Source organism: Vicia villosa, linkage group LG1 (genome assembly GCF_029867415.1).
Source record: "Vicia villosa cultivar HV-30 ecotype Madison, WI linkage group LG1, Vvil1.0, whole genome shotgun sequence".
In the NCBI taxonomy this organism is placed as follows: domain Eukaryota; kingdom Viridiplantae; phylum Streptophyta; class Magnoliopsida; order Fabales; family Fabaceae; genus Vicia; species Vicia villosa.
In genome coordinates, this window is record NC_081180.1 from 95,347,953 (window position 1) to 95,420,041 (window position 72,089).

Here is a 72,089-nt window from a genome sequence, read left to right on the forward strand (position 1 = left end):
TCAAAGCTTGAAACTTGATGTGAGGATTCTCTGAGGCATATGAGAGACCATGGGATCTACTTGAGGTATCAGAAACTGATTATACTTTGAGAAAATCAAAACCCTAGTTTGAGGCATTCGTTTAGGAGATGGGTAGTTTTGAGCAATTGGAGATCTTTGAGCATTTGAAAGTCAGATGGACTGAAATATGATGGGCAAATTTTGGGGTATGACAGGTGGGCCCAAACAAAATTATTTTTTTTTCAAAAAAAACGCACAGCGCGCGACGCGCGCAGAACTGGCGTGACGCGCCCTCATCTCTGCCGGGAAGGGGTATTTGAAGTCACCTAGCGCGCGACGCGCGCATATGGGTGCGGCGCACGCTACACCAGAAACAGCAGAAAAACTGCATTTGTTCAACACATCCAAAAATACCGGTAGATCATTTCTGGCTCGACGACAACTCAAAAATCCCACCTGCAAAAAGAACACAAATACAAGTGAATATATACAACTTGGGGTGCCTCCCAAGAGCGCTTTGTTTAACGTCGGTCAGCTCGATGGTCAAAGGCAATCAAGGATCACCAAACGATAAAACACTTGTTTCACGATTAAAATTGCTTCCTCGATAAACCTTCAACCTCTGACCGTTAACAACCCACTCTTGCTTAGATTTTTGGTCCTCTATCACAATAGCCCCATGGCTTCTAACTTCTTTGACCAAAAACGGTCCTGACCATTTCGACTTCAACTTTCCCGGAAAAAGTCTTAACCGGGAATTGAAGAGTAACACTAATTGTCCTACCTTAAAGTCCTTCATTCTAATCTTACTATCATGATAGAATTTGGTCTTTTCTTTGTAGATTGAATTAGACTTGTAGGCATGCAATCTCATCTCTTCCAACTCATGAAGTTGGATTTTTCTTTGGTCACCACACAACTTATGGTCAAAATTTAAAAGTTTCAAGGCCCAATATGCCTTATGTTCTAATTCTATGGGAAGGTGACAACTTTTACCATACACCATTTGGAATGGCGTAAGACCGATCGGTGCTTTAAAAGCAGTCCGATACGCCCACAAGGTTTCACCCAGTTTCATCGACCAATCCTTCCTAGAGCTAGACACAGTTTTTTCAAGAATTCTCTTTATCTCTCTATTGGTCCTCTCAACTTGCCCATTAGTTTGTGGATGATATGGAGTAGCCACCTTGTGCTTTACTCCATATTGCTCCAACACTTTCTCAAGCGGGGCATTACAGAAATGAGATCCGCCATCACTAATTAACACTCTTGGCGTGCCAAACCGCGAAAATATATTTTTCTTCAAAAATTTGATCACGGTCTTACCATCCGCTTTGGGTGAAGCAATCGCTTCAACCCACTTAGACACGTAATCCACAGCTACCAAGATGTATTCGTTTGACATTGAGGAAGGGAATGGTCCAACAAAGTCAATGCCCCAACAATCAAATACTTCTACCTTTAAAACACTTTGGAGGGGCATTTCCTCTCTTTTACCTATTCCACCAGTTCTTTGACAACTGTCGCATGAGGCAACATGGTGGTAAGCATCTTTGAACAAAGTAGGCCACCAAAATCCCGATTGAAGGACTTTTGTGGCCGTACGCAAACCATTAAAATGACCACCATACGGCGAATTGTGGCAATGCCACAAAATGCTTTTTGTTTCCTCATCGGCGACACATCTTCTCAAAAGATTGTCACTATTCAACTTAAACAAGTGAGGCTCATCCCAGACATAAAAATTAGCATCGTTTAAAAAAAAATTCTTTGATTCCAAGTTAGATCCTCCGGTATCCAGCCGGATGCTTTGTGGTTAGCCATATCCGCGAACCAGGGTCTAACCTCTTGTACCATGTATAGTTTTTCATCCGGGAATTCTTCCCTCACTTCTTTTTCATTGTTAGTCACCTCGGTATTCACTAACCGAGACAAATGATCCGCAATAAAATTTTCTGTACCTTTCTTATCTCTCACTTCAAGATCAAATTCTTGAAGCAAAAGAATCCACCGAATAAGCCTCTGTTTTGAATCAGGCTTGGTGAGAAGATATTTGATTGCGGCATGATCAGTATAACACACCACTTTAGAACTAATAAGGTAAGAATGAAACTTTTCCAATGCAAATACAATTGCGAGCAACTCTTTTTCAGTAGTGGCATAGTTAACCTGTGCCTCATTTAAAACTTTGCTCGCATGATGTATAGCATGGAAATTTTTGTTCTTCCTTTGGCCTAAGACCGCACCAACCGCATAGTCACTAGCATCTCACATGAGTTCAAACTCAAGCGACCAATCAGGAGCGACAATTATGGGTGTGGTGGTCAATTTTTCTTTGAGTTCTAGGAAAGCTGTTAAACATGATTCATCAAAAATAAATTCCATACCTTTGTTGAGCAAATTGCTCAAAGGCTTGGCTACTTTAGAGAAATCCTTGATGAATCTTCTATAGAACCCAGCATGTCCCAAGAAGCTCCTTATGCCTTTCACATTCACCGGAGGGGGAAGCTTTTCAATAACTTCGATTTTTGCTGGATCGACCTCAAGCCCTTTTGAAGATACCTTGTGGCCCAGAACTATCCCATCCGTTACCATGAAAGTGCACTTCTCCCAGTTGAGAACCAAATTTGTTTCAATACACTGCTCCATCACCTCATCAAGGTTTTTCAAGCACAAGTCAAAAGACGACCCGTACACAGAAAAGTCATCCATGAATACCTCAATGCTTTTCTCGATCAAATCTGAGAAGATAGCTTGCATGCACCTTTGAAACGTTGCAGGAGCATTACATAGCCCAAATGGCATTCTTCGGTAAGCAAAAACGCCAAAGGGACATGTAAAAGCAGTTTTCTCGTGGTCCGCCGGACTCACTAATATTTGATTGTATCTTGAATAACCATCCAAGAAACAATAAAAATTTCTTCTGGCTAACCTCTCTAACATTTGATCCATAAAAGGTAATGGAAAATGGTCTTTTCTTGTTGCTTGGTTCAACCTCCGATAATCAATACACATACGCCACCCGGTCACCGTTCTCGAAGGAATCAACTCGTTCTTTTCATTTCTCACATCCGTCAATCCACCCTTCTTAGGAACTACATGCACCAGACTCACCCATTCGCTATCGAAGATGGGATAAATCATCCCCGCCTCTAATTACTTCACAACCTCTTTTCTAACAACTTCTTTCATGGTTGGATTCAATCGCCTTTGAGGTTGTGCTACGGGCCGAAAATCATCTTCTAACATAATCTTATGCATACAATAGGCCGGACTAATACCCTTCAAGTCGGATAAAACCCATCCTATTGCTTCTTGATTCTTTATCAATACTTCCTTCAATCGATGCTCTTCCTTGCTAGACAAACCACTATTAATGATAACTGGTCTAGTAGAATTGTCACCGAGAAACACGTATTTCAAGTGAGACGGTAACACATTCAACTCCACCTTTTGCTCTTCAACTTTAGGCTCATCTATCAATTTTTCAATTTGAGTTTAAAATGGATTCATCTCATCACAAGCCTCTAGATTTCTCAAGCAATCTTCAATTTCTTTCTCTTGATCTTTGGTGAGCACTTCGAGAGCTTCCATTAAAGTTTTCTCAAGAGGATTCGACAAGTGCATTTGATTCTCCACTTTCATTATAGCTTTTTTTGTAGCATCGATTCTAAAGCAATCGTCATCATCATTCGGATGCTTGATGGATTTCAAATAGGTCAAGACATAATTCTTCATCTTGGTACCTTAATTTCATTAAGCCATCATCAATATCTATCATCATTCGGGCCGTCTTCATAAAAGGCCTTCCTAAGATCAAGGGTATATCAGGATTTTCTTCCATGTCTATGACGACAAAATCAACAGGAAACCAAAATTTGTCAACCTTGACAAGCAAGTCTTCCGCAACTCCATGAGGATGAGCTGTGGACTTATCTGCTAATGATAGTGTCATTCTAGTCGGCTTCAAGTCATTAATTCCTAACCTTCTCACCATAGACAATGGGATCAAATTAATGCTAGAACCGGTATCCACCAAACCTTTGCCTATGTGAACATTTCCAATAGACACCGGCAAGGTTACCCGTCCAGGATCATTTGATTTAATCGGTGTAGTACGTTGAATTAACGCATTACAACAAGAGCTCACCGTTACTACCTTCGGATCCAAGAATCTTCTCTTCTTAGTGATGATGTCTTTGATAAATTTAGAGTACATCGGCATTTGCTCTAATGCCTCGGAAAAAGGAACATTGATTTGCAACTTGCTAAATATGTCCAAGAACCGAGCATAGTGCTTTGCATCTTCTTTCTTTGACGGACCGGGAGGGTAAGGTAGTTTCTTCACATGAATTGAGTTTTCTTTCATCTTCCCCTTTTCACTCACACTCAATTTTTTCTCTCTTTTTCTACTACTTTCTCAAGAGTTTCTTTTTCCACTAATTCTTTCTCTTTCTCATTTTCAACTAAATCACCCTCAACATTTTTTTCTACTTCAATCTCCCTATCTTTTTCAACTTCTACAATTTCTTCCTCTACTATTTCTCCTACACCCATATCAATATTTCTACCGCTACGAGTTAGAATTGACTTACAATGCTCACGAGGATTTTCTTGTGTAGTAGCCGAAAAAGGACCTTGGTTTTGATCGACAAGTTGCTTTGACAATTGCCCGACTTGAGTTTCAAGGTTCTTTATGGCGGCATCCGTACTCTTTTGGCTTGCAATTTGCAATTGCATGAATTGGCTAAGAGTGTCCTCTATTGAAAGCTTTGTTTGTTGAGGTTGTTGAAGTTGTTGGTTGTAACCACCTTGATAAGGACTCTGACGATTTGATGGACCCGCATCCGGCCTCCATCCTTGTTGATAACCTTGATTACATCTTTGTTGGTAACCTTGGTTATTGTTGTAAGGTTGTTGTTGTCTCCCACCATAACCTTGATTAGGATTTGACACATAATTCACCCCTTCACCCGGTGGAGGACAAAAACCAGTTTGATGGTCACCCCTACACAATTCACAACACATCACCTGTTGATTTTTAGAAGGGATCCCATTTATCTCTTTGATTTGTTGAGGGAGTTTTGACATTTGTTAAGTGAGCAATTCTACTTGTTGTGTTAATAACTTGTTTTGAGCAAGTATTACATCACTAGTATTCAATTCAAGAACTCCCGGATTACTTTGCGATGCACTACGGTTGTGTTGCCCTTGATGATCATTCAAAGCCATCCTATCAATGATAGCAATCGCTTCTGCAGCAGTTTTTGACATAAACGAACCACCCGCGGTAGCATCTAAAAGAGTTTTTGGTTAAGGTTGGAGTCCATTTCTAAAGATATGGATTTGAGACAATTCATCAAACCCATGTCCTTTGCATTTTCTAACCATGGACTTGAACCTCTCCCATGCTTCATTGAGAGATTCATTCGGACCTTGAGAGAACACCGCAATAGAAGTTTTCGCTTCCATGAACCTATTGTGAGGGAAGAACCGATCCAGAAATTTCTCTTCTAACTCGTTCCAATTTGTCATGACATTATTTGGTTGATCAAGGTACCATTCCTTAGCTTTTCCAATTAAGGAATGAGGAAAGAGTCTCCTGAACACCTGTTCTTCTTCGGCTTCCGGAGCACCAATTGTTCCGGCGATCTCGTAGAACTTTGTTAGATGAGTAAACGGATCCTCGTGATCTGCCCCTGTGAATGGATTTTGGTATAATAATTGAAGTAACCCCATTTTCATTTCGGAGTTTCTTCCATTGGCTTGATCACGAGCAAATTGTGCATTGAGACTGTAACACCTGTATATTTTAATTTTTAATTTAAATGGAAATTTAATTAATAATTAGAATTATTGGTGACTTGTAGGATTTAATTGGAAAAGGATGGTTTATGGTGTTGGGCCATGTGTGATGTTAAGGAATGAGGGGGTGTTATGTTAGTAAAGGTCTTATTCCAATTAAAGTTTATTTTATAAAATAATAAGAATTGGGAATAAGGGAAAGAACGTGAAAAGCAGAGCAGAAGAGATGAGGGATTGGAAAGCTAGCACGTGAAGAGGAGCAATGGAGGGAGAGACCAATCAAGAACTCTTTGGCTAAGGTAAGGGGGGACTCTCCGGTTATCATCTATTATCGTGTTCTTAGATAATAATATTGATTGGGGATGTTGTTGAGTTAATTGGATTATATGTTAGGTTTAGGGAGGTTATGAATTGATGAAAATTGCATGTATCATTGATTGATTATGTGTTGTTTTGATGTGTGATGATGAATAATGATGCAATTGATGATTAACTGTCTGTATATGATGTTTAGAGTCAGTTTTGGACTCAGATTGGGTGAGATCGCAGGATCTGACGCAGACCTGAAAGTCTGTGAAATCGTCAGTTCGCGCCGCGTCCTCGTGTTGGCGCCGCGAAGGCGTACTTGTTTTCTCACATCGCGCCGCGTGCATAGGTTGGCGCCGCGAACGTGTTTGTGTACTTCAGGTCGCGCCGCGAACTTTGGTTGCGCCGCGAACTTTGGTTGCGCCGCGTGCTGTAGCGTTAGTTATTTTCTTGGAAAAGTTAAATGATGTGTAACTTTCGAACCGTAGGTCCGTTTTTAGTGCCGTTTCGAGCACGATAAATCTTACGAGATAGTCTACATGTTTAAATGATGGAATGAGGTGTGAATCCAATTATTTTTAAATATGATTTTATTTCTTGGTGAATGATGTATTGTACATGTATGTGATGAGATGTGTTAAATACATGTTACGTTGAAATATTAATCATGTGACGATTTGTTTAATTGGAGGATATATTGTTGACATATATGATGAAATGTAACAATATAAGATGTTGTTTTGAGAAACATTATGATGTGATGAATTGTTGAGAATTGTATGATGTTGATTGATTTGTTTTGGAATGATGTGGATACATGTGTGTTCTTCTTATTGATGACGATGATTGATGTGGACTCATGTATGTTCTTTAATGATGATGATGATGATTGATTGTGATTGAATGATGTTAATATATATGAACATACTTGATAATGATGATGATGTTGATGATGATGATGATGATGATGGTATAAGTATGTTGTATATGTTGCATTCATTCATGTTCATTGATGATACTGTATCCATAAGGGTGTGTTGGATCAGTGAAGGGCATGATTCCCATTGTGTGGAATCTGTGCTGGCAGGGCCGTATCTTGATGATGTTGGATCGGTCATGGGTTATTCCCATTTGATGAGGTTAATCGTGTGCCCATATGGGGTGTGAGCGATTGAAGGGCAGTATCGTAGAGAGAAGTCCTGTGAATATGATTCACGAATTTTGGTACCACATGCATAGTGTCAGTTCATACATATGCATACTTTTATAACATGATTGGAAGTATTCCAGTGTTATAAATATTGATGACGTGTTGGTTACGTGTTTTGTTGAATTAATGTTTAGTATGATTGTCTGTTTGAAAGATGTGTTCTGTTGGCCTTGTGTAAATGATGGATGTTCCTGATAATCTGAATATGATGCAATTGGGTGAATGATATAACTATGATCTGTTGTTATTTAAGATGCAATAACATTTGTTAACTGTGATGAGACTCACCCTTACTGTTGACATTTTCAGATTGAGGATAGCTGCTTTCGACTTGGTGAGGATTAGCTCATAAGTCAGTTTAGTTGTTGTGTCGGTGTCATGCTCTGATAGATGTAACACTGGGGACGTGATGTTTTGAGTTTCGATTATAACTCTATTGTTTATTTTATTTGAAGTCTGATACATTAACGATGTAATGTTGACTTAATGATTTGATTCCGCTGTGTAAACATGATTTTTATCTAATGAGTTATAATTTCAGATGTTTCAGTGAATGCATGACATATGCCGAACGTGTGTTTTCTTTTATTTTTGAATTGTGACACCCTTTGCATGTTTACTCTGATTTAATTTTGTTAATTGCCGCGGGGTATTATAGGGGTGTTACAGAGACGAGGGCTATTAACACAAGGCCCTCGCGCTGGAACATTAGGATCCGCAGTCGTTTCTTCCTCAACCAAGTTTTAAACCGGAGTTGAAGAAGAAGATGCCTCTTGTTGTTGTCTTCTTTCCCTAGATAGTAGTCTCCTCTTACGAGTTTTGCTATTCTCTCTACGCGCAGTCCTTTCAATCTCAGGATAAAAAAGGAGTTGATCTGCAGGTACACGTCCTCGCATAAACTGTAATCTGAAAAACTAACCAAGCAAATTAACAAACACAAGGAATATAAATTTAGAAACGAGAGATTAATTATAAGACTCAATACAAAACAAACTATTGCAATGCTTGCAATATCTAAACAATAATCCCCGGCAACGGCGCCATTTTGTTGAAAGAGTATTGTGGTGTACTTTTCGTTTATATCGTATCTACAGGGATTATTGAGATATCACCGCCGTTCTATAGCCTATTTTGTCTTGAATTAATATTACTTTAGTTTTGAGTTTGCAAAAGATCATTCAACAATTTTAGTAGCAAAAAGTAAATTGATGAAAGTTCTAAGTTAAAGAAAATGTATCAAGATTCGATTTCATTGACCTAAATTTGTATGTCTCCTTATAAATATATGTATATGAACTCGTTAACGATCAATATAATTACGTATCGACGTCTATACCGTCCGTGTTCGCAACGATATAGCTAGATTTACCGTAATGTTTAACCGACGATTTCTCCACCGTTTAAACAATACAAATAACGTTTTAAAACCGATACTAAGTAAACATCAAACGCTAAATCCATGTCTGCAACTTATAGTTTGATAGATGATAAAGTGGGGTCTAGATACAAACATTGATGTCTCAAACACTTATACTAAAGAAAAGCTTTAATAAACAAACTAAACCATCTATATTGATCATCACTTGTTCATACATAATATATTCACAAGAAATACATACAAAAAGCTAGGAAGATTACATCTTATCTTGATACAAAAGAGATTTAGCTATCCATGAGAATGGTAGCTTGCTCAAGAAGGAAAGGATGAAGAACAATAAGCATCTACGGCGATTAATCGACGATCAAAGCTTCGATTCTTCAATTCTCAGTTTGCTACAGTAGATTTGGGTTCCTTGAGCTCTAAAGATGATCAAGAAGAAGGAAAATATCTGAATTTCTCTTTATATAGGAGTTCTGAAATCTGTCCAGGGCGCGTCGCGCCCTCCAGCGCGTTACGCACCAGTACACTTAAAAGATAAACCGCCCAGACGCGCGACGCGCGCAACTCTCTGCCTCCAGCTTCACAAAATATCTTGGCCAGGGCGCGACGTGCCCATATCACCGCGCGACGCGCGCATACTTCTGCCCAACAGTCTTCAATCAGGGCCAAAACAAGCTCCAAACTTCCCAAAATTGGCTAAAACCTACAAAATCATAACTAAAACACATATTAACATAAAATGAAAGCTTAAAATTATAAACTATAAATAATTATCTAAAACTTCAGAGAATTAAAAGCATACTCGATAAAATCGGTCGAAAGGTGCCACTAATTAAACTAAATATTAACACAATTTGGCACCTAACAACTCTCCCCAACTTAAACTCTTGTCTGTCCTCAAACAAAACAATGATAAATTACCGGGAACACAAAATCTCACAAATGAAACAACCAGGCAGAAACAAGAACAATTGAGTGGTTCAAATTCCAAAAGTACACAAAGATCAATCCTTACCAATTTCCATCAAAGTACCATGATAACAATGCTAATCCTATATACAAATTCTATGTCAGAAATTACACAAGCAAAAGAAGTTCAAGAATGAATCACACCTACGCACTTCTCTACTGAGAGAAAAAAAATGGAGGATCCTAACACTCACCAGACAATGACGCTAACATACAGAATTAATTATGAACTCATCTAAGCATAAGATAAATAAAAAATGTATAAGCATGAATCATTAAGGACTTTCAGGTTGTAGTTTGGCTTGGTTACAAAGAAGTGTCATATCTCACGACCATTGAAACGAAAGTGTCAAAACCTAAGAGAGCATTCAAATTCAATTCAATTATCACAACCTAAACAACCAAGTTCACCACATAATTCTTTACTTGCTCAAGGGTTACAAATTTTTTTTTTCTTTTTTCTTTTTCTCTTTTTTTTCTTCTATATATATATATATATATTTTTTTTTTCTTTTTCTCTTTTCTTTACTATATACATAAATATATATATACCCCTTGAGCAATATCTTTTGATTTATCCCCACCAATGTACACCTTTATGTCATTCTCCCCAACTTGTATATTACCAAGACATCAATAAGAATGCTCCCTATTCTAAGGCAAAAAGGAATCAATCCTTACCATATCTAATGGCAACAGTTCAAGGTAAAAAGAAAGTCTTCAAGATACTATCAAAAATCGGTATAGAGATTTATATACACATAAGCTTAACCGATAAGAATCTTGGCAAACGACTCAAATTGGTTAGCAAATACTCACACACTCACTGGGTAGGTTACATTTGATAGGAAGTTTTTCTCATAGTGCGGAACAAAACGCCTTGATCACTTTCATGCTTAACACAATTTAATAACAATGCAAGATTAATCATAAGAAAAACGAGTTAAAACGCACATTGCTGGTATCCAGCACAATTATTATATATCTACACAGTGGAAAGTCTCCTCACAACTACAGCTAGACTAAAGTGATTCACAATTGAACTAATTTTATCAACAGAAATTAATGACAACTAATTTGTACAATTAAAAGCATCAGAATCAAAGGTACTTGATAAATAAAACGATAAAGGATGTACCTTGCACGTACAGTTTTCAACTTATATCATCACTGTAATACGGTGAACTGACTTTTTATCGAAATGTCGCGGTAAGCAAGAGTCGCCACCGACTTTTATTTTATCCAATATAGGAAAGGCTAAAAGAACAGGAAAGACCTTTGAAAGATTTTGAGTTCGGCGGATAAGTTATACAAAGGGAAGGTGTAAGGCACCCTTTGCATCCATGGTTATCCATGGGCTCTTAATTGCTTTAGCTCACTTTGTTTGTTTAAAATGTTAGAAGTGCGTTTGGAAAAGATTTTGAAGAAGAACTTTAGCTTGTAAATAAGCATAGTCTTTTTGAATTTGATTTTGAAAAGAGATTATGAAAAAGAATTTGAATTTAGAGCAAGCAATTAGTAGCAACTACCCTAAGTTAGAAAAATTGTTCTTTTAGTCTTTCGGGCGAAAGGGTCTATCCATACCATGAGAGGGCAGGAAGTCTTTCAATTGGATGTTGAAGGGTCATCGAGTTATCGTTCGCCATAAGACTGTCCCTTGCCATAAAGAGGGCAGGTAGTCTAAGGGAAGGATAGAATAGTCATTAATCTTTTTAGGCATCATGCGAGGATACCTTAGCAATTTGGGACAATCATCTTTTACCGAGGCAGCTTCGAGGGACTAGATGATTTTTAATCTCTGTAGGCAACCTTGCTTTAGGTATCCTCGGAATCGAGGGACTTGACTATTTAGTAAATTTAGAGGCAACAGGCAACAGTAATAAGACAACAACAAGGCAACAAGAGGGATTACCCTAAAGGTGCGTGTGTGGCACAATCAAGTGGTTAATTCAGATATTTATCTTATAATTAGTTATCCTAATTCTGTTAAAGGCTTGCACTCCCTAAGATTACTAACCATGCAGTTTAAAATGAGCAGAAATTAAATTCCTACGCTATTATAATAAACACCTGCGGGGATGAGGGAAACTAACAAACGAAAATAAGAAGGATCAATAATTAGTTTTAAACATTGAATGCCTTGATCTCCCTCGAACCTTCGATTGACCCTGAAAATTAAAATGAAAATAATAGAGGCGAGTGTAGGCGGAATTCTTTAACACTTGAAAATAAACCCTAATTCACATTCTATAAGGTAAAAACAAATAATATTTAAAATAATTATTAAATAGGGACTTAGCTTTTTTATTGCCATGGCTCGTAATCGGAGAATCTTGATGCAATCCTGAAAAGTAGGCGCGAAGAAGAGAAGTGTTAGTGCATTTAAAGATCGACCGTAATTGGTGAAAGCAAACCAAATAAAATAGTTAAAAATAAAAACAAGAGGTTTTTTGAAAAGATCCAGGGCAAACCCTGATTTTTAAGGGATGGGGTTTTAAGAGAAAAGACACTAAGTTGATGGATGACATCTACCTAACAGTGATTAGTGGTCATGATAAAAATGGCTAAAAACAAAATCAGGGTTTAAATCCATGGTATATATATAAAAAAAATCGAAAGTTCGATTAAATAAATTAAAGGGTTATAAAAATATAATTGTATAAATATAAATAAAAAGTTTAAATAAAATATTTTTCTTTGAAAATAATAAAGAAAATAAATAAAGAGGAATTATGTAATAAAAATAAATAAATAAAAAGTTAGAGAAACTCAGCTCTGATCTTGTGTGATAGGCTGATGAAGGAGCATGGTGTGCCTTCGCGTTCTAGGGCGTTGGATCCATCTTGATGAAGATCTGATGGTGAAAGCATGAGGGCGCATTATAGGCTTGCGTTGGTGGTATGCACTGGATCTTGGAAATAATTGTATCAAAAAATCAAAGTAGAGGCGCGCAAGAACTGGGGATCGAACCCGGGTACCCCCACTCAACCATTCATAGCCTTTCACCAACTAAGCTGTGTATTTGTTCTATTAATTAATTCACTTCAAATTAATATATAAAAAACGTAAAGTAAGTGGACAAACTCAAACTCAGTCAACGTGGGCCCCGAGAGCGTTGTGCAGCGTGCAATCATGCTTGGAGAGAGAATCGACAATCATTGACCAACCAATGGAGCAATGCCACGCATGGTCAACCGGTCCAGGGACTATTCATCATCACTCTCCTTGTGACCTGCGGATTTTGCTGCGTTTTTAGCTTCCTTTTTACCTGTGGATTAGCTGCATCTCGTAGAAAAAAAATCTGTAAACATGGAACTCAACGAGACAATGTTAGGCAATCAATATAAGGACCCAGAACCACGTAAAATCATGTCCTGAATCGGAATATAAGGTCGTTTTGGATTGAATCGTTCATGATCATTGAAAACGCAAAGCTTTTTCCTTTATGCCCTAAGAATGGTGTCTTGCGTCTCAGCCCCTGAAGCTTCACAAAAACGATTCAAACTTCTTCTAACTAACACCAGGAACTCAAATACGTCATTAGCTTAGATTAAAACAGGATAAAAAGGAAATAATTAGAACATGAATGTTTATGAACATGGTACACGTGATGTATGCGTTCCAAATATTATGAAGCTTATATATTGGTTTAGCATTACCCTTTAATACCACTGAAACAGATTGAGACAGTTGGTTTGTCTTGAAACCTCCTGGAATTTGTGTTTGCGAATCGCCCTCAAACTTGAGTATCTCCACCACTTTTGAACCCTACTCTTCTTTTGCCAATCCTTATGTCCCCTTCTTTGTGTACTAAATGATTGAATATATAGATGGTGAGATTAGGTTAACAAAAAAAAATCAAACTTTTGATTTTTAAAGAATATTTGATTTGATTTTGCATCCAATCTTAGCCAATCCTCCTTTCATGATATCTCCTTCACGTTTTATTTGGCTTAGTAAATCAAAAATAAATCTCACAATATTTGATAATTAAATCATAATTTTATTTGATTTAATTTTGAATAAAAATGAATAAATTCAAAATTAAAAGAATAAAATCATAGGATATTGTATGAGATTTATTTGTGGACCCCCAAGGTGATTTTTAGATTGATCAAGAAATTAAAAAAAATTCTCACTATCATCTATCATTTAATTTATGATTATATTTAATTTTATTTGAATATAAGTGATTTAATTCAGATAAAAATAAAATAAAATCAAGAAATAAAGGATAATTGGTTAATGGGCCTCTTGTAAGCTTATGATCACGTGGAGAATCCAAATTTATGGGCCCAATACTCAAAAATATGAATTTCATCCATTAGGGCTTCATGTCTTTTTCTCAATTTTCCCAACTTCTGTCAATCATAACTCCTTCAATATATATCATATGGAGATGATATAGGACTTTTTGGAAATCCCAAGATGTCCTCTAAAGGATGCTTTTGGTTTCATCTCAATTGAGTTTACCATGTTCAAGCTATGAACTTTGAGAAAAAATGACTTTTTGCGATCCTTTAGAAGGACCTGCAATGTTTTTGCTTATATCTCTCAAATGAAGCATTTTTAGCCATGGCATGTGAGAGGCAAAGTTGTAGAGAATTCAATTTCCTTCAAAATGAGCTTTGAATGGAAAATTTCTGATGTTCCATGTGGGAGTTATGGCTGGTCAAAGTTCAGTTGACTTTTCCTATGAAACCCTAATTTAGAAACTCTTGAATTTGTTGATTTCTGATATTTTCTTGATGAATCATGATCAAACCTTGATCAAACGATGAATCTAACATTAAAATGTTAGTGTTGACCAAAAATCATAAGTTTTGACTGTGATTTGACCATAGTTTGACTTTTAGGTCAACCAGTCGTTTATTGATCGTTTGGGCCATTAAGTGAGTAATCTTTCGAATCAGGGCTTGTAACTTGGCATGAGGGTACTTAGAATCATATGAGAGATCATGAAATCCACTTGAGGTGTCAGAAGTTCAAGTTCCTTGATTAAATCAGAAACCCTAATTTAGAGGCTGTTGTTTAGGAGAGAGACTGCATGCTTTCTTCTTGTATGTCTTTGAAAGTCAGATGGACTGAAATATGAATAAATATGTTGGGAAAATTTTGGGGTATGACAGTTGCCCCTGTTCAATCTTCTTATACCTGAGATGTAGAATGGCATGTGTGCCTGTTGGAACCTGAAGGTAGAAGAGGATTGAACACTAGATTACCCAAGAAATTTGCCCTTGCTGAGATAGGGACTTTTGCCAGAGACGGGCTTAAAGATGTCGTCCAAGTGTTGGAAAAGATGCATAAGACGGGCTTAAAGATGCCATCTGATCTGTATAAATACGAAAGTCAGGATAAGTTGTACGTTAGACTATATCCGAGCTTGAAGTATTTGAAAGGCGCTTTTCGGAGATGGGCTTGAAGATGCCATCAGATGTTTGAAGAGTTGTTTGTCTAAAGCAGATGCTTTTCAGACTGGATCATATGCATTGATTGTATTTGAAGGAGATTCATTAAAATGAAGTAATGTCTTACAGAAGACTACTTGGAGAGGTTGATGAATAGATAGATCATTGACTGAGGTAAAAGAGATTAGGCTTTAAACGAAGCTTGGGAAAAAGTATCTTGTAGAAGATTAACTGAGAAAACTCCTTGAAAGGGTAGTAGATGTCTTAGAACATGTTGGATAAATATTTAAAGGAAGATTACCTAAATAGGTTGAGATATATCTTAAACAAGATTAACCTAGAAAGGTATGATACGTCCTAAAAAGGTATGATATGTCTTAAACAAGACTGACCTAGAAGGACTCCTAGAAAGGATATGATACGTCTTTAACAAGACTACCTAGAAAGGCTCCTAGAAAGGATGAAACATCTTAGAAAAGATTACCTAGACAGATTCCTAGAGAGGATATGAATCATCTTAGAAAAGAATACCTAGAAAGGCTATGAATCATCTTAGAAAAGGTTCCTAGAAAGGAGATTACCTAGAAAGGTTCCTAGAAAGGAGGATAGATGTCTTAGAAAAGACTACCTAGAAAGGTTCCTGGAAAGGATGATAAATGTCTTAGAGAAGACTACCTGGAAAGGTTCCTAGAAAGGATATGAACCATCTTAGAAAAGATTACCTAGAAAGGTTCCTAGAAAGGATGGGAAGTTCTTTGATTACTTCTGAATTATCTTTGAAGAAAGACCCGTAATGAAGTGTCAGAATTGTATTTGTCTTGAATGAGTATTGAGATTGAATCATTGATACAATTGTATTGCACCGCACTTGGATGATAATATTCTTTCGACTTTGAAATGACCTGAAAAGGAGAGATTAGTTTTATGCAATGTCATGATGCATGTATTGAGGTTCTCGGAATAAACGAGAGTACGGTATGTTATGCGTGTATTCATGAATGATGTAGGGATGGACTATATAGCCGGAGCGTATTGATAGCAGGTGCTGGTTGAGAAAATAAATCTCTGTGTGTTGTTGGAGATGATGACAAGAGAATTCCTGTCTTTTATTCAATGATATTCAGCTGGGGGTTTTTGATCTTCGCTTGGGGATGAGATTGACTTGAGTGATATGATCCTGATGTATCCCGGGGGCAAGAGAAATGAGCATACTACACGACCAGATTTCTGAGCGGCAACTTTGATAGCGACCAGATTCCTGAAAATGAGCATATAAATTTTATTCTTAAAAATAAACAATACTACATTTAAACAACTTTTATAAACTCTTACTAAATAAAAAGTGTTATATTTATAATCCCATTTTTATAAAAGTATCCTAAAATGTTGCATACATTTCTTTAGACTATTAGAAAAAAAATTCTACATTGAATTACCATTCAGCAAAAGTAAATATTTGAGTAAAAAAGAGAAAATATTTAAGTCAAATAAAAAAAACCTAATGACGGGGAGGGGGAGGGGGACAAAGAAACAGAGAAGACTAAACCCCAAACCGAAAACGACGTCGCACGCAGTAATCATCGAACCTGTTTTCGAACAAGAAAGGTTTTAATCCAACACTCTCATTAATGTTGTTGGTTCCTTCGATACAAACGAAGAAAATCTATTTGTCCTTTTTCGTTCCTCTTCATATTTGTCTCCGCCGTTTTTATCTCTCATTTCTCCAATCCTTCAATTCCACCTTCTTCTTATCAACCTCTCTCTCACTCACACTTTTCTCATTCTCTTCAACAATCTTCATCTCTCTCTGTCTGAAACAATGTCTCAGGTTGCGGTCACTCGATCCATTCAAACCTCTCTCTTACGCCCCACCTCAGGATCTACACACGACAGGTGTCAAATCTTGTTGAAGCCCGCAACTTTTTCATCCAAAGTCTTCCCTCCACAAGGTAACAAATCCTCCAAGCTTAGTATCAGAAACTGTCACATCAATGCAATAAAATCCGTATCAGCTGAAGTTGTCCCTGTCTCACCTGATGATGATTTAAAGGTTTGTTTTTTTGTTACATCTTATTGTAAATTTGCTTCTGTTTCTTGTTTCCTAAGAAAAAAAATGATGGGTAGTAGTAACTAGTGAGAAGATTTTTTTTTTTTTTTGGGAAGTACTAGTACTCATAATCATATACCAGAAATGGAAGTACACGATTGAGAAAACTGTTGTAACCTATTTTGTTTTGAGGTGAATAGATTGAGGAGGAGTTGCAGAAGTTGCCTGGTATGCCGCAACCTAGTGATGCTTCTGGTGGAATGTGGACTAAGCCAATAGTTAGAAGAAAGACTAAGATTGTTTGTACTATTGGTCCTTCTACTAATACAAAGGAGATGATTTGGAAGCTGGCCGAGGCTGGGATGAACGTTGCTCGTATGAATATGTCGCATGGAGATCATGCTTCGCATAAGAAAGTTATTGATTTGGTAAAAGAGTATAATGCACAATCAAAAGATAATGTAATTGCAATCATGCTTGACACCAAGGTAAGTCTTTGTTTGAAGGAAGATGTTGATATTTTCGTGATCAGTGTTTTGATTTTGTGTGAGCTGATGATTCATTTTTATCTATTTTTCAGGGTCCAGAGGTCAGGAGTGGGGATTTACCACAACCAATTTTGTTAAAATCTGGACAGGAGTTTACTTTTACTATCCAGAGTGGTGTTGGAACTGCAGATCGTGTTAGTGTGAACTATGATGATTTTGTCAATGATGTTGAAGCAGGGGACACGCTTCTAGTTGATGGTATGGCTGCTAATTGAGTCAACTAAAGTATTTAAATTACTAACAATCTCGTGTCATGCTAAATGGTTGATGAATTGGTAAACGAGAGAGTAATATATTTTTGTATGACTTTCTTTATCATGTTAAAATGGTTGATTGTATGGAATCTTTTGTTAATTTCTGACTCTTGATGTATGATGTAGGTGGTATGATGTCTTTCTTGGTTAAGTCGAAGACAGCGGATTCTGTGAAATGTGAAGTTATTGATGGAGGAGAACTTGGGTCAAGGCGACATTTGAATGTTAGAGGAAAGAGTGCAACACTACCTTCCATTACTGGTTAGACTTTTGGATTAAAATTCCTATTTTTGATACTAATTTCTTATTATTGTCTCGTGCTTTTTCCTCACTTGTGTATGCGGGAATTGGTTTGATTGGAGGGTTAAGGTTATGTTGGTTTCTCAGAAGTTTCCTATTGATTTGCTGCAGAGAAGGATTGGGATGACATCAAATTTGGAGTCGATAATGAAGTTGATTTCTACGCCGTTTCTTTTGTTAAAGATGCCGAAGTAGTTCATGAACTGAAGAATTATTTGAAAAGTAATTATTCAAGATATAGTTTACTTTCCAATTATACAGCAGATTAAGTTTCCCGATTATTTAGAAATATGATAAATTCCCTTTTTCACTAATGCAGGTTGTGGTGCTGATATACATGTAATTGTAAAAATTGAAAGTGCAGACTCTATACCAAACTTGCATTCAATTATTACCGCGTCTGATGGGGTGATAACCTAATCCTGCATAATTTCATTAAGATTGTTGCCTAATTGAGTTTTTTGAGTTTGACTGTGGGTGCTGACCTGTCTTCTTTTGCCATCCTGTTTAGGCTATGGTTGCAAGAGGAGATCTTGGTGCAGAACTCCCTATTGAGGAGGTTCCGCTTTTGCAGGTAAAGTTGTTTTTAAGCAAATTTGAGATTAATTAATGGTAACTATAATCATTTAGTGTATCTTCCATAACTGGACATTCGTTTGTGCATATCTTAACATAAATAATGTTTGCTAATATAGGAAGAGATAATTAGGATATGCCGTAGCATGGGAAAGGCTGTTATTGTGGCAACAAATATGCTCGAAAGCATGATTGTTCACCCGACACCAACCAGAGCAGAGGTATCTGATATTGCAATTGCTGTTCGAGAAGGTTCCGATGGAATAATGCTTTCTGGAGAAACTGCTCACGGAAAGTAAGTAAATAACTCCACGTCTCAAAGTGCCCGATTGCCTTGACATGCCAATATTTCTCCAATTTGAGTTTTTAGAAAGGAATAGAAGTATCAATGTTGAATAGTTGTTTCCCGAAATACCACAACTGGATTATCGTTGCAGTAGCATCTCACTGACTTAGACGAGGAATATGAATCAAGAGTGTTTACTGAAAGTGACAATAATTGAATAATATAAGATTTGTTATATTTCAGGTTTCCAATAAAAGCTGCGAAAGTAATGCATACAGTAGCATTACGGACAGAAGCCTCTTTATCATGTGGGCAAAACCCACCTAATATTGGCCTAGTATTCAAGGTTTAAACCTCAAGCTCAATGTGCCTTTTTTGTTATGCTGATTTTTTCAAATATTTCCTCATTTTACTGTTGGCCAATGAATGAATAAAATATAATTGTTGACACTGAATGGTTTATTCGTTTTGGTTGTGTAGAACCACATGAGCGAGATGTTTGCATACCATGCAACCATGATGTCTAATACTCTTGGAACGTCGACTGTTGTCTTCACTAGATCAGGCTTCATGGCTATTCTATTGAGCCATTATCGACCTTCTGGCACCATATTTGCTTTTACTGATGAGTAAGTTATTTTCCCCCTTTATTTTACGTCGTTTATCTCCACTTATTATAATTTATAACTATGACGACTTTGTGGTGTACCTAATATTTATGGCCATGCAGGAAAAGAGTACAACAAAGGCTGGCTTTGTATCAAGGAGTCTGTCCCGTTTACATGCAATTCTCTGAGGATTCTGAAGAGACATTCACAAAAGCCTTGGACTTGTTACAGGTAATTTTTGGAAGATATCTTTGGTGTTTGAGTTGTTACCTACATAGTACTTCTACTCATATTATTTGCCGATACAATTTACATTCAAACATTCAACCATGTATCGGTTTATTCGTGCATGCAATACTTAACCATCAGCCTTTACGCACTTATGAACTTCTTGCTGCTGGTATACACAAATGCTTAATGTTGCAAATACTTATTAAAACACCAACTGCTCAAACAAATTTATTGCATTTTAATTTAAGTTTCTTCATGATCTCACGAATTGTTTCTGTATGCAGAAGAATGGATTGGTTAAAGAAGGAGAAGAAGTAGCCCTTGTACAAAGTGGAAGGCAACCCATTTGGAGGTTCCACTCGACTCACAATATCCAGGTCCGAACTGTAGGCAGCACGAATTAAGCCAAATGCGAATTAAGTTTCAGCCTCCGAGGCCTATATATACTTTTATAAGTTCACGTTCTCTTTTTGGTGTGATAGTGATACGAATATATTTTTATGCTTCATAGGTTTCATCTTTTCTTCATTTTTTGTTTTTACTGTAAACTCTTTTATGGTTCAATATTTAGAATGTTGTCAGATGTTAGTTCATTTCATTGAAAGTTTTGATAGGAAATCAAACTGTTTTATTTTTCTTGCTTTTGTATTGTTACTATTGCACCTTGAATTGGTATTATCATGTGATCTTCTAAAGACTTTTGTACTCAGTTTATGTCATATTATGATTTTCTAAAGACTACTGGTTCAGAATTCATAAGAGAGCACCGAGCTTGCGTCAAGTACATACCTGTTGGCATTCTCGAAACTCCAGAATAATAACAATAACTATTAACCATACACTCATTTACCGTCATACTTTCTTTCAAACTTCTTGATTACATGAAGAGTCAAAAAAGAAAAAAGAAATCTTTTAAAGTCACACAAGAGTGCAAGATCCATGCAGACACACAAATATTACAAATAATAATTAACATTACTTCTTACTAGTTTCTTTAGAAAAAAAACACTTCTTATTAGTTGCCAAAGTGTAATTTTATTGCTTTTCTTTATTGTAACTATGAAATCTTCACACACTATCTATAATGGATGCGCTGTAACCAGTCCTCTCATCAAAGTATCTTGACCAAAGCATAACACCTCCGTACTTTGATGTATCCTGAATCACTTGTAGTATTTCGGAAGTCAAAACACCGGCCGGGATAAAACCGTTTCCAGCTGCGCCCTTAGCGGCAGGCAACCCCAAAAATACCTCTCCATATTGAATAGCAGTTGTCCATTGTTTCCATGATTTCTCAAGGTTATATTTTCTACCATTAAAATATTCACATGCAGGGTTATTATAGAACTGCACCCAAACAAAGTCAAAAAGTCCTGTTGCAAGGGCCCTACCTAATAATCTATCAGGAAATGGACATTGAGGAGCAGCACTTAGGTACACTCCATGATAATCCTTGAGAAACTGTGCAAGATATTGCCAATTTTGTGCAGAGCCAAGTTCAATATCAAAGTCTATGCCATCCAACACAGCATCACCAAATGGTCTTGAAAATGACGTGCCACCCAAGAAAGTGTTCCATAAATATCTTGAGAAGTCACTAGCATCCTCTCTTGAAGCCAAAGAGTATCTTCCGATCCCACCGCCGATAGAAAGCAACACGGTGATACCTCTGCTTTGGCAATACTTGATGTGGTCACCTATTCTGGTGCATGAGTTGGTTGAAGGGTTGCAGTGACCTGCGAGATTCAGTTTCGGAATTCGGTCATTGCCGAATCTTTCGAGGAAGGCGATGTTTACGTGGGTGTATCTCCTAGTGGCACATGCTTCATATAATGTGCCCTCGTCAATGTGTTGGCCCCAGTAGATGGCTATGCCACCTGCATGGGAGGTTCTGAGAAGAGTGAGGAAGAGAAGGAAAAGTGACAAGGTATGAAATTTTCTTGCCATCTCTCTGAGGGTGTGAGATTGTTGTGACTTGTGAATTAATACTACTTGCACCTGTCCTATTTGTAATGTGAATGGCAGGTAATTCACGTTAAATATTTTAATAAACTTTTATATAATTTTTATATTTTAATAATGGTGTAAAGTAATGATAAATTAATATTCATTCATGGCGTACATCTCTATTGGACACCCCTTAGGGATGGTGGTTGATGGCAGCAAGTTTCGTCACACCTTTGAAAAACAATTTTAAATAATAAATACAATAAATTTATATATTAAATATTTTTTTTTTTTCAAATTGATGCATGTACATTAAAAAAACTACTCATTCTTATGTGATTGAGAGTATCAATATATTACTTTTAAAATGACTCAGGATAATATGTTTTGGGTCTGTATACGAGTTTATGTCTGCCTTCACCTTCGGTGACAAAAGACATATGAACCAATCTTTATGATTTTAGGGCTCATATTATTCTACCGTATCGTGGATGCTATTGAGTAACTTCAATGATTTTTTAATGTGCTTCGAACAACTAGGAGGCAACTTTTTTCAACCTAGGGTTGATAAGTTTGTTGACATGAGAATGAGATGTTTCTTGCTTCACTTATTGTCCTTCAAAATAATCTTCTTAATGAATATGAGGATGTTTCTTGCTTCACTTCTTGTCCTTCAAAATAATCTTCTTAAAGAATATGAAGATGCTCTATTTCAAGAAGAAATCCTATGTACCAAAGTCTAAAGAGAAGTAGGTTAGATTGGATAATTGAACACCACTTTCTTTCACATACAATATGTCATCCAACGTAATTGAAATAAAATTCACACTATCACTTAGCCGTATAGTGAATGGTGCACAAATAATGACACTTTACGCATTGAGGCTTTGAGGTATTTTAAGATTTAGTTTTCTACCAAGGATCGTCTCGTTGATCCTTTTGTAGCCTTCAAAACTTCCTATTGACCAGAAGAATAATCTCTTGACCACAATTACAAAGCAAGAAGTCTACCATGCTCTTATGAGCATGAAATTCTATAAAGCATATAAGTGCATGAGTTCCAACCTATTTTCTTTAAAATGTCCTAGGTGGATATTGGGGATGGTATTTGTAATTTTGCGAGGTTTACTTTTAGAAAAGATTACACGAGGGTCAATGAGACAATCCTTAGTCTTTTATGATTCTGATTTTGAAAGTTGATAACAGACACATTTCCAAGGAGTTTTAACCTGTTATATTATGTAACGTGATTTATAAGTTAGTCTCGAAAGTTTTGATGAACCGCCTTAGGCGAATGCTTAGTGAGATTGTGAGCCATATGCAAAGTAGCTTCATTCCAGTAATGATACAATTGATAATGTTATTCTTATCCACGAATTCATCTACCATATGTGTATGTCTAAGAAGAAAAAAGGTGATGTTATTTATAACCTTATTATTGAGAAGATTTATGACAAAGTGGATTGGGATCTTCTTCGTGACACCATCCATTACTTTGGATTTTCTTATGGAATTATCTTGTTGATCATGAGAAGTATCTAATTCGCTTCTGTCTCTTTGTTGTTGAATAATAGTAAGATTAAACGCTTTAAACCTGTTAGTGGCGTTTGACAAGATATCCTTTATCTCCCTATCTGTCGTTCTTTTCATTGAAAGGTTCATTGATTTGATTGATAGAGAAGTTTAAGAGAGTCACTAGAAACACCTGCATATCATTCTTAATGGTCCTAAAATATATAACATGTTCTATGCATATGATGTGGTGCTTTTTGCGAAGGAACAATCTTATCAAAGACAATTCATTTATAAGCGTTTGGATAAATTTCGTTCTTTTTTAGGTCTCAAAACGAGTCTAGATAGCTTAGAGGTTAAGTATTTAAAGGTGTCAGATAAGCCACTAAAGATTATCTCGAGAAGCTCACTAGTATCATATTTACCGATCAGTTAGAAAAGTTCTTGGAATTCAAAATGAAATACGGATGCAAAAGAAAAGATAATTTCTTGAAAATAAATGATAAGGTAGCTTCAAAACTCTCTTCATGTAAAGGTAGAATCTTGAATAAGATATGGTTTCTCACTCTTGCCAAAATCATTATTACTTCTTTACCTACTTAAAGTATGCAAATTTTGTTGGTTTCTGCAATATGTTTGCAAGAGCTTGGATAAAGTTGTGACAAATATTTTTTTACGCAATAAGATGTAATATCTCATATTATCGTAATCTAATTATTATATGTTTTATGTTATATAATGATTTAGATAATTATTCCAAGGGATTGAGGGTGTTGAGAACCCAAGATGTGTTATAAAAATGTGGAATTAGAAGATTGAAGGGGTCAACATTTTACCTTAAAGGGAATTTTAGCTTGTTGACAAGTTTTTTATGGAACTTCAAGTAAAACTAATGATAATTAGAGTTTAAAGAAATATAACTTACCCCTTAAGCGGGAATTGGAAATTAAGGATGAATTAGGAATAAATCGATGAAGTGAGAGCATTTTGTAAATTCACATTATAGAAGGGAATTTTATACATTTCACAGATATTACGTGACAGTTGAAGGTAAGTTATAGTTAAGTAGGATTTAAAGAAGGTGATTAATTACTTAATTCATGATTAGTGAATAATAGGCTAATTGGTAAATATGGCTTAATGGCAAGGATATTTAGGTAATTTCACATTTTTAATAGTGGAAGTTGTCTTTTGTCAAAACCATATATATAAGGAAAGTTATGGAGGAAAATCATATTTTATGATTCTTATATTCTTCATTTTCCTCCTTCCATATTTGGAATGAAAAGGAAAACCATGGATGGTGAATTTGTACGTGAGCTTCACTTGCCTGCATGCAATGCTTATCTCCACAACCATCATCACCATTCAAGAGAAAACAATAATTTTTCAAGAAACTATTACAATTTCATGGGAGAGCAGAGATTGAGAAAGAGAAGTGAATAATCAAGGTAGGTGGAAGGATACCACACAAAAATTGGAGAGGATAAGAAACATCAATTCATCAAATTAACAAGAATCATCATCATCATCGTCATCATCATCATCATTATCTTCTTCTTCTTTTGAAGGCGATTTTCTTCAAGCATCATCTTAGATAGGACTAAGTAGTTGAATAACATGCAAGATACTTGAATGAGGAACATTTACTTCAAGGATTAGACTTTTCAAGTTAGAATAATGACCGCATGTTAGTTAGGTGTGATGAGTCTAATGAATGTTAATTTTTCTATTTTGAGAATTTGCTGTGGATTATGTGTGTTAATGGATCAAGAACATGTATGAATTGTATATTAATATTATAAAGGTTTAGAATATGTTTGATGGCGGTTAGATAGTGTAAAATTGGTGTTTTATGAGTTCTGGTACCATGACTCGAGTCAAGGGATTGCTTGATTCAAAAGGGAGATGATTTCTACCTTTTCTAGACCCTGATTTGAATCTAGAAGGGTTCTAATTCAAATCATGGGTGATATTGTTGGTTGGTTTTCAATTTTGGCTGTCTAATTCGAATTAAAGAACTTCTTGATTCGAATCATGAACCCAAAATTTGCGTATAGTCTCATGTTCTAAACTCCAATTCAAGATAGCTAGTGATCTTTTGAATTATTTGTTAACAATAGTAAATATATATAAACATAGAGAAGGAGAAAACACCCTTTGAGTTAGGGTTTCAATAGAATGAACAAAAACTAAAAGAGTAAGGGTTACACCAAAGTATAAATACTAAATGCTGAGAAAGACTTAATTACCCTTAAAAATATATAATAAGTCAACATAATAATAATAACTAACATCTCCCCTCAAACTCAAGATGCATTAGCAAAGAGCATCAAGAGTTTGTCCATCAAAAAACGAAAACGTTTAATGGAATGCGTCTTCGTAAACAAATCAGCAATCTGCAAAATGGAGGAGACAAACGGTAGAGTGATTGTCCCATGCTGAAGATGATGAGGAATGAAGTGACAATCAATCTCAATGTGTTTGGTACGCTGATGAAAGACCGAGTTGTGGGCAAGATGAGTGGCACTTTTGTTATCACAATACATAGGAGTTGGTTCAGAAAGAATGACACCCATATCACAAAGTAACCAGTGCAACCAAACTATTTCATTAGTTGTGGATGCCATAACACGATACTCAGCTTCTGTATAAGAACGAGAAACAATATCTTGTTTCTTACTCTTCCAAGAAATAAGAGAATCTCCAAGAAAAACACAAAACCCTGTGGTAGACTTACGATCTATGGGGTCACCAGCCCAATCCGCATCAGAATAAGCACGAAGTTCCAATGAGGACGATGAGGGAAAGAGGAGGCTCTTAAACTGGGTTCCCCAGAGATAACGACATATGGAAGAACAGGTGCCCAATGCACTGTAGTAGGAGAGACAACAAACTGACTAACAACATGAACTGCATAAGAAATATCTGGTCTAGTAATTGTAAGGTATACCAGGCTGCCCACTAAAGTACGATATAAGGTGGGATATGGCAGAGGAACACCATCAGATGGAACATATTTCACATTCAACTCAAGATGACTATCTACTACTCTATTATCAGAAAGGCGAGCTTGTTCAAGAATGTTGGCAATATACTTGGATTGCGAGAGAAGATAGCCTCTAGGAGAGTAGGCAACTTCAATGCCCAAGAAGTAGCGAAGAGTGCCTAAGTCATTCATCTCAAACTGTTTGGCTAGCTGTAATTTCAAATCATTAATTCCATCCATATCATCACCTGTAATAATCATATCATCAACATATAATGAGAGTAAAATACGACCATGACAAGTGATCTTGACAAACAAAGGAGAATCATGATCATTGGAGCGAAAACCAATAGATGTAATCACAACGGTAAACTTCTCAAACCAAGCTCGTGGAGCTTGTTTCAGACCATATAATGTCTTCTTCAACTTACACACTTCCCCTTGATTATGAGAAACACCTTGTGGTGGTACCATATAAACTTCCTCTTGAAGATCACCATTTAGAAATGCATTTTTAACATCCATTTGAGAATTATGCCACTGACGAACAGATGCAATTGCAATAAGGGTGCGAATAGTAGTCATCTTAGCAACAGGAGAAAAAGTTTCTTCATAATCCATACCATATTGTTAAGATAAACCCTTAGCAACAAGGCGTGCTTTGTAGCGCTCAACTGACCCATCAGACTTAGTTTTGATCTTGTATATCCAACGAGACCCAATAGCACGTTTTCCAGGAGGAAGAGGTACTAATTCCCAAGTATCTATTTTGTGCAAAGCAGAAAGTTCTTCTGTCATAGCCTGCTGCCAAAGAGGGTCAAGAATAGCCTCTTTATAGGAAGAGGGATTAGACAAACTGTGTATAGAGGTTAGAAAAGAAGCAAAAGAAGCAGAGTAAGTCGAATAGACAAAATCAGGCAATTGAGTAGACTTACGGTCACGAGAGGGATAACGGGGAGGCGGAGGATTAACAGTCGCAAGAGGTTGTTGGGTAGCCGTGGGGACAAGAGGGATGCCAGTATCTAGAGTATTGGTAGTATCAGTTCTGCAATTCTCAAAACTACAATCACTAGAAATATTATCATTATGATCAAAAAGATCTATATGAGTGAGTTTTGAACTGTTAGCAGTATAAGAATCAGAAGAAAGAAAGTAAAAAGGAATGTGTTCAAGGAAAACAACATGACGAGAAACATACAATTTCCTTGCACTTGGATCATAACAATGATAACCCTTTTGACCATCCCCATAACCAAGAAAAACACATATAGCAGAACGAGAAGACAACTTACTACGTTCTACTTGGGGGCGAAGAACAAAACAAGTAGAAACAAACACTTTCAACGATGAATAATCAGGGATAGAGTTATACAATTTTTCAAAGGGAGACAAACCTGATGTGACAGATGATGGGATTCTATTAATAACATGAACAACAGTAAGAACTGCTTCACCCAGAAATTCACTAGGAACCGAAACAGACAACAAAAGGGAGCGAGCAGTCTCAATAATGTGACGGTGTTTCCTTTTAGCAACTCCATTTTCCTGAGGTGTATCAGCACAAGATGTTTGATGGATTGTACCATCAAAAGCAAGCAAACCATAAAATTTATTAGAGGTATATTCACCACCTAAATCACAACGGAAGCACTTTCTAACAACATTATGTTGAGTCTTAACCATAGCACGAAATATACAATAAATGTCAAAAAATTCAAAACGATTTTTCATAAGATAAACATATTCAACGTTGCTCAAAAAGTAAGAATAATGACGCAGTCGGAAGCCGCCCAAAGGAATTGCAAGCGCTAAACCTTGAATGAAAACAGGGTTGCAAGCGCAAACCCTATAGATAAGCTCTGGAGTCCACCAGGAATAAAGAAAACTTTGGATTCTATTATAATAAAAGAGATAATCCTTATGGCCATGCCAAAGGTCTTTAAATACAGAAAACAAATAAACCCTATTGGGCCTTATGGGCCTTTAATCCAAAACAAAATTAAATAAAACAAATAAAATAGAAATTACTTAAATATTAAAACTAAAATTGCTTAAATATTGCTTAAATATTAAAATGCTTTCCGACGCGCGATTTCTTCTTTGATACGCACAATCCTCCTACATCAGTCTCCTTCACTTCTGAAGAACTCGACCCCGAGTTCTCTTCTTGATAAAGAACTTCATCTGGCAGCTTGCTATAATTGTAAGTACCAACTAAAAACCTCTCCTTACGCCGAAATGCCATCACATCTTCTCCCACATTGAAAACTTTAACTTCCATGTGTTTATCTCGCATAGGAGGCAAATCGTTTGCCAGCTCATCTGCGGTCAACTTCTTGAAATCCTTTAGGATCCCTAGCAGTTCTTCTGAAATTGTTTCCTCCTTTACAACATTCATCAACCCTTTGATCACCACTGGACAGAAACATTCAGTTTCTTTTACAGCCTCATTAAGCTCCTTTTCACTCTGCGTCATCATCAAGAATCTAGGATTCTTTCCTCCTGGATTCTTATCAAAGTGCAAACAGGAGCCATAGCAATTTTATGTGTGCCCCATGTAAACATCATCACGTTATCCCGTCCTCGATAAGTGATATCATTATCAAACTGCCAAGGCCTACCAAGTAAAATATGATAAACATCCATATCAAGAACATCACAAAGTACCTCTTCTCTATAATGTTTTCCGATGGAGATAGGAACTCTGCAGGTTAGTGTTACTCAAACTTGGGAGCCCTTACTTACCCAACCGAGGTTGTACGGCTTCTCATGTGGTTTTGTAGACAACTTCAAATAATCTACCAATTTTTTCGACACCAGATTCTCCATGCTGCCACTATCCACAATTAGATTACACACTTTGTTCTTGATAGAACAATGTGTCTTGAACAAATTCTTGCGCTGCCCTTCGTCTTTGGATGCTAGTAACATTCGCTGCAACACAAAATTTACCCTCTCATCAGATTTTTCCACCGCAAACTCAACATCGGCATACTCATCATTCTTTACTGTAGAATCTTGTCTTTCCTCATCTTCCTCCCTTTCTTCCACAAGAGCAGCGACTCTTCTTGTTGGACAAACATTTGATTTGTGGCCTCTTCCGTTACAACGATAACATGTGTCTATAGCGGGTCTAGCATATGGATTATTTGGCCTCTGAATTGGTGCTTTACCATGCTGCACACTGCTAGAGCTGCTAACCCCCTTATTCTCAAGATTGGAATCCCGGGGTGTTGCATTCTTTTCCTTGTCACCTGCTGATTCACAGTTACTTTGGGGTGAATACCTTTCAATAGACGAGAAATTTCGAGGGGATTTCTCCATCAATTCTGCCTTCAAAGCCAAACTGGATGCTTCAGCTACGGTCTATACAATCTGTAAACCCATCTTCTCCGGCAAGGATCCCTTTAGGCCACTGATGTATCGAGCCACTTTTTGGCTTTCTGATTCTCCCAATTCAGTGCGCTCAGAAAATTGCAGGAACTCAGCTGTGTATTCAGTCACGGTTCTCTTGCCCTGAACACACTCGATGTACATCTTATAAAGAATCTGCTCATAATCCTCCGGTAAAAACCGCTCTAGCATCAATTGTTTCATTCTTCTCCAAGTTCTGACTGGCCCCTTTCTTTGTCTCTGCCTTTGAACAACAAGTTTATCCCACCAGACAGCTGCAGTACTTTTAAGCCTGATCGCAACCATCTTGACTTGCTTGTTCTCAGGGACACCCATAACGTCGAAGAACCTGTCGACGTCAATCTGCCAATCAAGAAACTCCTCCACTCCCATAGTTCCGTAGAACAATAGAATATCAGCCTTCACTCGATAGTCATGGTTGTTCTGTAGATTCCCACGATTATCTTCTTCATTGTAAGGTTCTTCTTCATCAGAACTCGAATCTTCGACACAGTTTCCACCCCGTAGAACCTTAATCGGTTCCCCTCTCCTGTCTCTTCGCCGATTCCCATTGTCGGCGTTGTTCGCCTGATTTGCTAAATTCACCATCTGTTCAGTCAAAGCAGTTAGAGCCGCGGTAAAAGCCGTGGTAATTCCCTCAAGATCTGCTTTGGTCACCGGTTGGTCCGCCATAGTGTCAAGCTACGAAAAGAACAGGAGAAAACCTGCTCTGATGCCAACTGACGCAGTCGGAAGCCGCCCAAAGGAATAGCAAGCGCTAAACCTTGAATGAAAACAGGGTTGCAAGCGCAAACCCTATAGATAAGCTCTGGAGTCCACCAGGAATAAAGAAAACTTTGGATTCTATTATAATAAAAGAGATAATCCTTATGGCCATGCCAAAGGTCTTTAAATACAGAAAACAAATAAACCCTATTGGGCCTTATGGGCCTTTAATCCAAAACAAAATTAAATAAAACAAATAAAATAGAAATTACTTAAATATTAAAACTAAAATTGCTTAAATATTGCTTAAATATTAAAATGCTTCCCGACGCGCGATTTCTTCTTTGATACGCACAATCCTCCTACATCAATAATGTTTTCATAAACAAAAGATTAAAATTCCCAAGTTGTCTTAGGACCGAGATTAGTCAAAAGTAGCAACGATAGGGAGCACGAGGCCGTTGATTAGCTTCCCCTGACCCCTATCTCGAGTCTAACTCTACAATTTGAGGTATCGAGTCCACACTTTTCTAATCCTTACACCAATATCGTAAGACTTTGATGTATCCCATCTCATAGGACGCAATTACGAGGGTGAGACCCCCAAATGGTTAAGAACATCCATTTTAAAGCCATTAAAAGAAAGACAAAAGCCTATCATGGAAAACAAACACTCATGAAGATGGATAACACATCCCCAAAATTGCTGCACACCCTCCTGTCTCCTTTAGGAATAAATACCCCCTAATCCGAGGGGTAGCCGATATTGGTGAAAACATGATCCAACCCGTCCTTACATGCAAAGACAGATATGACATCCAACATTTCTTGATCCACCCACATGACCAAAATTTTCTCCTTCGCTTTCCTTGACGAGCATAGTGGTCCATTGCAGGATTACTGCGAACACACAAAAAAACGATCATAAGTATAAGAACGAGATTAGGATTCCAACCATCACAACCAATACACGACGATGCACTATAATGTACATCTAGGCCTTGCGATACTACTTAAAGTCATTTATAACAATTGGATTCATAAGAGGTAAAGCAGAAAAAGCGAAACCTCTAGCAACCTCCCTGAAATCGAGGATACCTGCCACCTTTCCATATTTAGCTGCAATTTCTTTCTTCAAATCTTTCATAACCTTCTTTCTGAGAAATCCTAGAAAAGGAAAAACAAATACAAAAGAGAAAGAAGCTTTGGTCATTTTCTCAAAATAAGTGATCTTACCAGAGCAATAATCGACAAACATTGTATTCGAAAATTGAAACCAATTGTAAAAATAAACGGAGGAAGGATTCCCTAGTTTCATCACGAATCATTTTTCTGGTATTAAGATTTTTTTAAAGAATTTTTTTTATACTATTAAGGTTGTTATAAGATCCAAATTGCAATATTTCATATCACATATCACAATTAAACCAAAAAGAACATTCAACCAAAAAGAAAACCAATAAGTAAGAGTGGACATTCCATTTGCACACAATTGGAGATAAAAAGTTAACAACAAACACACTACACCTACTTTTCAAACCACAAACTCATTATTTTTCTTGATTATTACTACAACTATCAATTTAAAACAACAACTTGAATATGCCACCAAATCATTGACCAATTACAACAACTCATCACACGCTTCCAATAATAGAAGTGCTATACCCAGTCTGCAAATCATAGAATCTAGACCAAAGCATCACCCCTCCATACTTTCTTGACTTCTTAATCACAGGCAAAATCTCAGAACTCACCACATCTGCCGGAATAAAACCACTTCCGGCAGCCGCCGTAGCCGCCGGCAACCCCAAGAATATCTTCCTAGCTGGAACATTCTTTGTCCATTGATTCCAAGAACTCACAAGATTGGTTATGTTCCCATTATATTGACAAGGAGGGTTGTTATAGAATTGAACCCAAACAAAGTCGAAAAGACCCGTCTGAAGGGCAGTGCCTAAGAATTTATCAGGAATTGGACATTGAGGAGCTGCACCAAGATAGACTCTTTTTCCAAATCTACAATACCCTTTAAGAAAACGTGCAAGATGTTGATAGTTCTGCGTTGAACCGAGTTCGATATCGAAATCTATTCCATCTAAAACAGCATCACCTAATGGTCTTGAAGATGACTTGCCACCCAAGAAAGTGTTCCATAAAAAGGTGGAAACGTTTCTTGCATCTTCTATTGAAGATAAAGTGTAGGTTCCGATTCCGCCACCGATTGAAAGTAAGACTTTGATTCCCTTACTTTGGCAATCTTTGATTTCTGAGCTGAATTTCGTGCATGAATTTGTTGATGGATTGCAGTGACCTGCGAGATTCATTTGAGGAGTTTGACCGTTGCCGAATACGTTGAGGAATGCTATGATGACATGGGTGTATTTTCCGGTTGCGCATGTTTCGGATAAGGTTCCTTCGTTGCCGTTTTGGCCCCAATAGATTGCTATGCCACCGGATTGGGAAGCTGCAGCAAGAGTGAGGAATGAGAGGAAGATAAGAGGCAAGAAAGTGTGAGAGGTTTTTGCCATGTTTGTGAAAGTGAAACTCGAGTTATGAGTTTGGTGTTTTGTGAAGAGTTGTTTCTTGTACTTTGGATATTTATAGGATGAGATGAATGGAGATTTAGAACTATTGTAGATTGGAATGAAGTTTGGTCGGTTCCCATTTGCAAAGATGCTCTTTGTTTAGATATATAAAAGTCAACTTAGTCATTTCACACAGTGTTTTAAAAACCGGACCGGACATTAAACCGGTGAGGGTACTGGGTCACTGGTTTATTGGTCGAACCACTGGGTCACTGGTCGAACCGCATGACTAAATCTGGTTAAACCGGATAACTCGGTTGAATAGACCGGTCGTTATAACAAAATTATATAGGTATAAAATCTGTCGAAGCGGATGATTCAGTCCCTACAAAATATAACTAGTACTTAAATTTTTGAAAACATCATATTATAAAAAAATTCACAAGTTCATAATTTAAATTCAAATTTTACACATAGGTATCACACGCAATCAAATAGTACATAATTATAAAATATAAACAAAAGTTTAATCGCAACATAATTTAATTAAATAATTTATAACAAAATAATTTCATTGTCTACTAAATTTAATTTCAATAAAAAAGAGAAATTGTTTCAATGTTGGGATCTCCTTCTTCAATATCAAAATCATCAATAACAAAATCAATAACATCTACAACTATTTTTTTTATTTTTATTTTTAATTAAAATAGTCAAAATGACATTGTTTTAATTTTTTAAAATTTAAAAAATTAAAAAATGCATTTAAACCACCGGTTCACAAAAACCGTCGGTTTTCCCGGTTTTAGCGGTTTACACCGGTTTTGACCGGTTCACACCGGTTTAATGACATTCTCGATCCAGCTATTGAACCAGACCGGTTATCTGTCCGGTTCCCGGTTCGACCGGTCCGACCGGCCGGTTCGGTCCGGTTTTTAAAACATTTTCACATCTCATTTTTTTGTTTTGTTTTAGACTATATGCTTATAACTTTATATATTTAATGGTCATTTTGTTTTATTATAGAGAATTTAGGGAAAATTCTTAGATGGACACCGATATAAGAAATTGTTTTTCCACACAACCAATCACAAAATTTTAATTAATTAAAAATTAAATCAAGAATTTTTTCTCTCCTTCATAAATCCAATGAAAAATAAAATTAAAATAAAAATAAATTAAAAAATTACTCTCTTCTTATTGGTTGTGCCTAAGAAATAGATTTAGGGTCGTCTCCATGCAAAAATTTCTCAAAATTTAGATGTATTTTTTTTCTTTTAATAATTCAAAGTTCACTTCTTAAAATAAATATATTAAATGTGTGCCGAACAGTGCTTATTTAGTCGATGTCGCTGCACATCTACTAAATTATTTGACTTAGAGAGAAAGAAATATAGATGCATTGAATTCTGATTATTTATCAAAATCATGACAAATTTTAAAGTTTAATGAACACTTATAAAAATATTTATAAATTATTTATTAAAGAGGTCAACAGAAGAAGAAGAAGTTAAACTCATGTTCTTAGAGACATAGTTATTATTATAATAGATAGTAGATAGATAATATTTATAAGGCCGTCTTTGAAGGCTTGCAAGATAAGCTATCGCATGAAGCTTCAAAATTTTCAAAATTAAACTATAGGTAAATAGAGCCTCATAAATGATTTGTCAAGTTAAATCTTGATTAATTAGAGTCTCTTTTTGTTTTAACATAGGTAAACTATAGCTAACCCACACATGACCTCTAAAAATTTGAAACGACTAATAAATCAATATTATTCATACTATCAATCAAAATTCTTATACTTGTTATAATATATTGATATTTTAAAAACAAATTGTGTTTTAATTAAATATATATCTTTTATTTTGATATTGAAAATATATTTTACACTATTAATATTAAATTTATTAAATTTATGGGTAATGCTAACGAGTGTCCCGGGACACTGGTTAAGAGATTAAAAAAAGTAAGTTAAGCATCATTTAATAAAGTAAAAAGATATGTTTTTACCTAAAATATATGTATTCAATGCATTAAAAACATAAATGTTTAACTTTTTTAAAGAATATTCTGTGTATTTAATACATTGAATCTTGGATATTTTCTTTATTTGGAATGCTTAACCAGTGCCCGTGGGGCACTCGTTAGCATGACCCTAAATTTATTATATTATTAGTTGGATTTAAAAATATCAATAGTCGGTCAAAAAATTATAAGAAGATAATAAATAAGATGTATTTTTGCTGAATAAGTAGTATTTATTCATTTTATTAAATATGAATATCGATGATTTGATATCTTTCTATTCCTTTTTTTGATTATTTTTTTTGCCGTAAATATGAAGACTCTGAAAAAGTCAGAAGGCTTTAATTAATTAGTTATTAGTAGATGCCAACATCTAATTTTCCTGACCTTTAATTTGTGGGTTCTATTCTGTCATTGTCCAAACGTGAATTTTTCTGTATGTTAGAATGTTATTGGAGTTGAATTTGTCTCTTTCAACGCAGTTTTAGTAATAGTATTTTTTCGCATAAAATTAATTTTAGTAATAGTATCTTTTTCGCATAAAATTTATTTTGTATCAAAATTTATTTTGACCAGTTATTCTGGATTTTTTAAGAGTAAAATTGAGTATTTAAAGTTTGAGCTTATTCATCTTTTTTACTACTCCCTCGTGTCATTATTAATAATTGAATAATGAATGTATCTTGTTTTTTATGTAGACCATATACATTTATTACTTAATAAATTTAAAAATAGAATATTTACTTATAATTCAGGTTATAATTCAGGTTAGAGGAGGAAATACACTGTTTGCTTATTTACCTTAATAACAAATTTTAACCATGCATTTCAAATTAAAAATCATAAAAATTTGTCATTATTCAAAAATGTTTTAATTTTTCTGTACAGAAAGAGTGTTTTATACAAGAAAAGCAAGTTATGCACAATTATATATATATTTTTTTGATGATATCACTCATGAGTCATGTCAACAATGGATCTAAATATATTGACATTGTTCATTGCAATAGAGTGGTCCTATATTGAACTGAGAATATTTATAGACTCGTGTCCCATTATAAAAAATTATGAATAGTATGCGGATGTTGTCAATTTTTTGGAGTGTCAGGAGTAAGTTAGTTATGGTTCAACCATGATAAAATAATTAAAAATTATATTTAACTTTATTTTAATAGACACAAAAATTTATGAGGTTCTATCTAATAACAGTTTAATCATAAAATATTTGAAATCCTATGCGGTAGTCTACCTTACACGTCTTCAAAGACGATTCTAATAGGATGGTTCTTAATAAAAAATTGTCGTCACTTGTCAATATAAAACTCCATCAAACCTACCTTCTCCACTTCCCCAGAAGCCTTCTAAAATACTCTGAGAGATAAAAAACCGAAAGTAAAATTTGTTAAAAAGTTATAAAAGAAAAAAAATAATTAAAATCAGAATTTCATTACAATAAATTAAAATTATAAAAAAAATAAATATTATATTTTGTAACAAAAAAATATTTTTTATTAAGGAATAAAATATTTGTTTTGTAAAAATAGAACAAGATATATTTGAAAGTAAAAGTGCATGTAAGTCAGCATTATTCACTATATTAAGATTGGGATGAATATGGCACAAACATTAGTACTATAACTCTATAAGACCAACAGGAAATGTTGAACATGATTAAGCACTATATTCAGATTGTACATGTACCTATTATAAAAGTCAACTTAGTCATTTCATATCTTCATTTTTTGGTTATAGACTAGATGCTTAGAACTTGATTCGTTTAATTGATAATTTTCTTTAAATTTAGATGTGTTGAGTTATGATGACTCACAAAAATCAATAAACCCACCCTTATAGAGATATTATCAGCTATGATCATCCTGTTCTTTCTATCAACAATTAGAATGAAAATATGATAGATCAACTAATAGGAAGTCTACACAAGTTAAAGTTAAGTAAGCCATTTTTAAATAGAAAATGTTTAAGTTTTTTTTAAAGTCTATTTTGTTAAAATTTTTGATAAGAGGCTATACAAAACTTTTTAAGTTTATCAGATCAAATTATTTGAATAAATATGAAGAAATTTATTATTAATTATATTATATTTTATACTTTTATAAAATAGAAGCAAATAAAAATTAATTATCTTAAATAATTTATAAAAATTATTAATTAATTATATTATATTTTATACTTTTACATCTTATTTACTATTATTTAATTTCTTGATCTATTTAATACTCGTACAATGTCTTATTTATACATGCTCACATAATATAGCTTTCAAATAGGCTAATAGATTACCCATACCTTCAAAAATGAGAGTCTCCTACATAAAAATAACCTAGTGACAAATTACAATATTAAATTAAAGGAAAATGCTAACCAATATTCTTGGGACACTCTTTAAATAATTAAAGTGATATATTTTTTTTATAAAAAATGCATGTATTTAATATATTAAAAATACATTAAAAATTAAAATATTGACTTTTATATTTTTTTTTATTTAGTATGCTTAACGAGTGTTCAGAGGGCATTCGTTAGCAAGATCCTAAATTAAATTATACTCTAAAGTTTTAGTAGATTAGACTTAATCTAACTCAATTCAGCATATTTTTATCTATACCGACGACATAATAAAGTCATTTTTATAAAGATAGATTAAATTATATAAATTTATTATATTATTAGTAGGTTTTGATTTTGATAACATAATTACAAAAAAATAATTGATAAAAAAAATTATATGATAGTAAATAAGATGTATTTTTGCACAAAATATGAATAAGAACTATTTATTTATTATTTTATTATATATGAATATCGATGATTTGATATCTTTGAAGACTCTGAAAAGGTCAGAACTCAGAAGGATCTAATTAATTAATGCCAACAACAAACTTTTTTGACCTTAAGTTTGTGGGTTCTATTCTGTCACTCTCCAAACGTGAATTTTCTGTGTTGAATGTTATTGGAGTTGAATTTGTCTCTTTCAACGCAGTTTTAGTAATAGTATCATTTTGGCATAAAATTTATTTTGTTTCAAAATTTATTTCGATCGGTTCCTTTAAATTGATACAATAAAGTTTAATGATTATTGTTTATTTAATAAAATAAATATACATCTTTTTGTTTACAGAAAGAGTCTTTTTATACGAGACAAGCAAGGTATGCATAATTTAATCATTCACGTCAACCATGGATTAAAAAATTCACATTGTTGATTGCAATAGAGTGGCCCATAATTAAAGTTGATTATTACTCCCTCGGCCTTATAATGAGTGACCCAGCATACCATTTCACACGGATTAAGAAAATGGTATAAAAGTAAGAGAGAGAATGTCATTTTTACTATAACACCCTTATCATTTGTTGAGAATGGTGAAACTTTTAATAATTAGAGGATAAAATTAGAAAAAATGCATTAAAAATTGAAATGGATCATTCATTTTGAGACACCATTTTATTCCAAATGGGTCACTCATTATGGGACGGAGGGAGTATTATTGTATTGAACTAAAAATATTTATAGACGTGCTTTATAAAAAAAATCTATAAATAGTATAAAAATCTATAAATAGTATGATTGCCAGCGTTCACTAAGAACTTTTGCATAAAAAATGTTGTCAATATAAAACTCCACCAAACCCACCTTCTCCACTTCCCCGGGGGCCCTTCTATAATACTTTGAGAGATAAAAAACGAAAATAAAAGGTGAGAAAAAAATAAATTAAATAAACGTTTGTCAAAAAATTATAAAAGAAAAAAGAAAAAAGAAAAAAGGAATTAAAATCAAAATTTCATTACAATAAATTAAAAATTATAAAATAAATAAATAAGTATTATTTTTGGAGAAATACTTGCATGAATACGAACCTAAAAAGTGAGAAAATTAACATTTGTTAAAATTTTAATTTCGTTTTTAATTGCTATCATGGGGTGGTTGGTTTAATGGAGGAAAGAGACAATTTTATTTTTAATTTTTAATTAATAAAAAATATGATTGGTTGTGTGTAAATCAATGTTATGGTTGTGTCCATATAAGAATTATTCTTATTTTTGTAACAATAACATATTTTTTTATTAAGGAATAAAATATTTGTTTTGTAAAAATAGAAGAAGATATATTTGAAATTAAAAGTGCTTGTAAGTCAAATAAATAATAATTTCAATTGAATGTTATAAACAGTAACGAATTTCTATGTCTAACTATGGAGCTTAATGAAGTTAACAAGACAACTTTAGAAAACACACATGTTACTTCAAATGAGATGGAGACGAACAAACCTTTGAGGCAACATGTACAAACTTAAATGGAGAAAAACACAATTCAAAGGGATTAACATAGGGGCAAGAACATTAGCATTTAGCACAATTTCAACTGTTAAAGGTGGAGGACAACAACCTGAAACATGTTCTGGATCTACACTAACATCTAAGGTACAACAGGCTCTTTCAAATGATACTCAGGATCAAATAATTGCGATGGATATGGCACAAACATTACTAGTACGTTGGAAATTCTCAACAAAAAATTGTCATGGGAGTTGTTCAAAAATGACAAAATGGACAATTGACGAAATGACAATAAATGCATTGTAAATAGTCTCACATAGAAAATGGAGCAAATTTTAAAAACATTTATAAAGTTCTTAGAACATTAAACTCACCAAAGGAGCCAAAGATGATAAGGTGCCACATGGACATATGTGGTGGTCCCAAGTATTATGCCATTTGTCACAACCAAACAACCTTCGCCGTTGTCGCCATCGGAACCAGGTCAGAGGGCGTGGGCGTAGAGGCGCTAGTGACGGCTTGTCACAACCAAACAACCCCTCGTCGGTATTGCTCCAAGTTTTGGTTGTTGCTTACTATTTGAATTTCAAATTCAAAATACACAGCACTTCATTGTATCATTATAGGTGAACCATTGCATACTTATGAAACAACACATGGGTAGCCTTTAAACACATGACTCTGAATTCGAACTCTAAGACATTAAGATAGTGCTTGAAATACTTTTAACGAAAGTGACTCCATTCAAGATCAGCTCTGGATCCATTTGATTTTACCGAAATATCTAACAATCTTAAAAGTATTTATACAATGGCTTCCGACGCTGCAGTTTCAAGCATCAAAGTTATCAACCAGGATATTGTCAAGTTGGATCATTTTGATGGAACCAATTACACAAGATGGTAAGACAATATGACATTCCTATTGACTGCCCTTAAAGTTCACTATGTCTTGGATCCCGACTTGACATCTATTCCTGAACCAACAGAGAATGACTCTGAAGAACTCAAGAAGGAGCACAAGAAACGTAAGGAGGACGAACTGCTATGTCGGGGACATATTCTGAATACGCTGTCTGATCGTCTCTATAACCTGTATACGGAAAATCCATATACTATAGAAATCTAGAAAGCCCTCGAATTTAAATTCAAGGCCGAAGAGGAAGGTATGAAGAAGTTTTTTAATTTCTAAATATTTTTATTTTATATTTATAGATTCCAAGCCCATTCTTCCTCAAGTGCATGAACTGCAAGTCCTTGTGAATAAAATAAAAGTAGTGAAAATAGACATCCCTGAGACCTTTCAAGTGGGCGCAATCGTTGCAAAAATTACCATCTTCGTGGAAAGGCTACAAAAAGAAATTTTTGCACAGTTATGAGGACTTCTCTTTGGAGAAAATCCAGAAACATATTCGAATCAAGGAGGAATCGAAGGAGAGGGAGAAATCAGAATCTGCGAGTCTTTTCAAAGATAATGCTGTGACCACCAAATGACATAAGAAACATGATGGCATGAAGAGTCATCTTGGACCAAAAAAGGAACATAACAAGTTCAAGAACTCTGGCGGTCAGTAGGGTCCAAAAAGCGGATGTTTTGTTTGTGGAAAACCTGGACACTATGCTCAAGATTGCATGCACAACAAATCAAAAACTGAGATCAATGTAGTTCATGCAAAGGATGACATAATTGATGTAGTTAGCGAAGTTATGACAATCAAAGGCAAAGTTCAAGGTTGGTGGTATGATACATGTGCTACGATGCATGTTTCTTATGACAACGCTGCATTCAAAACCTACTCTGAGGCAAATGATGGACAAGAAGTACTAATGGGAAATGAAGTACGATCTAAAGTTGTTGGAACCAGATCGTTCGAACTCAACTTCACTTCCGGAAAGAAAGTCACTCTTGTCAATGTGCTTCATGTTCCCGACATGAATAAGAACCTTGTTAGTGGGGATTTACTGGGAAAACCGGGTATTAAATCTGTGTATGAATCGGGCAAACTTCTATTGACCCGTAATGGTGTATTTGTTTGAAAATATTATTCTGCTGAGGGAATGATCAAACTATGATTACCGACAAAATTATTAATGAAATTTCTAATTCCGCTTACATGCTTGAATCCATTTATTTATGGCACAATAGATTAGCACATTCTGGTATTAGTTCTATGAAGAGACTAATTAAATCTTGATTGATTTCATGTAATATAAATGATTTCACAATATGTGAATTATGTGTTAAATAAAAAATGATTAAGAAACCTTTCAAAAGTGTTGAAAGAAATACAAATCTACTCGATCTTTTATATTCAAATTTGTGCGAATTTAATGGAATTTTAACCCGTGGGGGAAATAGATATTTCATTATATTCACCAATGATTCTTCTAGATACACACAAATATATCTCTTAAAGCATAAAGATGATGCTTTTAACGCCTTTAAAATTTATAAAGCAGAAGTAGAAAATCAATTAAGTAGAAATATAAAAGTCCTTAGGAGTGATAGGGGCAGTGAATATTTTCCTATTGAATTTGATGCATTCTGTGAAGAACACGACATAATACATGAATGTTCGGCACCTCACACACCATAAAAAATGCCATGGCCGAAAGAAAGAATCGAACATATCAAGAAATGATGAATGCCATGTTGATGCATTCTGAATTACCCCTAAATTTGTGGGGTGAGGCCTTACTATGCTACTGCCACATAATTAATAGAATTCCTGTAAAGAAAACCGACATTTCTCCATACGAGCATGAAAAGGCAGACAACCAAATATTAGTTTCTTTAAAGTGTGGGGCTGTGTGGCTTACTACAAAAACATGGATCCTAAAAGAACCAAGTTGGGTCCTGTTGCACCCCAAAATTTGCCCATCTATTTTATCTCTAACTGGCTTGACTTTCGCGTTCATATGCATACATTCATTAGGTCATTCAATGCATCATATTTCATTAATCAGTAAGACTTGGTATGGGATCAAGGATCTTGGATAGTGGGCTTCCTAATTCACTCGAGCTTGATTCATCTGGGACTGTCTACGAGCTTAGATCAAGAGGGTTATGGTCTTAGCTTATGGTTATTGTGGACTGCTTTCTCACTCTGTGTGCAAAATTATTCCCCCGTCATAGATCGAGGTTTAATTCTCTAAATAATGGGCGATCATTTGGCTTATTTGACTTCATCTTTGGGTTAAGGCCTTGTCATATGAATTGGTGGTCAAGTGCTTTCACATTTTATGGATCCTTGAGTTTATTCATCTCTTACGAGGGAGTTTCATTCAGTTGCATGTGATAGTACTATTCGTTCAAAGGGCTTTTGGTGTTTATAATTCAATTGGGTCTTAATAATTGGCTTTTAATCAAAATATTAGGATTTCTATGGATGATTGCTTGGAAAAGAATTTATGGTGGTACAATTTATCTTGACATCAAAAGGTCAACTTGATTGCGAACAATTTTGTTCGAAGAGTACAAGAGCTTCATTTATGATACTTCAAATACAAGATGGAGTGAAAAGAATATAATTCAAATTTATTTGAATTTGTCACATTCAAATCAAAATTCAACATTCCATTATTCAAAGGTCTTCATTTATACAAATGTGATTCAAGAAAATTCTATCAAACTCCTTTCCATCCCATGTCAAATTTCATTCAAGGTCCATAAAAAAAGATCATTCAAAAAGAGCATTCAAGTCTCTACTACAAAGATTATACATATTTCCATCAAGAAACACTACAAATAAATCAGTGGCTCTGCTAATCTATAAAACTCCAAGCATCTGCATCATGGCCTTCGTATTGTCTTGAAGCTGTTTACACCATTCCAAAGCCCTGCAATTCAAAGAAACAACATGAACAAGACCAGCCCCTGCATCAAAATTCAGAAAAAAAAGCCAATACAAATCAGCTCCACAAAGCTAAGTCCATTTCAACTTAACCAAAAATCCATACCATATTCAATCACAATTTGCAAATAAATATTCAGCCACCAGTCCTATGCATCGATTCAGTTCAGAAAAACAAGAAATAAAGTCAGAGAAAATCATATAAACATTTCAGTACAAGGATATAGCAGTCCAAAACTCAGAATCAGCCCCATAACCTCCTAGTTTCACACTAATTAGTTCAGACCCTTAACATACTCTAACTACCTATAACCAACTAACAGAAGTGCCTACTGTTTTTAACTCATTTTTCTAACGGCAATAGAATTGAACCATTTCATCATAGATTTCCAGCATACCATAACTAACAATAGTTTCAATTAACTAGCCCTGCATCTCACACTCAAATCCCAACCGACCTATATAACAAACTAAGTGTCTGCTAACCAATTTCTAACAGAACCAACTGAATCACATAACAGAAGAAAAACAGAATGTAACCAGCTTTCCGTTCTCACTTAACTAACATAACTACTACCAGCTCATCCTAACCGATTTTGTAACAGAAAACTAACCTCATAACTGTCCAAAGCTAACTGATTGATAACTAACAAATAACAGAAAGATCATGGAGGTAACTAACCGGGAATCCTCTATATAACAGGCCACTCTGATTTTTCCCTGGGCCTCCTCCATTTTTTTCAATCTTCCACCACCATCTTCTGCTCTTCATTCTCATTCACCATTCATTCATCATCATCTTTAAACCTTCATTCTCCACTACTGGGAAAAGGATCAGTAACCTGAAAAAGCTTCACAAAAAACCTCCATCATCAACCTTCGATAATCTTCAATCATCAAAATTGACCAACAGAAAATGATCAGAATAAAAAGCTAACAGAAAGGAGATGAAAGCTTGATCGATTCTTCATCTCAGTTCTCTATCAATCATCATAGTCATCTTGTCATCAATCTTTTCTGGATCTTTGCATCACAACAAGTTCTAATCATCGTGACTGATTCATCATATCCAACATCTGAATCGAGTTCAATCTCCACGCTCATCTTCCACCAATTCGTCGTCAGCTTTGCTCTTCTCAATCTCTGCATCCTCAAGAACAGAGAACTTCATCACGCAATCAAAAGACGAGAAGAAGAAGACGCAAGAGCAGTTAAAGGAGCATAAACAACGAGAGCTTACCGTTGGATTTCGCGCAAATGACACAGATGAAGGCGCTCCGAACGACTCCGGTAGGTAAATCCGATTCACTATCCTCTCCGATATACGCTTGTGCTTGTTCGGTCATCGACGAAGAGGTGGGATTGAGGACTGAGATAATCGATTAAGATGGAGAAGAAATCGTAAAGTAGCGTCGGAGAAGAAGACGTGGTCGATGCACTGTTGCGTGAAACCGCGAGAGATCGAGTCGGAGAGTCAACGGCGGCGGAAGTTCACCGGAGAATACGAGTTATCCATCTACGCCGTTACGCTTCTGAGTCTGAATGAGGGAGAAGAAGCTCAGAGAAGCTGATTCGTCACAGGGTAATAGAACCCTAATTCCCCATTCTATATATTTATTTTTATTTTATTTTTTTTAGCATATGTTTTTTAATTGAATTAATCTGAATTAGGATTTAGATAATGAACACTAATTTGATATTTGATTGATATTAATGGATACTAATTAGGAATTAGCATAAGATTAGAGTCTATTGGATCTGATTAGAAAATATGATGATGGACTAGCTTGGGCCTCACACGAATTGGCCATACTTCACCCCCATTTGGCCCATGCTGCGCCACCTTTTGGCCTAAACAAATGCTGAACAAAAAATATCCCTTGGGCCTCCCTGTCTGGGCCTAGCGCCCCTATTCTAACCTGCACCATATTTTCACCAATTCACCCCCTGATTACATGTTTTTCTTGTTAGAATTTAGGATTTTTGACATAGTTTTGCTCTATTTCTTTAGATAATGAAAAACATGTAAAATCATAGTTTTCTCATTAAATCTTTTAGGTAATAACAATAGTTAGAATCATGATTTTTGTTTGATTTTAGGTAATAAAAATGACATAGAAAACTCATAAAATAGTAGTATTTTTTAGACTAATTTTGTACTAATACTTGATTGCCTCTCTTATGCTTTTATATCATTTTCATGCTATCATTGTATAATTGTTGTGTAATCTTGTTGCTTAGCTTTTTGGCCTTATTTTGGGCCTATTTTGTCAATATCATTTGTCTGCTCCTTTTAGAATATATTCCATTAATGTGATAACTTTAGGTAGATATTCCCTTTAGATATTAGTTTAGATCTTAAATAGGATTTAGTGTATAACATTAGATTAGAGAATAGGTTAGTTCCCCTCTTTCATTTCTTTTTCTTTTTCAACATTAAAAAACTTAATAATTACCGATAAGGATCATACCGTTTTGTTTTTGTGGTAGGAAAGAAATGATTGGGGCGTAGGCCTCGATGTATGTTCTTTCCTACTTAGCGGAAGAGAAATGATTGAGGCGTAGGCCTCGGTGTATTTCTTAACCGCTATTTAGAGAAACGATTGTGGCGTAGGCCTCGATGTGCATTCTCTAAATATTCAAAAAAAAAACTCTTTTTTTGGTATGATCTAAATCACAAATAAATTCCCTTAAAAAATACCCAACCAAAAAACATAAAAACTGCTTAATAAAAGGCTCAGACTTAAAACAAAGTAAGGAAGCAATGCGAAGCCTTGTAGTGGGTTTTGTCATTGTGGAATTACAATAAAAGACACAAACCCAGGATTCATTTTCTTTTGCCTTGTTAGGCACCTAAGAACAAGTTAAGTCCTTTCCAAAAATAGGCGTATAAGTCTCCAAAGGTCGAGCATCGTGGATTGTGACCTTAACCGCTGTTCAACTAAAAAACACAAAACAAATGGAAATTATGGAGCCGAACTACGGTCGTTCTGATTCCTGAAAAGGATACGTAGGCATTGGGTCGCGGGGCCTAAGCGAACACACTTGTAAATAATTCCTTCTTTTCCCCGTGTTTCTTTTTCATTCATTCGCATTTAGGTTTAGACATAGATACACCCTTTAGATAGAAACAAACGTAGGTGGATACCATCGAGTACGATGGGCGTGAGGGGTGCTAACACCTTCCCCTCGCGTAACCGACTCCCGTGCCCTGTTCTCTGGTCGAAAGACCTTGTCCTTGTTCTGAGTTAGGTTTTCTGATATTCCTTTCCCGCGATGGGATAAATATATTAGTGGCGACTCTGATTCCATTTTTCGCGGTAGCGACAGCTGGCGACTCTGCTAGGGATTCTTTTTGACCTGTGCTGGTCCGTTCTTAGCGAGTCGATCCTAGCCTTTGTTTGTTTGTTTATTGGGTGTTTCTTTGTTTGTTTGCTTATATGTTTACATGTTGTATATATGCTTGCACATCATGTTTATTTTTCGCTTGCATATCATGCATCCGGACTATATTATGGGTCCCCGTGGGGACCACATATTTTTCTGCTTTATTTTGCAGGTTGGGTGGGATGTTATATGAGGTAAAAGGCCCAATACCCAGGCCAGAGTTGACACATAGGATGCCTAGGATAAAGTGGATAGTCATGACGCCGATGAGATGTCAGGTCTTGTCTAGTGCGATCATGAGACCCACGCCCAGTCGAGGTCCAAATGGGGTATCATTGTTGGCATGTAGATGCAACGATGGTGGTGCCTCAGGAGGACTGATAACGCTGGTTGCCATTTTGACCTACCTTGGCCTAGATTCACCCGTGAGTGGGGAGGGATATACATGACAGGTATCTTTGGTGACTATTCAGTTCTGTTGGTGACTATTGGTGACTATTGGTTCTCCTGGTATTCAAAAAGGTGTCAGACCTTTGATCCTGTTACATCTGACCTACATCAGTTATTCAGAGGATTGTACAGTGGATACTAATATTATATGGACCTTGATCCCATGCTTTTGCATTGCATAACATCATTGCTTTATCCACTTCATTTGTGGGGGATCCTAAAGTCTAATTCCAAAAAAAAAAAAGAGGAAAACCAGGAAAAGAAAAAGATACTATATAAAAAAAAGGGAGAATAAAATAGAAACAAAACTTGATGAAAAGACTTTGGGATCCCTTAGAAATGAAACATGCATTCATACTATCATGCATTTCATGGTTCTATCAGAAGCTTATGGGGGCCCTTTCTACTCAAATTCAGACTTCAACAACAAAAGTGACTTCTCACCGCTACGTGCCTGAAAGTTAATAATGGAACAACTCTGTGAGGTTCTCTGACTGATATGGGAATAGAAATGGGGATTAAGGTTAATCAATGTATGGAGATTGTTCAGGTGTTTCTCTTAGACAAGAAGAGTTCAGATAGGTTCTTTCGAGGCTTAATACAAATGTTAACCTCACTTTGAGAGGAGATCTTATGAATCAGAATGTCTGAAATGCTGTTGAGATTCCCATTTCCGATCATTGAAATAAAAAAAAAGATTCCACCTCTTGAAGACAAGGTTGGACGCCATGAAAGATTGTGACTTTGTTGGATTGTGCCTAGTGCTTGATGCCAAAAGCTGAAAAGGTCATTTATTCTCTCTCTGGATAGTTTGGACATGCAAGCCAAACTGGTAATCATCACTTGTACATATATGGAAATTGCTTGGGGCTCCCAACCGAGGGATAAGCAAGACGTCTTCTGGTCTTGAGCACTGCACCATTCGCATTGCTCGAATCCCTAAAGCATTACAAATTCTTGTGTGGCTTCATCAGAATCTGTTGCCATGTGGTAATCAAGAGTGTTCTGCAGAGGCATTTCTCATTCTCAAGTTGTTGCTTCATATCATGTGCCATCTCTTCCCGAAATTTTCTTCTTAGTGGCTTTTGCTCGTCAACAAAGACAGAAATAATATGGGAAATGAACCGATGTAATTTCAGTGCCTTGTGTCCAAGTTGCTTCCCTGCTTGTTGGAATATTAGTTGGTTAAGATTTATGTTGTGGGTCTTCCTTACCACATATAGCTCTCATGAGTTCGATGATCATACTAGCTTCTCCCATTTATGACGGTGATTACTGTTCTAGCATCTATATTTGGGGCTCCCGACTGAGGGATAAGCAAGACGTATTCTGGTCTTGAGCTTTGCACCATTTGCATTGCTCGAATCCCTAAAATAAGGCAAAAAAAAATCTCACAACTCATGTATGCTTCGTTGGAGTCTTTTTCTGGGAAGTAATCTAAAGTGCGTGGAAGGAACATATGATAATGCTAAGTGGCTACCATGCTGGGGCACCTAGCCATTCAACTGAAGGTGGTAGGACATTCAAAGGCAGAGTTCAAGTCTTCGTTGATTCCAGAGAAACCACATCCACTCCAAGAGGTTTGATGCATAAACTGAAGTCTCAATAGGGTATCACAACTGCGGAAAGCGTTCAAGAGCAATAAGTCCATACGGAGTCAAGTCTCCTCTACAAGGGTATTCATTTAGTTCTTTATTGCATTCTCATTTGTAACATTCCATTGTTTGTTTAAGCATTGCTAGCATGTAAAAATTTGTTAATTTTTTAATGAAAATCATAATACATTGTTCATGTTTGTCTTGAAGTAATCCATTCGTTTTCACTAAAAAAAAAAAGAGTTTTTGGCACTACGATACCAACTTTTACTAATCGCTTGCTTAGGCAAAGAGCGGAGGGAGAATGATGAAAAAAAATGCAAAATCCCTAATTATGTGTTTTTGAATAAAACCCTGCTGATGATGTACAGGCATTGTTTCAAATCCCCAAACACCGGAGATATAAGGGAGATAGACCCTCGTTAACCCCTTTGAGCCTTGAAGGAGGAGTTCCTTTTCTGATTAGAAAAAACCCTTATTTTTAACCCTGGGGCAGGGTAGTGTTCATTTAACTTGATCAAGTGTTCAATACTCACCAAATGATATACATCTAAGGATACAACAATGGTTATCCTTCAAAAGGTTGAGGAGAGTCAGGACCGTGATGGTTATCCTTCACATACCAAGAGAAAAAAAGACGATGATACCACAATGGTAATCCTTCATTAATCATGGAATGAGGCAGTCGCAATCACTTCCAACAAATCAAAGACAATGCGAGGTCACACGACTTGTTCAAAAAAAAAAGAAAAGAAGAAAAAAAAAAAGAAGGGAAAAAATATTGCAAAAAAAAAAAGAAAAGAAAAAGGATAAAGAAAAGAATATGGCAATAGAAAGAAAAAAATGATGGTGAAAATAAAGCAAGAACAAAGTCGTGTGACAATAAATCAAAAGAATAAAAGGTGAGCGACTGCCATGTCCAAAAAACCTCATTGATTCCTCAACCGTTTCAAAAATTCCTTGTGAGGGATGAGCACTCATGTTGAGTTAATTGAACTTAGGAGTGAAGAACATCACGAAGGGGGTGGGCACCAAACAATTTTGAGCCTAAAAATCCTTTGTTTCTAAGAACCATGAACCAGGCCAAGTTACAACCCTCAAAAGTCCTAATTGAAGCAGGGTTTATTTCGAAGACACACTCCAATGAGATAGCGTTTAACTGACTCTCAATGAAGCGTAACACATATATATGTTGGTATTGTATGCCCGCTTTACATTTCATTCACAAGAGGTGGCCACCTCATTGTATAAAAAGTTTTTAAACTTCAAGACTAGCATAGGCTTTGCATTAGAATTATCACTCTCAGAACTAACATCCTTTTGCATACAAAACATTTGCTTAAACATCAAGGAAGTTTACATGATGAGAATCCGTAAAGAGCTTGATCATGTCAAAGTAAAGAGACTTGAGAACTCCATAGAGTAAAAGGCAATCATCTCAGAGACTGATTATCAAAGCAAGTTGTCTGAATACTCCATTGAGTATGTGCAGTTTGATGCCCTCGTTGCTTGATCATTAAGGGACAAGTGCCTGAGAACTCCGTTGAGCCTGATCAGTTTGATACTGTTCTTGCTTGGTTACCCTGAGGGGAAAGGGTTGAACGCTCCATTGAGCAAATCAGTTGATACCTTCTTTTGATTGATTACCCTGAGGGAAGAAGCCTGAATACTCTATTGAGTAGATGCATGTTGTTTAACTACCCTGGGGGGGGGAATAGTTTGAAGACTCCATCGAGCATGATAATGTTGCTTCCATAGTTTGGTTGACTTCAAGGGAAGTAAACATGAGTATTCCGATAAAATGTACATGATCAGGGGCAGTCACGGAGAGGAATCTCTCTCGTGAGTTTAGCCTATCTGGGGCAAGCAAATCAAGGTTTGACATCTCAAATTCGACCAATCAGGGTTAATCAATTCGAGGAATCTCTCTCTTGATTTCAATCAATCTGAAGTAGTGATGTTGAGGAATCTCTCAAACTCACTCAATCTGGGGCAGTTACGTTGAGATTCGACAAGTCTCTTCAAGGATCCGTGGATCAAGAGAAAGAATATTTCAAACGCTTGAATATGCTAGGGCAGAATTATCTCAAGTAGTTGTGGTGTAGTGATCCTTTCGAGGTAAATGTCTTCATAAACCAAATCTCTTCGTAGGTCAGGCAGCCTGGGGCACAATCTTTTGGGAACCGTCATTCACTTGTAAAGTGTAGTTGACCATCATGGAGTTGATAGGTATCACAATGCTCTTCCCCAACGAGTTAGTTCCATTCCTCAAGTGTAGGAGTTTATTTCTCCTAAGAGAAGTCTCTCCTCAAGCATAGGAGTTTATTTCTCCTGAGAATTCATTCTCTCCCCAAGTATAGGAGTTTATTTCTCCTCAGAGTTGTTCCACTCATCCCATAAAGGGTTCCTTATACGGAATTCTAATCCCCACCATGGTGAATTGAGGGAATCTCCTCAAGCTGAAAATTCTCCGAGCTATGGTACATGGTGAGAAGTCAGAAGTCATTCTTCAAGTCAACAATCAGAAGTATAGCCTGCAAGTTAAAGTCCAATGTCTATTGGCACCCCCACAGAGCTCTTAACACTAAGGGGAATCTCCCTGGTGTTTACCTCTCCCGAGGTCAGAAACGAAGCTCGATCAACAAGTCAGCGAAATATTCTCTAAAGGGCCCTCATTATCTCTACATATAGTAATCATTGCATTCACATTGCATCTACAAAAACGCGTAGCATTTCCAGGACTATGGAACATTACGCCATGGAAAAATTCAAACATGCATCAATGCATAAGCCAAGTTTGTATGTGCTCCAAAGGCACAAAGTAATATATTCCCAGAAGAAGTCTCACTTTCTCACTCCAATGTGGATTGGATACAAAGTCCTTCTTCGCCAAGATCATTTTATCTATGGTTATTTCCCGTTTGCTGAGCTCAATCGTTTGTATAACCCATACTTTGTGTGTGGCAATTCGAATGGTTGTCACTCTTGTAGAATTACGCCCCGCCTTTTGGCCTGAGGGAACCATGTAGTTCTTATGTTCTGTAAGTAACAATATCTTCTTCAAAGTCCAGTGTTTACTGGCATCATCTAATAGAGTCTGGTCGTCACCAGTCCTCTCTTTGTGTTCACTTTTCGTGAGTCCCCTTACTGCTTTTTGCATAAGGGATATCTCTTGCTTCTTGCAAGTTTGTCTTGGTTATTTTCCCGTATGCTGCGTGCATATTAGAGTGCGAATGAGGGTGGGCATTCAACCCATCTCACTTTTCAACCATTTGAAATCCATACTATGTGTGTGGCAATTCGAATGATTGCCACCCTTGAAGGATTACACCCCGCCTTTGGCCTGAGGGATCCATGTAATTCTTATGCTCCGCAAGCATCAATATCTTTTCGAAAAGCCCAGTTTTTACTGGCATTCCCTGATTGATTCTAGTTGTCACTAGCCTTTCTTTCAGTCAAGCCCAATGTTTATTGGCATCGCTTTCAAATTCAGAGTTATTAATATCCCCATAGAGTCTGGTCATTACTAGTCCTTCTCGATAAAGTCCAATGATCATTGGCATACCTTTTCAGATCTAGAGTCACGCTACGGTTGTGTCTCTTTTTCAAAGTCTAACTAAGGTTAGCAATCTTTTCCAAAGTCTAACTAAGGTTAGCAATCTTTTCCAAAGTCTAACTAAGGTTAGCAATCTTTTCCAAAGTCTAACTAAGGTTAGCAATCTTTTCAAAGTCTAACTAAGGTTAGCAATCTTTTCCAAAGTCTAACTAAGGTTAGCAATCTTTCCAAAGTCTAACTAAGGTTAGCAATCTTTTCCAAAGTCTAACTAAGGTTAGCAATCTTTTCAAAGTCTAACTAAGGTTAGCAATCTTTTTCAAAGTCTAACTAAGGTTAGCAATTTGGTAGGGTCGTCTAAGGATGGTTCTTCCTTGTGGAGTCACGCTACGGTTGTGTCTTCATTTTCAAAGTCTAACTAAGGTTAGCAATTTGGTAGAGTCGTCTAAGGATGGTTCTTCCTTGTGGAGTCACGCTACGGTTGTGTCTTCATTTTCAAAGTCTAACTAAGGTTAGCAATTTGGTAGAGTCCTCTACGGATGGGTTCTTCCTTGTTGGAGTCACGCTACGGTGTTGTCTTCTCTCTTTCAAAGTCTAACTAAGGTTAGCAATTTGGTGGAGTCGTCTACGGATAGTTTCTTCCTTGTCGAGCCACGCTACGGCTGTGTCTCTTTTTCAAAGTCTAACTAAGGTTAGCAATTTGTTTGATCCGCCTTTGGCTGGTATCTCTTGATAACATTCAACACTCTTTATTCTACCACTGAATGCAAATTTTGGTGGTACTTTTGGGTATTCAATCCAATTGCACCTCTCATGTCTCGAACTTGTGTCGTTCATACATTCAGGTTCAAGAAGATTGAATAGGGGCAGCTGTTGCACCCCAAAATTTGCCCATCTATTTTATCTCTAACTGGCTTGACTTTCGCGTTCATATGCATACATTCATTAGGTCATTCAATGCATCATATTTCATTAATCAGTAAGACTTGGTATGGGATCAAGGATCTTGGATAGTGGGCTTCCTAATTCACTCGAGCTTGATTAATCTGGGACTGTCTACGAGCTTAGATCAAGAGGGTTATGGTCTTAGCTTATGGTTATTATGGACTGCTTTCTCACTCTGTGTGCAAAATTATTCCCCCGTCATAGATCGAGGTTTAATTCTCTAAATAATGGGCGATCATTTGGCTTATTTGACTTCATCTTTGGGTTAAGGCCTTGTCATATGAATTGGTGGTCAAGTGCTTTCACATTTTATGGATCCTTGAGTTTATTCATCTCTTACGAGGGAGTTTCATTCAGTTGCATGTGATAGTACTATTCGTTCAAAGGGCTTTTGGTGTTTATAATTCAATTGGGTCTTAATAATTGGCTTTTAATCAAAATATTAGGATTTCTATGGATGATTGCTTGGAAAAGAATTTATGGTGGTACAATTTATCTTGACATCAAAAGGTCAACTTGATTGCGAACAATTTTGTTCGAAGAGTACAAGAGCTTCATTTATGATACTTCAAATACAAGATGGAGTGAAAAGAATATAATTCAAATTTATTTGAATTTGTCACATTCAAATCAAAATTCAACATTCCATTATTCAAAGGTCTTCATTTATACAAATGTGATTCAAGAAAATTCTATCAAACTCCTTTCCATCCCATGTCAAATTTCATTCAAGGTCCATACAAAAAGATCATTCAAAAAGAGCATTCAAGTCTCTACTACAAAGATTATACATATTTCCATCAAGAAACACTACAAATAAATCAGTGGCTCTGCTAATCTATAAAACTCCAAGCATCTGCATCATGGCCTTCGTATTGTCTTGAAGCTGTTTACACCATTCCAAAGCCCTGCAATTCAAAGAAACAACATGAACAAGACCAGCCCCTGCATCAAAATTCAGAAAAAAAAGCCAATACAAATCAGCTCCACAAAGCTAAGTCCATTTCAACTTAACCAAAAATCCATACCATATTCAATCACAATTTGCAAATAAATATTCAGCCACCAGTCCTATGCATCGATTCAGTTCAGAAAAACAAGAAATAAAGTCAGAGAAAATCATATAAACATTTCAGTACAAGGATATAGCAGTCCAAAACTCAGAATCAGCCCCATAACCTCCTAGTTTCACACTAATTAGTTCAGACCCTTAACATACTCTAACTACCTATAACCAACTAACAGAAGTGCCTACTGTTTTTAACTCATTTTTCTAACGGCAATAGAATTGAACCATTTCATCATAGATTTCCAGCATACCATAACTAACAATAGTTTCAATTAACTAGCCCTGCATCTCACACTCAAATCCCAACCGACCTATATAACAAACTAAGTGTCTGCTAACCAATTTCTAACAGAACCAACTGAATCACATAACAGAAGAAAAACAGAATGTAACCAGCTTTCCGTTCTCACTTAACTAACATAACTACTACCAGCTCATCCTAACCGATTTTGTAACAGAAAACTAACCTCATAACTGTCCAAAGCTAACTGATTGATAACTAACAAATAACAGAAAGATCATGGAGGTAACTAACCGGGAATCCTCTATATAACAGGCCACTCTGATTTTTCCCTGGGCCTCCTCCATTTTTTTCAATCTTCCACCACCATCTTCTGCTCTTCATTCTCATTCACCATTCATTCATCATCATCTTTAAACCTTCATTCTCCACTACTGGGAAAAGGATCAGTAACCTGAAAAAGCTTCACAAAAAACCTCCATCATCAACCTTCGATAATCTTCAATCATCAAAATTGACCAACAGAAAATGATCAGAATAAAAAGCTAACAGAAAGGAGATGAAAGCTTGATCGATTCTTCATCTCAGTTCTCTATCAATCATCATAGTCATCTTGTCATCAATCTTTTCTGGATCTTTGCATCACAACAAGTTCTAATCATCGTGACTGATTCATCATATCCAACATCTGAATCGAGTTCAATCTCCACGCTCATCTTCCACCAATTCGTCGTCAGCTTTGCTCTTCTCAATCTCTGCATCCTCAAGAACAGAGAACTTCATCACGCAATCAAAAGACGAGAAGAAGAAGACGCAAGAGCAGTTAAAGGAGCATAAACAACGAGAGCTTACCGTTGGATTTCGCGCAAATGACACAGATGAAGGCGCTCCGAACGACTCCGGTAGGTAAATCCGATTCACTATCCTCTCCGATATACGCTTGTGCTTGTTCGGTCATCGACGAAGAGGTGGGATTGAGGACTGAGATAATCGATTAAGATGGAGAAGAAATCGTAAAGTAGCGTCGGAGAAGAAGACGTGGTCGATGCACTGTTGCGTGAAACCGCGAGAGATCGAGTCGGAGAGTCAACGGCGGCGGAAGTTCACCGGAGAATACGAGTTATCCATCTACGCCGTTACGCTTCTGAGTCTGAATGAGGGAGAAGAAGCTCAGAGAAGCTGATTCGTCACAGGGTAATAGAACCCTAATTCCCCATTCTATATATTTATTTTTATTTTATTTTTTTTTAGCATATGTTTTTTAATTGAATTAATCTGAATTAGGATTTAGATAATGAACACTAATTTGATATTTGATTGATATTAATGGATACTAATTAGGAATTAGCATAAGATTAGAGTCTATTGGATCTGATTAGAAAATCTGATGATGGACTATGTAGCGGTAAAAATGTGACTCGAGCGTTTTCGCGCGCTCGAAGTACAACAGAGTCGCCACCGAACTTTATTTATTCCAAGAAGGAAAGGGAAAATATCGATAAAAACCACAGATAAAAAGAAAACGGATAAGATGGTCGTTCGTAACCAAATTAGGGTTCGGGAGTCGGTTAAGCAAGGGGAAGGTATTAGCACCCCTCACCTCCATCGTACTCGATGGGACCCATTTAGTTAGTTTCGTGTTTGAGTGTTAGTGTTTTTGTTTGTGTTCTTTAACTTATTAATCGAGAAAAGATGAAAGAAATGTTTTTTTAGGTTTTTATTATTATGAAGAAAACAGAATTTTTTTTTTTTATTATGCTCGCCAAGACATTTGTATCTTGTGCCTACGTATTCCCTAGTGCAATGGGAAAGTCAGAGCAATCGTAGTTCGGGCTAAGAACCACGAAAAGTTTGTTGGTTGATTTTAGCGAGAGGTACTCGATCACTTTCAAATGGAAATACTATGCGCACATGGATATGAGATCACTACAAGAATGGATGACTAAATCAAGATAAGACATGATTTTGGCCATCATCGCATTCGAGTGGAAGATATTCGATCTTCACATGTGGAAGTATGTTCGTATTGAAAATTGAATAAGTGTCTCGTTTATGAAAAGAGTTTTAAAATGAAAAGGCCATGAGGCAAAAAGGTTGAATGAAATTGAAATTGTGTTTTAAATGGACATTTAGCAAAGGATTGAGCATAGGTGTTCACCTAGCGCGTCTTTACCCAAGGTATTGAACAGGAGCGAGCCCCATTGTCACTTGTTGTCCTTGTTAATTAATGTATTTTGGTTCAAAAGATCAAGGTATTCAAGAGGTGTGCACTTCTTGTCACTCGATCTTTCGGTTTGATTAATATGTTTTGATTCAAAGGATCAAGGTATTCAAGAGGTGTGCACTTCTTGTCACTTGATCACTTTGATTTTATTAATGTGTTTTGATTCAAAGGATCAAGGTATTCAAGAGGTGTTCACTTCTTGTCACTTGATCACTTTGATTTGATTAAGGTGTTTTGATTCAAAGGATCAAGGTATTCAAGAGGTGTTCACTTCTTGTCACTTGATCACTTTGATTTGATTAATGAAGATTTTAATTCAAAGGACCAAAGGTATTCAAGAGGTGTGCACTTCTTGTCACTTAATCTCTTGATTTGATTAATGTTTTGATTCAAAAGATCAAGGTATTCAAGAGGTGTGCACTTCTTGTCACAGGACCTTTCGATTTGATTAATGTTTTTTGGTTCAAAAGACCAAGGTATTCAAGAGGTGTTCACCCCTTGTCACAAGATCTTTCGGTTTGATTAATGTGTTTTAGCTCAAAGGATCGAAGGTATTCAAGAGGTGTGCACTTCTTGTCACTTGATCACTTTGATTTTATTAATGTGTTTTGATTCAAAGGATCGAAGGTATTCAAGAGGTGTGCACTTCTTGTCACTTGATCACTTTGATTTTATTAATGTATTTTAATTCAAAAGATCAAGGTATTCAAGAGGTGTTCACTTCTTGTCACTTGATCGTTTTGATTTGATTAAGAAAGGTTTAAGAAAAAGGTGTTAATCCAAAAGAATCGAGGTATTCAAGAGGTGTACACTTCTTGTCACTCGATCTTTCGGTATGGTTTAAAGAAAGTATTTTGAAAAGAAACTCGACATTGGATCGAGAAATTTATTGTAACGACTTGGCGTTGGACCAAGGTTTATTTATTTTTTGGATTCGGAAGATTAATCTAATATTTTTTTGGAATTTTTTATAAGAAAATAAGAATCTAAATTTAAAATAAAACATATTTTTTGTATTTTTATTAAGAAGTTAGAAATTAAAAAATAAAAAATAAAAGAGGGCAAAAAGTATTAAAAGAAAATAAAACAAAATTATAACTATAATAGGCTTAAAAAAAGAATAGTATGGGTGGTGTAAATAAAAAAAAAGTTGGGCTTGAGTTTGAATGCTGGCCCCAAGAACAAAACTCAGAGGGGTGTGCGGTTAGCAGACTGGTAATGATAAGGAGAAAAACCAGTTGGGCTTATGCCATTTGAGCCCACAAAGACAAAAACAATAGCAACAGAAAAAACCCTAGGTGAGAATACTCCCACACGGCCCCCTTTGCTCTCTCTTGACTTCTTCTCTGCTTCTCACAAAAACGTAACAATAATGTAGGAATCACTCTCTGCCTATCTCTCGAAATCAACCATCGATCAACAAATTGCAAGAACAATAACATGAAACTCTCACGATCTCTCTCGCTCTGGAAGATCTACAACAAAAAATAACTCTCTCTTCTAGCAAAACAAAAACGGAAGTTCTTCTCTAATCCTCTCACTCGGTTAGTAGAACAACATAACGACAGAAGCATATGTTTCAACCCAACAACAATCATGGCAAAGTGAAAGAAACAATTGCAACACAGCGACAACAACAACAACACGGCAAAGTTTTAACAAGTAAACAAAATCGCACATTTAATCAGTTCAACAACTATGGTAAAGAGGACCTGGATTTATCGTTTGATGAGGATAACGTCTACAAAACCAGAGGTAATACGCTGCTCCATCCTCTCCCTTTCGAAAATAAATCTGAAACTTCTGTGCCTTCAAATTTGTTAGCATTGAGAACGGTGATGATGATTCACATTGGTGCGACTTGTTTGCAAATCGAAACTGAGTTTACTCTTATGTTACAGCTATATATTGTGAGATGATGATGTTGACGGTGGTGAAGTTAACGTGTTTGTGATGGAGATTTACAGAAGGTTGCAGTGAGTGCGGTTTGTGTTGAGCCAAGGTTGAGCGATTTATGCGTGAGTGTTGTGTTGGTGTTGTAGTGAACTGCGTGAGGTTTATGCAGGGAGGTTAAGGTTTGTGAGGTTAGGTTTGAGGGGTTTTTGCAAGGATTTGTGGTGTGTTGGTGTTGTAAGGTTAGAGGAACTTTGGCAGAGGTTTGGTGTTTTTTCGTGTGGCTTCCCCGTTCTACTGTGTTAGTAGTCTTTTTATAGCTCAATGAAAATGAATTTTGGGGGGAATTTGTTAGAAGATTTGAACAATTGTGGTTGCTGTTTCATGTTCTTTCTTCTGCAGGTTTGTGTATGGTTATTGTGGTGAAAATTTTGGCTTGCCCTGGTTGTTTTGTGCAGCAGGTAATGGAGCAGATATGCATGAAGCAGATATGCAGGCTGAGATGGGAGCAGAAATTTTGGACTGTTGTAGCAGATAGGTGGAGCAGCTTGGACAGAATTGTGTGAACCGATTTTTTCTATTTTTTGGAGAGATTCTCTATTCAACCATGAAAGCACCATTTGTCTACTTCTTTTTCTTGGACATAAATGACAATAAAATAATACTATAATAATAATAATAATAATAATAATAATAATAATAATAATAATAATAATAATAATAAGATGTTAAAAAAATGAAATAACAATTAATCTAAAATAAATTTAAACTAAAAAATTAACCTAATTTAAATCTAGACTAAAAATAAAAATAGTATAAAAGCTAAAAAATAATCTAAATTAAACCTAAACTAAAAATAAAAATTAAATTTAATCTAAACTATTAAAAGCTATTTTTTGTTGACTTTAACCGATATGCAACGATGTGATGATATGAATGCAAACGAAATACGAACGCAACATGATCATATGAATGAAATTTGTAGGTCAAAAATTGGGGTGCGACAGATGCCCCTATTTAAGTTTCTTCTATCGAAGACGTGAAGAGACTTAAATACAAAGTACACAATTTTTGTCCTAAGATCGCCGCAACAATGCTTATGACATGAATGCAATGGCTACTTTTTTGTTATTTTGAATGTAATATGATATGAGACAGACTCGATTCTCTGTGGGGGAATAAGATAAACTAATGTTGGATAGACTTGGAAAAGAGAGATAAAATTCTGGGTAAAAAGACAGTAGAAGCATATAAGAGTGACATTAGACGGAGAAAAACACCTTATTGTGGATTGTGACATCCAATTATTGGCTTTGGATGAAAACAACGACCCATATCAGCTGATGTACTGGTAAGGCAAGGGAGACCATTGGCTTTAGCTAATGTACTAAAGATGGAAATGAGATCTCTTATCAACTAATGTACTGATAAAAGATGAAAAGGAGACACGACTTTAGTTAATGTATTAAAGAAGGAAAAACGATTATATCGTCAGTTAATGTACTGAAGATATGAAACAAATCGGCCTGCATCAGTTAATGTACTGATGAGGGAAACAAGGGGGAATTGCCATCAGCTAATGTACTGACGAAAGGAAATCCTATACCAGTTAACATACTGATAAGGCAAGAAGAAAAAGGCCGACGTCGGTTAATGTACTGACGAAGAGAAGCCCTATACCAGCTAACGTACTGATAAGGATGAGACAACCATGATCAATCATCGGCTAACGTACTGACGATAGAAAACAGGAGACTTTTGATATCAGCTAATGTACTGATGAAAGTCCCGCATCAATTAATGTACTAATGACGGGAAATGAAAGTGCATATTATCAATTAATGTACTGATAATAGCAACAAGTGGTGAATGACATCAGCTAATGTACTGATGAATAAAAGTAAATTGACATTATCAGCTAATGTACTGATGAATATAAGACGAAACTGCTTTGGTAAATGCCAAGTGAGTTGGACTTTGATCTCAAGGTAAGATGTTTGATAACAACGAAACCTTGAAAGAATGAAAATGAGTATGAATTTTGTTTCTATGCATGATATTGAATTTTTCTATGCATGAGATGTGAATGTAATATAATGCAATCGGTTATGACAACTGAGGTAGACTCTTTTGTGAGGGTAGATCGAAACTCTGATTCCTCAACACAAGAACACTGTCAATCATGGTCTTGTCACACTGATGATCCTCTTGGAAGGACTGATAAACTGCTTGGGGATTGCTGAGGAAGATTGCCCCTGACTGGCTGATTGTTACCTGATCGTTGCTTCAGTTCTTGAAATAAATGTTGGGAACGCTTGCCTCAGTATAAGTCTTGAATAACATGATCTTGAAGTAACATGCCGCTGATAGGAACACTGACCAAGTTTCTCGACTGTTTGAACTTCCTAAAAGATGAGTACATGTTTGCAAATAAAATGTTCATTCAAAAAATGGTAATTTTAATGCAATGCTCAAAGAATATTTTAAAATTAAAGTCATTTAGGAATGATGTTATTGATGTTAAGAAAATGAATTCCAGACATTCAAAATGATGGATAAAGCAAAAGGTATGGTAAAACAAACGATTTGCAAAGATCTTTAGGAGTCAGGTTAACGCAACCTTGTTGTAGTATGCCTTCAAAATAAACCTTGCTTCAATCAGGTCTTTTGAGGGTTGTAACGTGGCTTGGTTCACGGTTTCAGAAACAAAGGATATAGGCTCAAAGTATATTTGTACCCACCCCATCCTTCATGATGATCTCCATTCCTACGCTCAATTAATTTAAATTATGCATTCAGGTTCCAAGAGACTTTGGAATTGCACCTATGATAATGATGATGGTTTAAAGACCAAGGGAATCTTTGAGATGGCAGTCACCTCTTCCTTTCGATAGTCACAACGTTTTATAGTTGTTCAGTGAATTTATTGACTTCTCTTTTTTGCTTTATATCCCTATCTTTTGCCTAAACTGTTCTATTTGAGATCACAGTCATGCGGGATGCCCCAATTTTGCCTAAGTCTCCTTCATAGGTTTTGACTTAGCGGGCTTTCTCTTTTTTTTTGAAATATTGTTTTGTATTAGAAAGATAGTGACTGCTTTGATAATGATTAATGATAGCCATCTTGGTCACTTTTGATTGAAACCCTCATTGAAAGGTGTACTTAATGATTTTTTTTTTGAAATTGAATGCATAAACAAATTAACTGAGAACTACCCTGCCCCAGGTTAAAATTGCGGGTTTTTTCGTTTAAAAAAGAAACTCCAACTTCGAAGGCTCAGAGGGGTTGACTAGGGATTAACTTCCTTTTTTCTCCAGTGTTTGGGATTGAAACAATGCCTGTACATCATCAGCAAAGTTTTATTCGAAAGCGTACAATTCAACAACTTTGGTATTTCGTTGTCATCATCCTCCCTCCAATCTTTGCATAAAACACAAGTTTGTTAAAGAAAGCGAACAAGAGATATATTTTTTGTTTTTTTGAAAGATAAAGCATAAAGAAGCACACAATGGATGTAAATGGATTGATTCAAATATGCAATGCTCATTTCATTAAAATTAACATTTTGAAACAAACAACATTAAAGGCAGCACATAGTACCAACAAGTGAATTGCAAACAGTAAGGAAACATGGCCTAGTGAAATAATCAGTGACGAGGATGATCCATCATGACTGATATATTGGCTCTTCAATTGGATAAATTCCACTCTTAGCAAACCTTGGCTTTGTTGAAGTTCTTCCTTAGTCTTCAGATTCATGCCTCCAGTTCAATGTGTTGAGGAATCAACTTGACGGTAGACAGACCACTTGAGGGTGAAGACAGATGAAATGAGTCTTTTGTTGACAACTTGAATGCATGAATGCAGATGCATGAATGCAAATGCATGAAATTTTTTTATTTTTTCATGTAGGAATGATGCAATGTCATATGATATGGAATACAACACGATGCTATACAAAGACTGAATTAAAATGATAAATGTAAATGGATAACAGAACTTACTGAGGAAAGCTTCTTATAATAAGACAGTTTTAGGTTCTTTTACCCAAGAATCCCCTCACAAGGTTAGCTCTATATTTTTTGGATATAACATAACCTCTACAGATGGAACGGGTTCTAAAGGTCCTTGGAGTTAACGACGAAATCAGATTTCTGCCATGCGATGGGCGAACCATCTTATGACAAATTTCATGACTAAGTCTCCTCCAAGTGGGGTTCTCGTATTAGCCATTCAAGGTGTTCACCTTGGGGACTAGCACTACACAACCACCTCCTAGCTTATGTTTTTCTCTTGTTTTTCAAAGCTCGGGTTGAGAGCTTCACTCAAATATCATTCCCATACCCACAATTGAATATATACAGAAATAAATAAAAAGCAGTAAAGCAAGAGTAAAGAAATATAACACAAGAGTAAACATAAAGAGCATAAGAATAAGCATAAAGAATACAAGAACAAACAAAAGTAAACACTCAAATATAAAACAAACTAAATTAGGGTTGACCCTCTTAGAATTTTAGGTCCCCAGCAGAGTCGCCACTTTCTGTAGCGGTAAAAATGTGACTCGAGCGTTTTCGCACGCTCGAAGTACAACAGAGTCGCCACCGAACTTTATTTATTCCAAGAAGGAAAGGGAAAATATCGATAAAACCCACAGATAAAAAGAAAACGGATAAGATGGTCGTTCGTAACCAAATTAGGGTTCGGGAGTCGGTTAAGCAAGGGGAAGGTATTAGCACCCCTCACCTCCATCGTACTCGATGGGACCCATTTAGTTAGTTTCGTGTTTGAGTGTTAGTGTTTTTGTTTGTGTTCTTTAACTTATTAATCGAGAAAAGATGAAAGAAATGTTTTTTTAGGTTTTTATTATTATGAAGAAAACAGAAAAGTTTTTTTTTTATTATGCTCGCCAAGACGTTTGTATCTTGTGCCTACGTATTCCCTAGTGCAATGGGAAAGTCAGAGCAATCGTAGTTCGGGCTAAGAACCACGAAAAGTTTGTTGGTTGATTTTAGCGAGAGGTACTCGATCACTTTCAAATGGAAATACTATGCGCACATGGATATGAGATCACTACAAGAATGGATGACTAAATCAAGATAAGACATGATTTTGACCATCATCGCATTCGAGTGGAAGATATTCGATCTTCACATGTGGAAGTATGTTCGTATTGAAAATTGAATAAGTGTCTCGTTTATGAAAAGAGTTTTAAAATGAAAAGGCCATGAGGCAAAAAGGTTGAATGAAATTGAAATTGTGTTTTAAATGGACATTTAGCAAAGGATTGAGCATAGGTGTTCACCTAGCGCGTCTTTACCCAAGGTATTGAACAGGAGCGAGCCCCATTGTCACTTGTTGTCCTTGTTAATTAATGTATTTTGGTTCAAAAGATCAAGGTATTCAAGAGGTGTGCACTTCTTGTCACTCGATCTTTCGGTTTGATTAATATGTTTTGATTCAAAGGATCAAGGTATTCAAGAGGCGTGCACTTCTTGTCACTTGATCACTTTGATTTTATTAATGTGTTTTGATTCAAAGGATCAAGGTATTCAAGAGGTGTTCACTTCTTGTCACTTGATCACTTTGATTTGATTAAGGTGTTTTGATTCAAAGGATCAAGGTATTCAAGAGGTGTTCACTTCTTGTCACTTGATCACTTTGATTTGATTAATGAAGATTTTAATTCAAAGGACCAAAGGTATTCAAGAGGTGTGCACTTCTTGTCACTTAATCTCTTGATTTGATTAATGTTTTGATTCAAAAGATCAAGGTATTCAAGAGGTGTGCACTTCTTGTCACAGGACCTTTCGATTTGATTAATGTTTTTTGGTTCAAAAGACCAAGGTATTCAAGAGGTGTTCACCCCTTGTCACAAGATCTTTCGGTTTGATTAATGTGTTTTAGCTCAAAGGATCGAAGGTATTCAAGAGGTGTGCACTTCTTGTCACTTGATCACTTTGATTTTATTAATGTGTTTTGATTCAAAGGATCGAAGGTATTCAAGAGGTGTGCACTTCTTGTCACTTGATCACTTTGATTTTATTAATGTATTTTAATTCAAAAGATCAAGGTATTCAAGAGGTGTTCACTTCTTGTCACTTGATCGTTTTGATTTGATTAAGAAAGGTTTAAGAAAAAGGTGTTAATCCAAAAGAATCGAGGTATTCAAGAGGTGTACACTTCTTGTCACTCGATCTTTCGGTATGGTTTAAAGAAAGTATTTTGAAAAGAAACTCGACATTGGATCGAGAAATTTATTGTAACGACTTGGCGTTGGACCAAGGTTTATTTATTTTTTGGATTCGGAAGATTAATCTAATATTTTTTTGGAATTTTTTATAAGAAAATAAGAATCTAAATTTAAAATAAAACATATTTTTTGTATTTTTATTAAGAAGTTAGAAATTAAAAAATAAAAAATAAAAGAGGGCAAAAAGTATTAAAAGAAAATAAAACAAAATTATGACTATAATAGGCTTAAAAAAAGAATAGTATGGGTGGTGTAAATAAAAAAAAAGTTGGGCTTGAGTTTGAATGCTGGCCCCAAGAACAAAACTCAGAGGGGTGTGCGGTTAGCAGACTGGTAATGATAAGGAGAAAAACCAGTTGGGCTTATGCCATTTGAGCCCACAAAGACAAAAACAATAGCAACAGAAAAAACCCTAGGTGAGAATACTCCCACACGGCCCCCTTTGCTCTCTCTTGACTTCTTCTCTGCTTCTCACAAAAACGTAACAATAATGTAGGAATCACTCTCTGCCTATCTCTCGAAATCAACCATCGATCAACAAATTGCAAGAACAATAACATGAAACTCTCACGATCTCTCTCGCTCTGGAAGATCTACAACAAAAAATAACTCTCTCTTCTAGCAAAACAAAAACGGAAGTTCTTCTCTAATCCTCTCACTCGGTTAGTAGAACAACATAACGACAGAAGCATATGTTTCAACCCAACAACAATCATGGCAAAGTGAAAGAAACAATTGCAACACAGCGACAACAACAACAACACGGCAAAGTTTTAACAAGTAAACAAAATCGCACATTTAATCAGTTCAACAACTATGGTAAAGAGGACCTGGATTTATCGTTTGATGAGGATAACGTCTACAAAACCAGAGGTAATACGCTGCTCCATCCTCTCCCTTTCGAAAATAAATCTGAAACTTCTGTGCCTTCAAATTTGTTAGCATTGAGAACGGTGATGATGATTCACATTGGTGCGACTTGTTTGCAAATCGAAACTGAGTTTACTCTTATGTTACAGCTATATATTGTGAGATGATGATGTTGACGGTGGTGAAGTTAACGTGTTTGTGATGGAGATTTACAGAAGGTTGCAGTGAGTGCGGTTTGTGTTGAGCCAAGGTTGAGCGATTTATGCGTGAGTGTTGTGTTGGTGTTGTAGTGAACTGCGTGAGGTTTATGCAGGGAGGTTAAGGTTTGTGAGGTTAGGTTTGAGGGGTTTTTGCAAGGATTTGTGGTGTGTTGGTGTTGTAAGGTTAGAGGAACTTTGGCAGAGGTTTGGTGTTTTTTCGTGTGGCTTCCCCGTTCTACTGTGTTAGTAGTCTTTTTATAGCTCAATGAAAATGAATTTTGGGGGGAATTTGTTAGAAGATTTGAACAATTGTGGTTGCTGTTTCATGTTCTTTCTTCTGCAGGTTTGTGTATGGTTATTGTGGTGAAAATTTTGGCTTGCCCTGGTTGTTTTGTGCAGCAGGTAATGGAGCAGATATGCATGGAGCAGATATGCAGGCTGAGATGGGAGCAGAAATTTTGGACTGTTGTAGCAGATAGGTGGAGCAGCTTGGACAGAATTGTGTGAATCGATTTTTTCTATTTTTTGGAGAGATTCTCTATTCAACCATGAAAGCACCATTTGTCTACTTCTTTTTCTTGGACATAAATGACAATAAAATAATACTATAATAATAATAATAATAATAATAATAATAATAATAATAATAATAATAATAATAATAATAAGATGTTAAAAAAATGAAATAACAATTAATCTAAAATAAATTTAAACTAAAAAATTAACCTAATTTAAATCTAGACTAAAAATAAAAATAGTATAAAAGCTAAAAAATAATCTAAATTAAACCTAAACTAAAAATAAAAATTAAATTTAATCTAAACTATTAAAAGCTATTTTTTGTTGACTTTAACCGATATGCAACGATGTGATGATATGAATGCAAACGAAATACGAACGCAACATGATCATATGAATGAAATTTGTAGGTCAAAAATTGGGGTGCGACAGACTAGCTTGGGCCTCACACGAATTGGCCATACTTCACCCCCATTTGGCCCATGCTGCGCCACCTTTTGGTCTAAACAAATGCTGAACAAAAAATATCCCTTGGGCCTCCCTGTCTGGGCCTAGCGCCCCTATTCTAACCTGCACCATATTTTCACCAATTCACCCCCTGATTACATGTTTTTCTTGTTAGAATTTAGGATTTTTGACATAGTTTTGCTCTATTTCTTTAGATAATGAAAAACATGTAAAATCATAGTTTTCTCATTAAATCTTTTAGGTAATAACAATAGTTAGAATCATGATTTTTGTTTGATTTTAGGTAATAAAAATGACATAGAAAACTCATAAAATAGTAGTATTTTTTAGACTAATTTTGTACTAATACTTGATTGCCTCTCTTATGCTTTTATATCATTTTCATGCTATCATTGTATAATTGTTGTGTAATCTTGTTGCTTAGCTTTTTGGCCTTATTTTGGGCCTATTTTGTCAATATCATTTGTCTGCTCCTTTTAGAATATATTCCATTAATGTGATAACTTTAGGTAGATATTCCCTTTAGATATTAGTTTAGATCTTAAATAGAATTTAGTGTATAACATTAGATTAGAGAATAGGTTAGTGCCCCTCTTTCATTTCTTTTTCTTTTTCAACATTAAAAAACTTAATAATTACCGATAAGGATCATACCGTTTTGTTTTTGTGGTAGGAAAGAAATGATTGGGGCGTAGGCCTCGATGTATGTTCTTTCCTACTTAGCGGAAGAGAAATGATTGAGGCGTAGGCCTCGGTGTATTTCTTAACCGCTATTTAGAGAAACGATTGTGGCGTAGGCCTCGATGTGCATTCTCTAAATATTCAAAAAAAAAAACTCTTTTTTTGGTATGATCTAAATCACAAATAAATTCCCTTAAAAAATACCCAACCAAAAAACATAAAAACTGCTTAATAAAAGGCTCAGACTTAAAACAAAGTAAGGAAGCAATGCGAAGCCTTGTAGTGGGTTTTGTCATTGTGGAATTACAATAAAAGACACAAACCCAGGATTCATTTTCTTTTGCCTTGTTAGGCACCTAAGAACAAGTTAAGTCCTTTCCAAAAATAGGCGTATAAGTCTCCAAAGGTCGAGCATCGTGGATTGTGACCTTAACCGCTGTTCAACTAAAAAACACAAAACAAATGGAAACTATGGAGCCGAACTACGGTCGTTCTGATTCCTGAAAAGGATACGTAGGCATTGGGTCGCGGGGCCTAAGCGAACACACTTGTAAATAATTCCTTCTTTTCCCCGTGTTTCTTTTTCATTCATTCGCATTTAGGTTTAGACATAGATACACCCTTTAGATAGAAACAAACGTAGGTGGATACCATCGAGTACGATGGGCGTGAGGGGTGCTAACACCTTCCCCTCGCGTAACCGACTCACGTGCCCTGTTCTCTGGTCGAAAGACCTTGTCCTTGTTCTGAGTTAGGTTTTCTGATATTCCTTTCCCGCGATGGGATAAATATATTAGTGGCGACTCTGATTCCATTTTTCGCGGTAGCGACAGGTCCTCGAGGGATAAGATATGCCTTTGTAGGATATGCACAAAATAGTAAAGCATATAGACTTTTAAATTTAGAGTCTAATGTAATTGTAGAATCCCGGGATGTGAAGTTCTTTGAAAATCTTATCACGGAGGATAAAGAATCAGATTCAGTCGCAAATAAAAAATCTTGTGAAGAAGATTCTTCTCAGATTGTAGAAATACAACCTGAAGGTACTTCTCGAATCATTGAATTACAACCCGAGCCTCATATGAGTGAGAGAATCCGGAAAACAAAGAATCTAGGACCCGAAAAAATTGATCCTCAATTTATTTCTTTTTATCTGGTTGAAGGAAATTGTAAGAATTTCGTTCAAAGTATTCCAGTCATTATTCAAGTAGAGGATGATCCTAAAACTCACTAGGAAACAATAACTTCAAGGGACTCCTCTTGTTGGAAGGACACCATCCAAGATGAAATGGATTCAATTATCTGAAACCACACTTGGGAACTTGTTGATTTACCAAGGGGATCAAGGCCTATTGGATGCAAGTGGATGTTTAGAAGGAAATACCATAGCAATGGTATCCTAAATACTTATAAGGCCAGATTAGTGGCAAAAGGATTTATAAAAAAGGAAGGCATAGATTACTTTGACACACATGCACTAATAACAAGGACAACCACAATTAGATTGTTGTTTGTCTTAGCCTTCTTGAATGACCTTATAGTTCATCAAATAGATGTTAAAACAACGTTCCTAAATGGAGATCTCGATGAGGACATCTACATGGAACAACCGGAAGGCTATGTGCTTTTGGGTAATGAACTAAAGGTGTGTAAGCTTATCAAATCCTTATATGGCCTAAAACAAGCACCAAAACAATGACATAAAAAATTTGATTCTGTGATACTCTCAAATGGATTTATTCCTAATTATTTTGACAACTGTTTATACACAAAGGTGTGCAAAAACACCGTAATATTTATTTGTCTATATGTTGATGACATGCTAACAATTAACAATGTGAATGGAATTCTAGAGACAAAGAGGTTTCTATCTTCCACTTTCAAGATGAAAGATCTTGGACTTGTTGACACAATTTTAGGGATCAAAGTTAAGCGAAAGAGTGGGGGTTATGAACTTAGTCAAACATACTATATCGAGAAAATGCTTGATAAGTTCAAACACCTAAAATTTAAGGAAGTTACCACTTTAATTGATCATGTCATCAAACTTCAAAAGAACAATGGTAGAGCAGTGGCTCAATTAGAATATGCAAGTGCAATAGTGTGTCTTATGTACTTAATACAATGTATCATACCCGACATATCATTTGCAGTTAGTAAAATGACTAGATTTACTAGTAATCCAAGTATAGAACATTGGAAGGCAATCACGAGGATTTTTGGTTATCTACTAAAAACCAAAGATCTTGACCTTCATTATGGTAGGTTCCCTGTCGTACTAGAAGGATATACCGATGCGAGTTGGATATCTAACATTGGAGATCATAAATCTACAAATGGATGGATATTTACATTGGCTGGAGGAGCAATTTCTTGGAAGAGCAAGAAATAAACATGCATTACTCTTTCGACCATGGAATCGGAGGTCATGGCTCTCGCTTCTGCTGGTCAAGAAGCAGAGTGGTTGAGGGATCTTCTGTTGGAAGTTTCGTTGGCAAAATAAAATGTTTCAAAGGTAATGATACACTATGATTACCAATGCACTATATCAAGAGCATTCAACAAAGTGTATAATGGAAAGTCTAGGCATACAGGGCTTAAACATTCGTTCGTGAGAAAATTGATTAAGGATGGAATCATTTCCCACACCTATATATGAACAAGCTATAATTTGGCTGATCCATTTACTAAGCCACTGGCCAAAGACTTAGTAAAACCAACCTCAAGAGGTATGGGGTTGAAACTCTTTGAGTAAGAGTTCTGATAGCGGCAACAACCCAATCTTACGTTAACAGAACATTAACCTCAAGATTCAATGGGTAACAACAAGTCGTTAATTTGGATAACCGTCAAACATTTCGTGATAATATTGACCTTAAAAGGAGGGTTGAGTTTTATTCCAAATTCTTAATGAAGTTCATAATCGAGGAAAAGTATCTCATGGAAAAGGATACAGCATTAACTTCACCTAAGTGAATTTTGAGATGGTGCCGTCTCAAAGTGAGAGTTGGAGTTTCTCTCATGAAAAATTCATGAAACAGATAACATATGACCATAAATAAGTGCTAAGAGAGATATGTAGAGGAAGAACCTTTAAAGAGTGTGTGTCAGGTAACGCCGGTCTAATCATATGGATTAATGGTTTAAAAGCATTGCTACCTAATATCCTGATTAAACTTTGTGTTATCCTCACTTAGGTTAAGTTTAAAATCAAAAGATACCTAATTGTATTAATCCTCTTTATATCTCATTTTCTGGAATTAGTTTTGTCATTATTAGAATAAGTGGGGGATTGTTGAAAATTATGAACAATAATTGCCAAGGGTGTTGTTTCAAAATGACAAAATGGGCAATTGAGTTAATGACAATAAATGCATTGTAAATAGTCCCACATTGAGAGTGGAGCAAACTTTAAAAGCATTTATAAAATCCTTGGAACATTAAACTCACCAAAGGAGCCAAAGAGGATAAAGTGCCAAATGGACATATGTGGTGACCCTAAGCATTATGCCAAAGGACTTAGTAAAACCAACCTCAAGAGGTATGGGGTTGAAACTATTTGAGTAAGAGTTCTGACAGCGGCAACAACCCAATCTTACGTTAACAGAACATTAACCTCAAGATTCAATGGGTAACAACAAGTCGTTAATTTGGATAACCGTCAAACATTTCGTGATAATATTGAACTTAAAAGGAGGGTTGAGTTTTATTCCAAATTCTTAATGAAGTTCATAATCGAGGAAAAGTATCTCATGGAAAAGGATACAACATTAACTTCACCTAAGTGAATTTCGAGAGGGTGCCGTCTCAAAGTGAGAGTTGGAGTTTCTCTCATGAAAAATTCATGAAACAGATAACATATGACCATAAATAAGTGCTAAGAGAGATATGTAGAGGAAGAACCTTTAAAGAGTGTGTGTCAGGTAACGCCGGTCTAATCATATGGATTAATGGTTTAAAAGCATTGCTACCTAATATCCTGATTAAACTTTGTGCTATCCTCACTTAGGTTAAGTTTAAAATCAAAAGATACCTAATTGTATTAATCCTCTTTATATCTCATTTTCTGGAATTAGTTTTGTCATTATTAGAATAAGTGGGGGATTGTTGAAAATTATGAACAATAATTGCCAAGGGTGTTGTTTCAAAATGACAAAATGGGCAATTGAGTTAATGACAATAAATGCATTGTAAATAGTCCCACATTGAGAGTGGAGCAAACTTTAAAAGCATTTATAAAATCCTTGGAACATTAAACTCACCAAAGGAGCCAAAGAGGATAAAGTGCCAAATGGACATATGTGGTGACCCTAAGCATTATGCCACTTGTCACAACCAAACAACCCCTCGGGGCGACACCGACTCCGGGACCGAGTCAAAGGGCGTGAGCATAGAGGCGCAAGTGGCGGCTTGTAGACGAAACTTCAGCCCTTAGGCACGACGCATCGGAGCAATCGGGCCCAAATCTCTTCTTGATAGCTGCTAATAAAGATGGTAGTATGTGGGATCACGATTGTTGGGTTGATGGTTCATGAC

General features: G+C 35.9%; 3 protein-coding genes across 3 annotated transcripts; 1 reads left to right on the forward strand and 2 right to left on the reverse strand.

Annotated features, from left to right (window-relative positions):
• Positions 1 to 16,622: 16,622 nt before the first annotated feature.
• Positions 16,623 to 20,638, forward strand: LOC131643605 (plastidial pyruvate kinase 2-like). The gene is made up of 12 exons (XM_058913866.1): positions 16,623 to 17,129; positions 17,327 to 17,614; positions 17,707 to 17,872; positions 18,055 to 18,189; positions 18,340 to 18,450; positions 18,548 to 18,636; positions 18,740 to 18,802; positions 18,924 to 19,099; positions 19,334 to 19,436; positions 19,571 to 19,719; positions 19,821 to 19,929; positions 20,214 to 20,638. The coding sequence occupies exons 1-12, from the start codon at positions 16,899 to 16,901 to the stop codon at positions 20,331 to 20,333; spliced, it is 1,740 nt and encodes a 579-aa protein (XP_058769849.1). The 5' UTR covers positions 16,623 to 16,898; the 3' UTR covers positions 20,334 to 20,638.
• Positions 20,639 to 20,774: 136 nt separating this feature from the next.
• On the reverse strand, positions 20,775 to 21,922 carry LOC131643607 (hevamine-A-like). The gene has a single exon (XM_058913867.1). It carries the CDS (start codon positions 21,874 to 21,876, stop codon positions 20,998 to 21,000), a length of 879 nt encoding a protein of 292 aa, XP_058769850.1. The 5' UTR covers positions 21,877 to 21,922; the 3' UTR covers positions 20,775 to 20,997.
• Positions 21,923 to 31,913: 9,991 nt separating this feature from the next.
• On the reverse strand, positions 31,914 to 33,140 carry LOC131643609 (hevamine-A-like). Its single transcript, XM_058913869.1, has one exon. It carries the CDS (start codon positions 33,025 to 33,027, stop codon positions 32,134 to 32,136), a length of 894 nt encoding a protein of 297 aa, XP_058769852.1. The 5' UTR covers positions 33,028 to 33,140; the 3' UTR covers positions 31,914 to 32,133.
• Between the last annotated feature and the right edge of the window lie 38,949 nt (positions 33,141 to 72,089).

Coding starts and splice junctions, on each gene's coding strand:
- LOC131643605 (XM_058913866.1), top strand. CDS start 16,899: ATGTCTCAGGTTGCGGTCACTCGATCCATTCAAACCTCTCTCTTACGC. Junction 17,615..17,706: donor CAATCATGCTTGACACCAAG/GTAAGTCTTTGT, acceptor TCTATTTTTCAG/GGTCCAGAGGTCAGGAGTGG. Junction 19,100..19,333: donor GGAGAAACTGCTCACGGAAA/GTAAGTAAATAA, acceptor GTTATATTTCAG/GTTTCCAATAAAAGCTGCGA.
- LOC131643607 (XM_058913867.1), bottom strand. CDS start 21,876: ATGGCAAGAAAATTTCATACCTTGTCACTTTTCCTTCTCTTCCTCACT.
- LOC131643609 (XM_058913869.1), bottom strand. CDS start 33,027: ATGGCAAAAACCTCTCACACTTTCTTGCCTCTTATCTTCCTCTCATTC.